The sequence below is a fragment of the Chroicocephalus ridibundus genome, chromosome 14 (assembly GCF_963924245.1).
Source record: "Chroicocephalus ridibundus chromosome 14, bChrRid1.1, whole genome shotgun sequence".
NCBI lineage: Eukaryota > Metazoa > Chordata > Aves > Charadriiformes > Laridae > Chroicocephalus > Chroicocephalus ridibundus.
This window is the reverse complement of record NC_086297.1, coordinates 13,081,313-13,150,799: the sequence shown is the minus strand read 5'-3', so window position 1 is coordinate 13,150,799 and position 69,487 is coordinate 13,081,313. Positions and strand designations below refer to the sequence as shown.

The following is a 69,487-nucleotide window of genomic DNA, read 5'->3' as shown; positions in this document are numbered from 1 at the left end:
TGGGTCCCATCTAGGCTGGGCTCAGCCCACCCCACGGCATCCATTGCCAGAGTTATCAGTTTTCCCTATATGTTATAAATAGTACATGATTAACCTTCTACTTCCTGATGGAAGCCTGGGTAGAAATTAAATTATCACTTTGCATGTCACATGGTCTAGCAGGAGTATTTTTTTTTTCCCTTTGGTTTTTCTCTTTCCACTGCTCTTTCACGGCGTGACAGAAAGTAACTGAAAATATCCTGGATGCAACTAAGAGTAAATCCACCCACAGGGATTCATTCCTACCCATTCGGTCTGTGATTTTAGGAGAAAAAGTGTCGTGTCCTCCTCCATTGGAGTCTGATGTGGAAAAAGCACAGGGTGAAGCCATGTCTCAAATCACCTCCTTGCCCTCCATGGGCCTTAGCGTGGCTTTTAGGAGGATCTGCCCCATGACCTTCCCAGCCACAGAGGTGACGCCGACAGGTCTGTACCCTCCTTTAAACCCTTTTTAAAAATGGGTGCAATGTTTCCCTTTTTCCAGTCCCCGGGGACTTCACCTGATGCCATGACTTTTCAAATACCACCTTCTTCCAGGAACACCCCTTGATTCCTTTGGGGTATTGCACCGGTGTTTCCCTCCTGGCTCCTGTGACCTCAGGAGCCCCCGGCTCATCTCTCCAAGACTTCAAGTGTGAGGCAGCATCACCAGCGCATCTCAGAGCAACAGGCCCTCGCTGGCACCCCGTCCCTCCAACCTTGGCATCTCATCCCACAGGGACAGCCCGATATTGTCCCCCTCTCCCTTCAAGCCTTGTTTAAAGCTCTGTCAATGAGCCCCGCTACCTCCTGAGCAAAGACCCTCTTCCCCCTTGGAGGTGGGTGGGGAGACCCTGGCCCAGGTTGCCCCGAGAGGTGGGGGAGGCCCCATCCCTGGAGACATTCAAGGCCAGGCTGGATGAGGCTCTCAGCAACGTGATCCAGTTGAAGATGTCCCTGCTGATTGCAGGGGGGTTGGACTAGATGCCCTTGAGAGGTCCCTTCCAACCCAACGCATTCTATGAGTCTTGGATTCCATGAGTGGTGAACCCCATCTGACACCAGCAAGCCTGGTGCCGTGTATGCCATCCCATTACCATAAAACCCAAAATGGTGTTGGTGACACCAGCCACGGAGCCACGTATTAATAGGCTGGTCCCACCTGTTCCTTCCAATGTCATTGCCTGCAACTGGGAGGAGAGGAAAAAACAACCTGCCTCCCAGATTCCCTTACCAACTTTCCCAAGGCCCCGAATTCTCCTTTGATGGGTTATCAAGCATTGGAACAGGCTGCCAGGGAAGTGTTTGAGTCACCACCCCTGGAGGTACTTAAAAGATGGCTAGATGGGATGCTGAGGGACATGGTTTAGTGATGGTTTTGGCAGTGTTAGGTTGATGGTTGGACTTGATGATCTTAAAGGTCCCTTCCAACCCAGACAATCCTATGATCCTATGATCAAGACCCCTTGGATTACGCGTTGTGGCTTCATTGCCACCCACACGGGAGAACAGGAATGGGTAGTAATCCAAGGGCCATACCTCTTTTTGTTGCCTAAGAAAACCTTTGTATACGCGAAAGAGTTTCAGTCATCTTTTCTGTCAGATCTCTGGCAGCAGAGGCACGGCTTTCCCGTGGAGGCCGGCTCCGTGTGTGTGTGCGCACAGAAAGCAGGAGCGCTGGGGCAGGGTGTCACTGCGCTCACGAGAAGCTGTAAAACATGTTGGTATGGTCTGAGGGGCTGGAGTGTGTCCAGAGAAGGGCGACAGAGCTGGTGAGGGGTCTGGGGTACAAGTCTGGTGAGGAGCAGCTGAGGGAGCTGGTTATGTTCAGCCTGGAGAAGAGGAGGCTGAGGGGAGACCTTCTCGCTCTCTGCAGCTCCCTGAAAGGAGGGGGTAGCCGGGGGGGGTCGGTCTCTTCTCCCAAGGAACAGGCCATGGGACAAGAGGAAACGGCCTCAAATTGCGGCAGGGGAGGTTTAGGATGGATATGAGGAAACATTTTGGCACTGAAAGGGTTTCAAGCACTGGAACAGGCTGCCCAGGGCAGTGGTGGAGTCACCATCCCTGGAGGGATTTTAAAGGTGGGCAGACGTGGTGCTTAGAGATAGGGTTTAGTGATGGTTTTTGTCAGTGTTGGGTCGATGGTTGGCCTCGACGATCTGAAAGGTCCCTTCCAACCTGGGCAATGCTATGATTCTGTGATTCGGTCCGCAGCTGCAAGAGCTGGGAAAAGGAGAGGCGACGGAAAACAGCTATGAGAAGACAGAGGTGTCAGCCTGGCACGAGCCATTCACACAGCTCACAGTTCATCTAAAGCGGTAAAATGAAGCCAATGAGAATGTTTCCTCTGGATAAAGCGGGACACAGAGGTCATGGCAGCAGACTTGATGGGTATTTTCAGAAGCTGGAGAGAAAGCCCCTTGGGTTAGGGGGAGCAGCTGTGCTAACCACCCCCGGCTGGGCTGGGCTCCTCCTCTTCCAATGCCTTTTCTCAGGCTAAAGCCTGAAATAAGTGGGGAAGGACCCTCTCCCAGGAGAAGTTCCCAGTGTCACTGGTGCACAGTGCCCTGGTGCTGCGAGAGGCTGTGCCGTGGTGGGGCTGCTGGGGACACCGTGCATCTCCTCACCAGCACCCCCACCATGGTCTACCTGCCTGCCCCAGCGAGCCCTCTGCTCGCCCACGGGCTGGCCCAGCAGCACCACTGCTGCCACCGCCTTGTCCAATGAGGGCACCAGTTTGCCCAGGGGTGGCACTTGGTTGCCCAGGGGTTGCACTCAGATGCCCAAGGGCTCTTTGGGTTGCCCATTGATGGTGCTGGGGGTTGTCCAGGCAAGAGATCAAGTTGCCCAGCAGAGGCACTAGGATGCACTGACTTGCCCAGGGGTGGCACTGGGTTGCCCACTGAGGGCCGTGAGTTAATATGATCATAGAACGTCTCAAGTCGAGAGAGACCCATGAGGATCATCGAGTCCATCTCCCTGCTCCTTGCAGGACTACCTTGTTGCGTGAAAAGGGGCCAAGCGGTTTTGGCAGAAGATAAACCCCCTTGCGTTCTAAAACTCCTCACCCAGGTCAGAGGCCAGGTGCGTCTGGGTTTAAATTCTGAGTGATGTCCAATCCAGCACTATCAGTCCAGTCGCGTTTAATATGTGTTAAACTCTTACGATTTGGATACACTAATAGTGGACTGCACCTTCAGTCTAGTCGTACTCCTGAACCAGCACGGCCTCTCTCTAGTCTTTGGTCGCGTTCAGTGAGAAAGCGAAATGACTGGCTACTTAAACAGCGCGGTTTATTTAAACAACAGATATACAGGTTCTTTAGGATTGCCGGTGATAAATACACAGTCTGCAAAGCACGTGCAAATAAAGATATTGTTAAGTATACAAAACGCGCGACAATATTATAAGCAATCCAGCCTGGCTATAAATGTAGGGTAGAGATTCTCTAGAGAAATTTCTAAAGTCCCCGAGAAAGCACTCGGTGTCATCGAAGTCTTACCCAAAGGCGTCCCTATGCAGGGGAAGAAAGGCTCAGCCCGTCGACTGATCCCGTAAATCAGCAAGGGAATTCTTCGCGATGGTGTCTTCCCTGGCATCCCCTCTCTCTTGGGCTATTTTTAGACTATTTTTTTATCTTCAAAGTGGAGTTTGAGTGACTTTAGTCATACGTACTTTTAGTATGATTAATGTACTCAAGGAGGAGTGTTCGCACCTCGCGGGGCGGGTAGTCTCCGGGATGGAGGTGTGTTTTGGTACATTGTAGTGAGCAAAGTTCGCACAAAGGACAGCATTTCATCAACATTTGACGAAATGTTGGCTCGGGTAGCGTGTAGGCCGCTTATCTGTTCCGTAGTACCATCTCGTCCCCATATCTGCTATTCGTCACAAGGGAAGGCCACGGAACAAGTGCGTTCCGTTCCATCCCTCCTGTAGTTTCGCAAGTAACCTAGTACAGGGAATCACAGATGTTGCATTCTTCGCGTGCCAGCTGCGGCTGTATTCTACCTCAGAAGCCTCTGGATTTTAGGACTTTCCTTCATGTGTGAACAATGCTGTATTTTTGCACTCTTGGCCAATTTAGTAATTCTTCCACATAATCCACCCCATGACTACCGTCACTCAAGCTCCACGATACTCAATACTGATGGGGAATATCACATGTCCTCTTGTGGCGAGGGATATCAAGTGCAAATACACCTTGTGGGGTGATTAAGTGAGTTAAGCTTTTCATCATAATCCAAAGTCAAACGTACAAAACAACTGTCAAAGCAAAGCACAATACAGTGAGTACTAGTAAAACGACAACAGGATGGAGCATCTTGTTCAAAAGTCCTGTAGCTGTTGGTGACCATCCAAAAAGGCTGTCCCACCATTCCTGTCCCCCATCTCTCTTGACCCTTTCCAGTACGTGGTGTATTTCTTCAACATCACGATGGACAGTAATCAGAATTCTTTGTCCATTTTCTTGGGCCTCTTTCAACAATCGCTTCACTTCATCGTGTTGCAGCAACTTCTTCACTAGTGAGAGATTCATTCCGATAGGGGTGGGCAGCAAATCTCGAATCAACGTGTAATTAGATTGTAGCAATTGAAAAGATGTAACAGGAGCTGAAGAATTGAAGTCACATCCAATGACGTTAGTAAAGTTACAAACACAAAGATTTGAGTGATTACTTCTATCTACTGCTATGTCATCTACGCATACAAGAGTACAGGGAGACCTCAGCAAACACACCCTTTCCCAATATATAGAAGCACAGTTTCTGGGGTTTCATCGGGATGTATCTCAAAGTGACAAACATTCTGGTTGGTGTCAAGACAAATGTCTTGTGCCTTGAGAGTATTACTCTCACAAATGAATCATTGTTGATCTCGTGAAATGCATGCTTCAACATCAACAGTTTGCCATTTATTCTCATGTTGTTGTGCCCACACTCTGTGCTCTACCGGATGGAGTATGGCTCCATGGTGATTCAACCCCAGGGTGATGACTGGGTATATGGTGTACACTGAGGCATTGCATATCGTTAAGACAAAAGCTGTGGCCTTGCTCTCAGTGGGATCGTAGGTGAAATTAACCAGATACCACCAGGATTGAAATTTTTTCTCAAACTCAATTGCGTTATCCCATATTACTTTTTGGACTTCAGTGGGCAAGGCGCCTTCTTCACCTTCCCTTATGATTGTGGCTGTCATAGATTGCATCCATGAGGAGAAATAACTGGACTCCAGAGGATCCAATGTTAATCAACAGAAGCCGTTTATTAAGCACCGATCATCATCTTTTATACCCTGTGTTGTAGCCGTACACGCGACTCGCTTATTTCTGATCAGCCAGTTACACTGTCCATGCGCTGTGCATGCAGTTCGTTCACACGTCAGATTGGTTACAAGAATTCGCATAGTAAATTGCTTAGTCATTAGCACAACATGTTTTCTACCTTCTCAGTTCCCGTTTTTCCCAATTACTAATGCCATCTTCTACCACCTGTTTTGCTCTTAATCTAATCTCTCACAGTAGGGAGGCTGGCTCACATGGCCATTTTCTCTCAGACACATTCCTACATTTGATGCCCTCCACGGTGCACTTGCCCTCTTGGTGCCAGGGGACACTGCTGGCTCCTCCTGAGCTGCTCACCACCCCCACACCCCTTTCTGCAGGGCTCCTCCCCAGACGCCCCCTCCCCATTCCCACTGGGGCCACCGTTACTCCCTCCCTCCCACCTGCCAAACGCGGCATTTGGACTGGTTCAACTTCACGCCGCTCAGGATTGCCCAACGCTCCAAGCCATCTAGAGCCTTCTGCAAGGCCTCTTGGCCCTCAACAGACTCAACAGCTCCTCCCAGTTTGGGATCACCAGCAACCTTCCTAATGGGGCATTCAGCTCCCAAAATCCAGGGGAGCAACTCTGCCCACCCTTTTTCTGACAATTTGAAACTCAACCATTTCATGATGTCTGCAGCCGAGACCTTCCCGTCTCCCACGAGTCCTTCTCCGCTCACAACCACCATGTCTCGGAGGACATCTTTCCTCGCTGGCCCCCGAGCGCTGCTGACAAGAAGTTCCCATCTCCCACAAACTGCAGGAACTGCCCAGCCCTGCTCCTCACAGCACCAGGGGCTTCCCAGATGCTGTCTGGGAAGATGAAATCTGCCAGAAGGAGAAGGGCTCCTGACACAGAGGTGTCTCCTCATCCCCTAGAGATTCAGAGACTCACGGCCTCAGTGCCGGCATCCTGGCTGGGCGATGGGTCGCAGACCCCCACCGCACCATCGTGGCTGGACCATCAAACCTCTCCCTTGGGTACGGTGCGACCCCTCCACCCCTGCCCTGCCACCCCCCTGGCCCAGCCTGGCATCTCCAGCATGGCCCCCCAGCCGTCGGACCGTCCCACCGAGCCCCACTCACCCCGAGGACACCCCAGCTCTGGGAACACACCAAGGCTCCAGCCAAAGGCACTTGCACCCACAGCCCGCGGTAGCCGCCCATAGGGGCTGCAGGCCCTCAGCCCCCCGAGCCCCTTCCCTCCCCAGCAGGAGCTGGGGGGGCTGTTGGGGGGGCCGTTGGGAGGGGGCGGAGCACAGGGAGCCCCAACATTCCATCCTGGAGACGCCAAAGAGTCCTTAGCAGCGGAGAGACTGAGGGGACCCACCATGGCGCTGCCACCTCCGTGGCTCCCACTGCGCGGCCCCTGCGCTCCCCCAGCGCCCCAGAGCCTTCAGGCTTTCGTGCTCCCACAAACCTTCTACCCCAAAGGCAGGGACAGACCCCGACCCACAGCCCGGGGACGCTCTCGGGGCCAAGAGTGCAGGAGGTGACCATGGCTCCTGTCTCTCTTCCAGGCACAGCCACCCTGTTCCCACCGCCCGGGCAGCAGCTGCTCTTCCCCACAGCCTGGGCACCCCCAGTGGGGGCGGCCCCACAGGCCCCACCACCAGGTATGGCACCCCTGTCTCCTCTGCCACCCCAACACCTTTTGGTACCCAAGAATCCTGGGCACCTTCGGCCTTCCCCTCCCCTCTCCACCCCACCTCCCCTGTTCCCCCCCAGCAGTTCTGGCACGGGGGCTCAGCAAGCCCGGCTGAGTGTCCCTGCCTTCGCCTGCCCAGTGAATCCCAGTTCCTGAGAATTTCCCCAATACCTGGGGCCACCTCTCGGGGACGAGAGCGCAGGAGGTGACCACCGGCCATGGCTCCTGTCTCTCTTCCAGGCGCAGCCACCCTGTTCCCACTGCCCGGGCAGCAGCAGCCATTCCCTGCAGCCTGGGCACCCCCAGTGGGGGCAGCCCCACAGGCCCCACCACCAGGTATGGCACCCCTGTCCCCTCTGCCACCCTGACACCATCAGCGCCCTGATGGCCATGGGGGGCGGCTCGGCGGGTGCCCTGGAGGGTGCCCCCGGCCCACCACGGCTCCTTCCTACCCACACAGGGCTGCACAGGGCCCCATGCGGCTGCTGCTGCGACGACCCCCGCCTCCTCCACGTTGAGTGGACCACCACCAATGGGCCTGCGCCAGCCACCGCCACCCTCGTCCACGGCGCCGCTGCTCCACCAGGCGCTGCCCTGTGGGGCCCCAGGGGCTGCGGGACCCTCCCGGCCTGGGCAGCCCCGGGCACCCCCCAGGGACAACATGCACCGCCCCACGCAACGCAGTTCCCAGCTTACAGCCACCAGGGTACAGCGGTGCCCACAGCCCCCACGCTGCTGCTCACCTCCATCCCCGGACGCCAGCACCTCAAGGCCACCCCTGTGGGGGCACCCCCTGTCAGCCGCGTCCCCATGGGCGCCTGCGTCCCCCCCACCAGACCCGCTGCTGTCCCCCACAAAGAAGCTCCTGGCGACGTGGATGCCAACATTGACGTGACCGAGGAGATGCTCCCCCAAGAGCCCCTCAGGCTCTTGGGTTCCTCCCCGGACGCAGTGGAGGATGGCCAGGACCCTGACACCAGCATCACCAGGCCTGGGGACCGCGGTGGCACTGGCAGAGAGGGGAGAGTGGTGGCCCCAGCACCCACCGAGCTGCCAACCTCCATCCCTGCCTCTGAGAACGCAGAGGAATGGTCTTCAGAGACCAACAGCTCCAGCAGGGCCTCCTCCGCGCAGACACCCCTGGGCAGCGACATCTCCTGGAGCACCATCAGCTCCCCAAAGAGCAACGTCTCTCCAAGGAGCGACATCTCCTCCGAGAGAGACATCTCCCCAGAGCTCACCTTCTCCCCAAAGAACATCACTTACTCAGAGCAGGACATCTCAGAGTACGACAGCATCTCCCTAAAGAGTGACACCTCCTCAAGCAGCAACAACTCCTCCGAGAGCAATGTCCCCACCAGCCCCTCTGTTGTCCCCCACAGCCAAGCCCTCGGGGACGCGGCCGGCCACCTTGCCGTGCCCCACGCAGTTTCTCTCAAGGAGGCCCTGAGGCTCTTGGACTCTGACCCCGGTGGCACTGGCGAAGCCGCCCCAGTCTGCGACATCGACTCTCTTTCGCTGCCTGAGGATCTGCTGATGCTTGATTGCAGCATGGAGGAGCTCCTGGAGGGTGCCTGTATCCTGGAAGAATTCCTCTACGGGACAGAGAGCGACGTCCCCAGCAGCTCCTCTGCAGTCGCCCACAGCCAAGCCCTCGGGGACGCGGCCAGCCACCTTGAGAGCGGTGTCCCCAGGAGCCCCTCTGCTGTCCCCCACAGCCAAGCCCTCGGGGACACGGCCGGCCACCTTGCAATGCCCCAGGAGGTGCCGGTCAAGTACTTCGGCATGGAGGTGACCCGGAAGGCTGTTGTTGTCCTGGAAGATATCTTCTCCAGGACAAAGTCCCAGGAGCCGTGTGGGGACGCGGGGATGGAGCTGCCGCCAGCCCAGCCCACCATGGCAGGGAAGCGCGGGACGAAGCGGGGGACGAGCTCCCCGTCGCTGCCACCCAGGAAGCGCAGGGCTCTGGCGGACAGGCCGGGGGTGGCGGGGGGGAAGAGACGCCCCCCAGCGAGGAGACGCAGATGATGGGGGGCAGAGGGGGGGTGCATTTAGGGGGTGGGGGGAGGGTTGTATTTAGGAGAGGGGGGTGGGGGGCAGATTTAAGGGAGGGGACTGTATCTGGAGGGATGGTGTGTTTGGGGGGGTTGGGGAGAGGGACATGTTTAGGGGAGGGGGGGTTAGAGTAGCTTCGATAGGGCCTTTTCTCTCCTGGTTTTCCATTAAAAGTTGTAGCGGGCAGGGTGTTTGGGGAGGTGGGTGTGTTTAGGGGAGGCAGGTATATTTAAAGGGGGGGTAGTGTATTTTGAGAGATGGGGGGGTGAGTTTAGGGGAGGGGGGTGCCTTTGAGGGAGGGGGGTTTAGAGTAGCTTCGATAGGACCTTTTCTCCTGTGTTTTTCCATTAAAGGTTGCGGTGGGCAGTGTATTTGGGGGGAGGGATGTGTTTAGGGGAGGGGGGTGCGTTTGAGGGAGGGGGGGTTAGAGTAGCTTTGATAGGGCCTTTTTTCTTGTGTTTTTCCATTAAAAGTTGTTTCTCCAGCCCCGCTCCGTGCCTGTCTGAGAGGGGAGGGAGCACGGGGGACAGCGGGAATCGGCCCCCACCAGGTGCCTCAGCCCCACATGGGACCCCGAAGGGCACCGAGCCCCCCCCAGGGCCGAGTCACCACCAGCGGGGTGGCAGTGGCGGGGGGGGACTCCCCTGTCCCCTTCCCCAGGGGCAGCCAGGACAGACGGGTCCCCGCAGGACCCACGGACACGGCCCCACGCAGAAAGCAGCACGGAGCCCCCGGGACAAGGACAGACCTTGGCGAGCGGGAGGGGACGGACACACACGACCACAAGGGCTGCCAGGCCTTCGGCTGGACCCCGGCCAGCGTCCCCTCCCGCGGGGACAGGGCTCCGGGCAAAGCCCCCAAAGCCTCGGGACAATCACCCCCATCCACGGCTCCGCAGCCCGGCTTTGCCTCCCTGCGCTGCCCAATCACCCCAAATCACCCCCACAACGGCCAGGGGGGAGCTGCCGGCCAGGCAGGGACCCTCCTCCCCTCCTCTGCCTGCACCTTGGGCAGCCCTGACACCAGCCAGGGGGGAAATAAGGAAAGAAACAAACAAAGAAATCACGTCAGGGGCCAAAAGTGCCTGGAAACCCCAGCTCTTTATTGCCCGTTCCCCCTCCCAGCTCCACAGCCCGGGGCCAACGCAGCCAAGGGCGCCCTTGGGCAGCGGCCGCCCCTCTGCGGGTCCGGTGCGCAGAAGGTGCGGGGGGAGGTCCCCGGTCCCCGACAGGGCACCCCCGGCGTCGGGGGCTGAGCCCCTGCCCCAGGGCAGCCCCAGGGACGCCGCCGGGGTGGGGGGAGCTGCTGCGGGCCCCAGGTGGGCGCAGTCCCCTTGGCCTCGGCAGGGCCCGGCGCAGCTCCCGGCACCGCTGCTGCTCCGCGTCCGGCCTCCCAACCCCCCGCCCCGAGCACCCTCCTGCACCCAAAACTCCCGTCCCCTGCAGCAGCTGCACCGCCACCGCCCGCAGCTCCCGGGGGCCGCGGGGAGCTGCTCTGCGCCAGAGAAGGAGGAAAAGGGAAGAGAAAGACCAGAACCCAAACTGCAGGGCTCACCACGAGTTAAAGCGTGTTCTTAAGGGCATTGTCCAAGTGCCTCTTGGGCACAGAGAGATTTGGGGCACCAACCACCTCTCGAGGACCCCTGTTCCAGGGTTTCACTGCCCTCTTGGTGAAAAAACGCTTCCTAATGCCCAGGTTGAATCGCCCCTGGTGCGGCCTTGAGCCATTTCCACGCATCCTGTCCCTGGATGCCCGGGAGAAGAGCTCAGCACCTCCCTCTCCGTGTCCCCTCCTCAGGAAGCTGCACAGAGCCACGAGCTCGCCCCTCAGCCTCCTGCTCTCCAGACGAGACCAACCCCCAGCGCTCAGACGCTCCGCAGAGGACATGCCTTCCAGCCCTGTCACCACCTTGCTTGCCCTCCTCTGCACCATCCGAGGACCTTCCCATCCTTCTCCAATGGTGGGGCCCAGCACCGCACACAGTGCTCCAGGTGAAGCCGCGCCAGCGCTGAACACAGCGGGACAATCCCCTCCCTTGGCCGGCTGCTTCTACTGTGTTCGATTGAGGAGAAATAACTGGACTCCAGACGATCCAGTGTGAATCAACAGAAGCCGTTTATTAAGCACCGATCATCATCTTTTATACCCTGTGTTGTAGCCGTACACGCGACTCGCTTATTTCTGATCAGCGAGTTACACTGTCCACGCGCTGTGCATGCAGTTCGTTCACACATCAGATTGGTTACAAGAATTCGCATAGTAAATTGCTTAGTCATTAGCACAACATGTTTTCTACCTTCTCAGTTCCCGTTTTTCCCATGTACTAATTCCATCTTCTACCGCCTGTTTTGCTCTTAATCTAATCTGTCACCGTAGGGAGGCTGGCTCACATGGCCATTTTCTCTCAGATACATACCTGCACATCCACACTTGGGCTTGGATACAACTAAGAGCCAAAGAAACATTGTTTTGGGTTGTACCAAGTGCATTTGTGATCAGCTGATGGTCCTTTTCACCTGTTTCTTCCCACTGAGGCAATATATTCGATAAAAGCCATTGGTGATTTCCCAATGCTGATCGAGAGGACTGTAGAGGATCTTTTAATTTGTCTAGATCACTAGTAGTTGTGACTAGTTTCTTTGCAAGTATCTATACTATTTAAGACTCCCAGTCCTGTTCCTAAGATACCAGTCACATCTCTCTTCAGTCGTTGTGAGGTGGCAACAGTTCGTCTGTCCACGTACAGTTCATCTAAGGTTCCTGTAAGACACAAAAGAAAAGGGAATCTGCTCGGTCTTCTTTGAGCGACGGGGTCAAAAAGAGGGCGAGATCCACCGGGTGCTGATCCGGTGTATCTTCCCTGAACAGTCTTTGGCTTCCCATGCATGGGGATTTTGGGGAGTAGCTAGCACCATTGGTACTGTGCCAATTTGAGGCATTTTCACTAACACAGGTTGCCCAGGCTGAAATTGTCCTAGGTATTTTCCTGGTTCATTGGGAACTTTTGGAGTGATGATATTGGCAGATACACAGAAAGCTTTCATTTTAGGACAGCCATCTCCACTCCATCTGTTATTTAATTGATAGGTGGCATCATCCCATCGCAAATGCCAACCAGGTTCATGAGCTTTTGCAAAACGCTTAACCAATCCATTGGTGCATTCAACAATGCCATTAGCCTGAGGATAACAGGGAGTATGAAATACCCATCGAATCCCTTCTTCTTTGGCCCAATCTTGTACCACCGTAGCGGTAAAGTGTGAACCGTTATCACTTTGGATTGCCTCAGGAAGGGGAAGGGTGCTGTACCACCCTTGTAGGCCGTTCACTGTGTTGTCCCCGGTAGCTGATTTGAAGCTGGTGGCCATAGTGAGGCCAGAGATAATCTCCACTCCTACTAGGACGTCTCTTTTCTCACCTGATGATCTCAAGGGCCCAATAGAATCAATTTGCCAGGAATGCCACAACGGTTTCTTGTCCCGAATGGGTAAGGGAGGCGCCTTACTCGGATGATCTTTATTGAGCCGTAGGCGACATTGTGAACAGGCAGTTACTACTTGTTCGCACAGTTCAGCTGATACAGGCCACCCCCGGGCTAGTCCTTCCTGATACACATCAGCACGGCCTGTGTGGCCACGCTTAACACGTAACCATTCGAGTAAGCGTTCCCATTCCCCACCATCATCTACAATGTCAATGTGCTGCAGCCGCGTGAGGCTATCTACCTGTTGGTTGAACTGAGCAGTGATCGAGTTCGAACGATCATGACCTTTTACCCAACCAATGTGCAATGCTCTCTGACTCCTCCTTCTAACAGTTGCTTCCAACTATCTGTCTCCCAAATTGGGACTCTGTTCACCTGCCAATCGTTGGCTGCCCAGTGTCCGATCCATTCAGTGGCTCCTTTAAAAACAGCATATGAGTCAGTGTAAATGTGAGTAGCCCCATGTCGTGCAGCTAGTAGGACAGCTCTGAGTTCCCCTACTTGCGCGCTACCTTCTCCTGTTTCAATTGCTCTTTCCACCGTTGCTACTTCCAGTGCTACGGCTTTGTATTTCCACTTATTGTTCTCACGGTGAGACGACGCATGAGTAAACCACACTCCTGTAAGATCGCTGCCTTCTTTCAGAGGAGGTGCTGCTTGGATTGGAGATGGTCTGTTTGGTGGGGATTGGAACAATAGGGCACCATCTCTATCCTTCTGGAGCTTGGATACTTTAACACTGCCTTCAGAGACTGGCATGATTTCATTAATGCCTTCGAAATAAGCATACCACTTTCGAACTGTGGCTTTCGGGGCAGTGCCGGCTGGTGGTGCTGTCCCTTGACGGACCACATCTAGGAGACGAAAAGGGCCCCGAACAACCACGCTTTGTTCTCTCCTTATCTGCTCTGCTCGTTGCAATGCTCGCACCAGGGACAGTAAACCCTTCTCAAGGTCTGAATATCTGCTCTCAGTATCATTGAAGGAGTGAGAGCTAAATTCTAATGGTCTCTCCGGTCCTGCTGGTCCCTTCTGCCACAAGTTACAATGAGAACCATGTTCACTGAACCCCCATTCCACATGGACAGGGTCAGTTGGAGGGATGGGGCCAAGTTGTTGGAATAACCTTAGCTCCTTTATTAGCAATTCCAGCGCATCAGTATGTTGTTCCGTCCACTCCCAGGATCTACCCTTTTTCAGCAAACAATAAAGGGGGCGAGCAATGATGGAAAAGCCAGGGATGTGTTTACGGCAATAACTTAAAGTTCACAGAACTTGCTGTAACTCCTTCGTGCTGGAAGGATTCTCTCCATGTTCTGTTTTTTTCAGGGTATCCTGAGGGACAGAAGCAGCTCCCTTAATCCACCAGACCCCCAGGAATTTAACTTCCTCTGCGCGTCCCTGACACTTTGCATCTGGAATTTCCAATCCTAAATCCGATAATGTTTGTCGGATGTTTTGCATCATGTCTTGTGCACTTTCTTGGCTCTCTCCCCCTATTAGGATGTCATCAATATATTGGTATACCGTACATCCCTGTGAAACAGGAATCGCTGATGGCACTTTAGCTAAAGCATTAGGAGCAATGGTGGGGGAATGCTCGTATCCTTGTGGAAGTCGGTTCAAATATATTGGGCTCCTTTCCACGGGAATGCAAACCGCGCTTTGTCCTGCTCAAGGAGGGGAATCATAAAAAACCTGTCTTTTACATCTAAGGCAGCCATCCAAGGACGAGCAGCTCCTTTTATCATTGTCACAATTTCCGCGATATTCGGAACTGCAGCGGTCAGGGGTGCAGTGTTGGCGATTAACTTTCCGTAATCTACTGTGAAACGCCATTGCCCGGTTGGTTTCTTTACTGGTCACACTGGTGAATTATAAGGCAAGTGAGTGCTCTTAATGATGTTTCTTTTTTCTAAATCTGATGCCACCCCGTCTGCTCCTGCAAGTGCAGCTGCAGGCAGTGGGTACTGTCGGACGTTGGTAATTTTAGAGGGAGGCAAAGGTGTAGAAGTTTCTAACAGGCCCAATTTAACTGTGTCTAATCCTTTTTTGCGTCCTGCAAAACTCCACACAGTTCCATTCCATCCCTCATGTAGTTTCGCAAACAACCTAGTACAGGGAATCACAGATATTGCATTCTTCGCGTGCCAGCTGCGGCTGTATTCTACCTCAGAAGCCTCTGGATTTTATGATTTCCTTACTGTGTGAACAATGCTGTATTTTTGTATTCTTGGCCAATTTAGTAATTATTCCACTTCCCGAAAACCAAATCATGTGACTAAGCCGCTCAACAGTTGCCCAAAAGCTGCACCTGGTTGCCCAGGGGCTGCAAAACCTGCCCATGGAGGGCAGTAGGTTGTCCAGGGCAGGATCTAGGATGCCATGTGAAGGTATTTTCTTGCCCAGGGCTGGCCCCGGCTTGCCCATCCACAGCAATGCGTTGCCCAGCGGCTGCATCGGGTTGCCAGAGCGGCTGCAGGGAGTTGCCCGCATAGAACCCGGTTACTGAGCACCCTGCGCCAGCGGCAACGCTGCCCTGGTTCTGTGACACAGAGGGCACTGGGGATGCTGCAGTGTCTGGCAGTGCTGCCACCCAACCTGACAGCACAGCACTGAGTAGCAGCCCCCCCCGCACACCCCCAAGCCTCTGCAGGGTGAGTATGTCCCTGAACTGGGAGGGAAAAAAACGGGTCATTCTCCTAATCCCCCTCCATATCTCTTCTGTCCTCTAAATGTACCCGGGTGAGGTGGTCGGTGCTCCTGTCGTGTGTCCGTGTTCAGGGGTGGCACAAAGTGTCGCCCTGGGATGGCTTATCCCAAGGGGATGCAGGGGCATTTATTTCAGCTGGAAATGCAGGGAAAAGTAGCCCTGGGCCGTTCCCAAGGGGTTTTCCCTCCCTTTCCTAAACGTGTGTCTGTCAGTGTCTGAAAGGGCAGAGTTTATTTGTGGGGGTGGGAGCCAGGGAAGCTGCCTCCCACCCTCCCAAGGCCGGTTCTCAGGTATAAAGCGGCACGGAGCTAGGGAAAGCGCCGTCATTTATCCCTAGCCGGGAGAAAAGGGCTGAAGGGAGCGGTTTGTGGGAAGCGGCACACACGGTGGTTTCTGTTGGACCTGAGCGCAGACATTTCGTCCTCGGTTCTGCCAAACTGCCTCGGAGGGTCGTGTTTGCGAAAGCTTCTTTTTCTGCTAAATTTGAGGGTGTGAGTTTCCCGCTGCCTGTCCCACAGCCACTCCCATCAGGGATCTTGCTGTAGCACACCCGTGTCCTCATCTTCCCCTGGGGCTCCGAGCCAGGCTGGGAGCAGTGGGGACGGGACGGTGTTAGGGGAAGGACACGTCAGGCTGGCTACAACAGCCGTATTGAGGGACTTATTCCGCCCGTGGGTGACACTTGTAACCTCACAAGAGCTTCGTACCGAGCACCACGTACCCCTCCGGAGTGTTTGTCCTCAGATGAGGTGTGTTTGGTGGCCCCCTGCCTTATCTTGCTGATAACCATCGATTGACAGCCTCAAGCTGGAGAGGACAATATGCAATTCTTGGTAGCAAAATCTTCATGTGTGGCCATTCCTCCTAGGGCTACTGCAAGGCTGGTGTTTCCCAAGCGCTCTGAAAAGACTGTGGGCCATCTCCTTCCCACGCACACTGATCTTACACCAGGTGAGCCATCGACACCTTTCCTCCTTTGCAAGGCAAGAGGCGGCCCCTCTTTTGAGGCTGAAATAGGGGTGTGGGGGGGTCAAATTTGGATATAGTCCTGCAAAGCTCAGCTCCCCTGCAGGCTCCTCACTCCAGCATTTAAGGCAAGGGAAGATAGAGGGGGTGAGGATGGAGTCCCTCACCCACCCACAAATGGCGCTGGGCCGGTAGCAGATGTGTGTCCAAAAGGGACGCAGCTCTCGGGGCTGGGAATGGAACTTTTACAGAGAAAATGACCTCTGGAGTATCAGAAGATCAGCAGCTACGCCAGCCAAAAGAAACAAAGGAACAGTAGAGAAGGAGCAACTCCAGTTTGACTGGATCGACAGATTTAAGGAAAAGGAAGGCACGGTATCTGTCATTCTCCTTACGGCCGTGATTTGTTTTTCTCCGCATTCCAAGACCTGATGCTAGATACTAACAACAAAGTCAAACGCTTTTATATACAAATGTTTGGGATGCTGTCAGGAGGGATTTGTTTTCAAGGGGTTTAGGCCTGTTCAGGCGCTGTGAGGGCGCTCTGTGCGTCGCTGTTTGTGTTTGAAGTTGCGGGTGTTGCTGTAAGAAGTAAGGCAAGTGCAGGAGGTTGCTGAGGTTGTCCTCTCTCTCCTCCTCTGTGCAGGACACGGACGGGACACACGAATAGCAGCGGTGGAGCATGGAGTCTGTCGGCTCTCCCTTACCAGCAAAGTTCGCCCATCCCAGAGCCATACCCACCAGGTTTCTCCCTGCCATCCACACCATGGCGTCAAGCTATAAGAACCGATTTCCTTACCGCCCCTTGCCTCAGAGCTACAGCCTCCCCTGGATGCCCAGCACCTACTACAAAACGGCTGCCAGCAAACCAACTTTGGCTGCCTTTTCCAAGAGTTCCCAGGGGATAACCGCCGGCGAGAAGCTTCCATCTGTTTCCACCAGAACCACCGTCTTCACCCGCTACACCCCTGAAGACTGGTACAAGTCCAATGTGACCAATTACAGGGAGTCGGAGACCTCCCAGAAGAACGCGGAGCGCCTGAGAGCCGATACCTCCCGCATCATTGACCACAAATACCAGCAGACCAAGAAAACGCAATTAGAAAGCACCAAAAACCTGGGAGTGCGCGCCAATGACATCGCGTTTTGGAAATCGGAGCTCTGCCACGAGCTAGATGAGGTGATCGGGGAGACCAACGCGCTCACAGAGGTGAAGACCAGGCTGGAGAGAGCCTTGGCCGAGGCGGAGGCCCCTCTCCGGGTAAGCACCCGTCCCGGCGCGCTGCAAGCTGTAGCCTACTGCTGAAACATCTGCAGCCCTTCAAACGTCTCATTAAGTTTCACTGCAGCTCCAGAACGTCTAGAAAGCTTTTATTAAGAGGCCATTACTTAAGTTAGTAGTAACCAAACCCCCCTTGCCATCTGCTGGATCCCCTATCAGCACAGGCTGAGCACGTCAGAGCTGCGTTTGCTTAACTCAATATTTTTAGACGCGGTACACCCAGAGTCCTGATTTGGGAGACAAAAGCCCGTGTCTTACCACGAGGCTCTGGCGAGGTGGGCGTCAAGGCTGACACGGGTCCCCCGTTTCAGCTGTGGCTGCACCAGGGACACGTCTGCTCCCTCATGATGGTTTAATGCTGATGTTGCAGCTCAGCTGCTCCTTGTCAGCAAAACCAGCTGCCCCGGGCCACTTTTTTCCCCCTCTTGTCATCTCCGTGCCCACCTAGAATTTCGTTTCTCACATTTCTGGAGATGGGGACGGTCCCCATAGAGAGCCCTGCCCCTGCAGCCAGCGGTGATGGCGTGTCCCCAACAGGTCGCTCAGGAGTGCTTACTTCACCGTGAGAAGAGGATGGGCATCGACCTGGTCCATGACAACGTGGAGGAACAGCTCTTAACAGTAAGTTGGGCAACTCAGATCATGCGTTGAAGCTATTTTTACCGGATTTCAAAGTTATGGGATTTGGAGCACTGATCACCTGCCTCCAGCAGCCGGAGCTTCACAAAGGCAATGGGTTTGTGCTGAAGTCAAGTGAGCTGAGAGCAACACACTTCCTCCGGTGGAGCTGAATGTGTCTCAGAAATTCAGCCTGGGCATTTACACCGAAGTCAAGTCCATCTCCTCTTGTCCCGTACGGATGGGATTCCTCCTGGGGAGGAAAACATTTTGGGAGCAAAAAGGGCAGGTGCTGATCTGGGGACGGAGGTGTGTAGTGGTCCAGGGAACCGCTCTGCCTGTCCACACCAGGATGTGTCTCTGTCCGTGCAGTGGGACTAACCACCGCTTGACACTGAGGTCAAGGTGAAAAACTCCTTATTGACCCACCCTGAAAGGGAACGCAAAGGCCATGGCTGCAGCCACAGCACCCTTCTGTCCCCTCCAGGGCGCTGGGCGCAGGCTCAGCTGCGAGTTTTCCTGCCTGTTTGCTTTGGGCAGGAAGACAAGCAGGCAAGTTCTTGCTGTGTGCAGGGTTGGAGAGGTCCAAGGGGAGGAGTGTGACCAGGACGAGTGAGTATGGACGCTGATGGGGTCCTCTTTTGCCTTTGCCCAGGAAGTCGATGTCATCAGGTCGTGCCAGGAGAAGATGCAGCAGGTCCTGGACAAGGCCAAAGCCCAGATCACGTAAGGAGGAGCTCCTTCTCTCATGTCGTAGGGCTGATGTGCATTTGTGGTCACAGCAGAAGCCCAGCAGAACCCCAGCAGATGTGAACCCCCAGAAGAAGCTCGTCTCTCCCCACACCCCGCAGGCGTAAAGCCCATGGAGGCTCCATGGCATGCGGGCGGTGATGCTCGTGGGAGGACAGAGCTGCGCGGGGGGCCGGGAGCTGCTATGGGGAGTGGAACGGGGAGGAAGCCATTCCACCCGTACGTCCCCACCGATGGCTGCTGTTTGCATGTTGAAGGTCCAACCGGGCGGCCCAGCACAACCTGGAGAAGGATCTGGCCAACAAGCAGGTGGCCCACCGGATCGACGACAGGTGCCACCACCTGATGAACACCTCCCACGGCATCAGTTACTACCGAGGGGTGGAGCAGGTCGATGCCACGTGAGTGCACGCTGTCGGTCCCCAGCAGCAAGCTGTCCCCGCGATAGGCGGTGCCTCTCCCTGGCAGGGAGCTGCTTGTCCCCAACCCAGATCCATCCCGCCTGGAGACACCTCCCTCAGAGCGGTCATTTCTCTCCGCTCCCCGGAAAGGGAGCACAACCCTCTGCTGACAGTTGGATGCCAAACATCCAGAGGGTGAAAGCCAGTCCCACCTCATTAAACATTCTACCAGGGGTTGAGAGATCAGCCTGCCAATTAATTCAGCGGAGCACCTCTGCTGAAACAGCTCACTAAGTTAATGCATATTTTCAAAGATGTGTCTTAGTTGTTGCTAGGCGATGTTTATATTTTGCAAGGACTCTTTTCAGCTTGCCATAGAAGTGAGGAGGAGCATAGGCAGAACAAGGGAAAGGCCAACGGAATATTCCGTACCATAGATGCCATGCTCAGGATATAAATGGGGGTTGGTGCGGGGTGGGAATATGCGGTCGGGGCTCGGGAAGGTGCCAGTTCACTGGGTGGTGAGAGTGACTTCTCTCATTATTATTATTATTATTATTATTGGTTTCTGTTATTGTTCTATTAAACTGTCCTTATCTCCACCCACGAGTTTTTCCCTTTCCCTTTCCCCTCCTTTTCTCCCTCTTCTCCCTTCTGGGGGGAAGGGGGAGAACTGCACCAGCGCATGCGTGGTCCTGGCTGCTGGCTGGGGTTAAACTATGACATACAGTCCAATTAAAAGTGTAGATTTAAGCTATAGTGAATCCACGCTGCTCCCTGGCAGGGTCCATGCCTGCCCACATCCAGCTTACCGGGGGCCTCTCCTTTTCCCCGCCAGGATCTCGGTGCCGCAGTCCTGGGCCAAGTTCACCAACGACAACATCCTCCGCTCCCAGAGCCAGCGGGCGGCCTCCGCCAAGCTGCGGGACGACATCGAGAACCTGCTGGCGGTGACGGACAGCCAGATGTGGCGGCAGTTCAACGCCGTGAACGTCGCCTTCACCAACCGCATCGCCGAGACGGCCGATGCCAAGAGAAAGATTCAGACCCACCTGGCCAAGGTAGCCTGAACCCCCCCCTTTTGGTGTGACACTGTCACTTCCCGGTGACACCTCCAAAGCGCGACCCTCCACGCAGACCTGGCCCCAGCAGAGGAACGGTCACCACAAGAACCTGGTTATAGCATCATTTAGAATCATGGAGTCATAGGATGTGTTGGGTGTGAAGGGACCTCTCAAGGCCACCTAGTCCAACCCCCCCTGCAGTCAGCAGGGACATCTTCAAATGGATCAGGTTGCTCAGAGCCTCATGCAGCCTGGCCTTGAATGTCTCCAGGGGTGGGGCCTCCCCCACCTCTCTGGGCAACCTGGGCCAGTGTCTCCCCACCCTCAGTGCAAAGAACTTCTGCCTAATGTCTCATCTAAACCCGCCCTGCTCTAGTTTAAACCATTGCCCCTCGTCCTCTCGCTACATGCCCTTGCAAACAGCCCCTGCCCAGCTTTCTTGGGGACTTTCTTCTTGGAGCAGGATGAGTTGGCAGTGTAATTTCATCCCAAGGGATACTGCCCGTTGCTCATCCCAGCTGACAGCCTGCTAGCACAGGGATTTCCAGCAGAAAATGCCAGCGCTACTTGCATCAGCGCTAGTTACTTCAGAGGCGCTGGCTGCCCTGCAGAAGGGCTTTACTGGGACTCTGCTGGGGTGTCTGCTGTGGGGTTTGCAGCTTTGCTGCTCCTCCAAGGACGTGTTTTCGGTCTCAGCACTCTGTGGTTGCTGCACAGGTATCGGTGTGTTTGCTCCGCCAAGCAGATGAAGTGGAGATCAGCCATGGGCAGCAGGCTCGCACCACTGGCTCTCATGGAAAGCTTCCTGAAAAGTGCTCGGCACAGATTAACCGAGCAGAAACTGGGCTTGCAGCATCGCGGGCTGGTGCCACATCCTTCAGCGAGCATCCACCAAAAACCTGCCCTCTGTTAGTTGCTAGTGATGGACGATCAGTTCCTGCAAGCAGTAATTTTGGGGAGCGGGTAATTCAGTAGATCCATCACTGCTCCAAAACCTCCTCTGATGTGACAGCAAGAGCAAAGAGAGGCTTTTCCCCGCAGAGAAATGGCTGCTGGATCTGTGCCTCCATCTATGGCAGAGTGAGAGCAGTCTGAGCCCGGGGTCTGCTAATTGAACTTGTTTTTTTTCTGCAGATGGATGGCAGAAAAGGGAAATCCCGTTGCCGCTGGAGAATATATTTTTTAAATTTATGCATGTGTTTCTTTCTTACTCCAGACAGTGCAGGAAATATTCCAGACGGAGAGGAATATAGAAGCCATCCAAAAGGCCATTAGGGACCAGGGGCCTCCATTAAAGGTGGCTCAGACCCGGCTGGACGAGCGCACTCGGAGGCCAAACATGGAGCTGTGCCGGGACACTGCCCAGCTGCGGTAAGGCAGGAGCGCGGGGCCGGCGGGGACCTCGAGGGCTCACGGGTGGTAGCACTCGGGAGCATCGCTGGATGACAAAATTAATCATGGGGGGTTGGTTCTTTTCCCTAAAGAGTCCTTCCAGAAGTGCACCGACATAATCAAAAGCAATGAGCGGGTATCCCAGCCTTTGGGTGCTGGGAGAGCTCTGCGCCCACAACGGAGGCTGTACCCCATGGCCGGGGGGGGCCTGATGCCACCCCATGAGGGGCTGGATTTTTCCTACTTGCGTCAACCCCGTCTTCTCTCCTGCCTGCTTCCCGGCGGCTGGATGGGCTCAGGTTTGAAGGACAAGCCCTTTACTCTCCCACAGGCTCATGCTGAGAGCTCTTAGGTCCTTCCTTTGGGGTAACCGCAAGGGTGCAGCTGCTGTGCAAGGTGCTGTGTCCAGTGCTGGGCTCCCCGGTTCCAGAAGGACAGGGAACTGCTGGAGAGGGGACAGCAAAGGGCTACCAAGAGGATGAGGGGACTGGAACACCTCTCTTGTGAAGAAAGGCTGAGGGATTTGGGTCTCTTCAGGCTGGAAAAAAGACGCCTGAGGGGGCACCTTCTCAACGCTTATCAATACTGAAAGGGGGGGTGTCAGGAGGATGGGGCCAGGCTCTTTTCAGTGGTGCCCGGGGACAGGACAAGGGGTAACGGGCACAAACTTGAGCATAGGGAGTTCCACCTAAACACGAGGAGGAACTTCTTTGCTGTGAGGGTGGCAGAGCCCTGGCACAGGCTGCCCCGAGAGGTGGGGGAGTCTCCGTCTCTGGAGACATCCCAAACCCGCCTGGAGGCGTTCCTGTGCCACCTGCTGTGGGTGACCCTGCTCTGGCAGGGGGTTGGACTGGGTGATCTCCAGAGGTCCCTGCCAACCCCCGCCAGCCTGGGATTCTGTGCACCACACGGAGAAGCAGTGAGGGCTGTGCTCACCTCCCCTGGGGACACTGGAAATCCTGTCAAGGACAGAGGGAGCTCTTTGGCATTGCACCCCGAGGGGCTGGGGAGGATCAGGCACCCTGAACTTCACACCTCCTCCTGGCAGCCCGCTGGGTGAGGCTCCCTGGGAAGCCTTTTCAAAGCAATTTAAACCCAGCCCCAGAGCCTGTTCAGCATCTCTCACGCCGTCCTTTGTTCCATCCTCCACTTGTTTCACCTTCGCTTTTAGCCTCTCCCAGCTGTCCTCTTTCGCTGCGGGTGCACCCGTGGGTGTGGGGAGTACCCTTGCCCGGGGAAATCCAGGAGGGGGAGCCAAGAAACCCACAAAACCAAACAGGAACGGGAAACCACAGCTGCTTGTCCCTCTGCTTGGTGGCACCACCTGCTCTGGCAGACGCGGCTGCGCGTTGCCGAAGCCTTCGAGCAGATGTTCACTGAGCGCGGTGAAGGGGGAAAACCCATGCCCCAGGGGCCCATCAGCAGCGCCATGCTAGAAACCACCCGCGTGACGGGACTTCTAATGAGGGCTCCTTGCTGTTTTCCAGCCTTGTCAACGAGGTCCGTGACATCCATGAGACGGTGCAGACTCTTCAGCAGCAGCTGAGAGACAGCCAGGACACCTTGCAAATGCTGGTTCGTGCCAAGGCTGTCCTGCAGCACGACCTGGCCGTCAAAGCCAACTCCCTGTTCATCGATGAGGAGAAGTGCATGGCGATGCGCAAGACCTTTCCCAGCACCGCGCGGCTGCTGGGTCCCATCTAGGCTGGGCTCAGCCCACCCCACGGCATCCGTAGCCAGAGTTATCAGTTTTCTCTATATGTTATAAATAGTACATGATCAAACTTCCGCTTCCTGATAGAAGCCTGGGTAGAAATTAAATTATCACTTTGCATGTCACATGGTCTACCAGGAGTATTTTTTTTTCCCTTTGGTTTTTCTCTTTCCACTGCTCTTTCACGGTGTGCCAGAAAGTAACTGAAAATATCCTGGATGCAACTAAGAGCAAATCCACCCACGGGGATTCATTCCTACCCATTCGGTCTGTGATTTTAGGAGAAAAAGTGTCGTGTCCTCCTCCTTTGGAGTCTGATGTGGAAAAAGCACAGGGTGAAGCCATGTCTCAAATCACCTCCTTGTCCTCCATGGGCCTTAGCGTGGCTTTTAGGAGGATCTGCCCCATGACCTTCCCAGCCACAGAGGTGACGCCGACAGGTCCGTACCCTCCTTTCCACTCTTTTTAAAAATGGGTGCAATGTTTCCCTTTTTCCATGCCCGGGACTTCACCTGATGCCATGACTTTTCAAATACCACCTTCTTCCAGGAACACCCCTTGATTCCTTTGGGGTATTGCACTGGTGTTTCCCTCCTGGCTCCTGTGACCTCAGGAGCCCCCGGCTCATCTCTCCAAGACTTCAAGTGTGAGGCAGCGTCACCAGCGCGTCTCAGAGCAACAGGCCCTCGCTGGCACCCCGTCCCTCCAACCTTGGCATCTCATCCCACAGGGACAGCCCGATATTGTCCCCCTCTCCCTTCAAGCCTTGTTTAAAGCTCTGTCAATGAGCCCCGCTACCTCCTCAGCAAAGACCCTCTTCCCCCTTGGAGGTGGGTGGGGAGACCCTGGCCCAGGTTGCCCAGAGAGGTGGGGGAGGCCCCATCCCTGGAGACATTCAAGGCCAGGCTGGATGAGGCTCTCAGCAACCTGATCCAGTTGAAGATGTCCCTGCTGACTGCAGGGGGGTTGGACTAGATGGCCTTGAGAGGTCCCTTCCTACCCAACACATTCTGTAATTCTGTGTACTTTCTAATCACTTTTTTGGGGAAAATATGTCAAGGGTTCTCAAAAGAGGCAGTTAAAGCACTTTAGTTTCTGCAGAGCCCGTTTTGATGTTGGAAATAACAATGCCAATGATGTAAATTAGCTAGCAGGAGTGTGGAGTGAGGGTCCCTGGGTGTGATGGTGCTGTTACCTGAAATAAAAGCTCTCGAAATCAAAAGTAGTTTAGAGAGGAAATACTGCTTTATTTGCCACCAGCCTGAACAGATCCTCCACAGGGAGGTCCTGCAGGCCCAGGTGCCAGAGCATGGCCAGCAGCAGTCTGCGCAGGGCCACGAAGTCGATGGCCCTGACCTTGGTCGTCCCGATGGCGACATCCAGCAGCTGGGCCAGGCTGAGCTGGGCCATGGCTGCTGCCGTGCCTGAAGCGACAGAGGGACCTGAGCGGGACCTGAGCTCCTGGGGGAGCGGGAGAAAGAGCTGCCCAGGGGGCCCTTTCTGCCTGGGGGAGACTGGGATGGGTGGGAGGGATGGGCAGTCAAATCCTTCCTCCTCCTCCCCTCGTCCTCGTCCTCCTCCCTGTGCGCGTCCTCCTTGTCCTCGTGCTTCTCCTCCTCCTCCTCCTCCTCTGTTGCCTCCTAGCAGCAGAGTGGTCACAGCGGTGGGACGGGTGACAAGGGACAATGCAGCATCCCCCGTTGCTGGGCGATGCCCCGCTCCCGGCCGGTCCTTGGGATGGGGTTATCCACAGGCATGGGAGAGGCCGAGGGTCCCGGCTGCCTTTTCCACCTCCATCCCTGAGGCGCAGCTGGCGCAGGCTGATCTGTGGCCGCAGCCAGCGCAGCCCGAGCCCGGGCAGAGGCAGCTCCCTCGCAGGGCTGTCCTGGTCACTCAGCCCGCTCCGGTGACACGTCCCGCAGGAGACCAGGCCCCGCTGGGAACCACCACCAATATTTTTTTTTTGATGAATCGAAGTGCAAGACAGATTTTAACTTCTCCCTTAGACATCAAAGACTGCTGGTGACAGCACCAACTCCCTTTCATTTCTAGCATCTTGCTCCAAAGCAAAGAGCCACAGAAGCAGGGAAAAAGAAACGCAAATAAACATGAGCTGCCAGACAAGCCTAGGAAGGATTCAAACACTGGGAAAATCTCTGAATCCGAGTGATCTGTCAGACAAGTACGTAGGAAAAGAATCAGCAAGAACTTCTTTTCCCTTACAGCCCTCCAAGCCCGACCATTCCACAGAGAGGGCACTGCCATCTCCCTCCTTCGGTGAGGCACTCCAAGAGAGTTCCCAGAAAAGGAGGCGGGTGGGGAAGCAGGAAAGGGAGCAGAGAGTTGCTCTTCTAAGAGATACGGGAAATCTGTTTTCAGGCACTGGAGCAACAGCCACAGCTGGGCTCCGAGCATCCACTGGGGCCAGGGGTTGCAGGTGTGGGACGCAGTTGGGATCCCCGGTGACTGGTCCAGCTCTTGCAGGTGGCTTGGGGCCCCAGAAGCATCCGTGACCCACCTGATGCCCACCCTCTCCTCTCCCCGGCAGATGGAGGTGCTGCAACCCCCAGCAACACGCCGGCCACACTGCCCAACTTCCCGGGTGCTCTGGACACGTTCTCCAAGCTGTGGACCTCGAAGAGCCTGCAGAGCATGAAGAGCCCCAGCCCCTCCATGGCCTGCTCCCCACGGGCAGCTGCAGCCCCTCTGGACATCCTCGCCCCATGGCCGCCAGCCCACCTGGCCCCCGTGCCCCCCACCTGCCCCCACCCCCCCCACAAAGGCCCTGGCCACCATGGACGGCCAGAGACAAAGCTGGGTTGGTGAGGGGGGAGAATCGGGGGGTCTGGGCCAGTGTGTTGGGAGCGGGGAGTCCCCCAGAAACACACGGAAATCATTGTCTGGGTCTTGTTGTTATATTTAAGTAGAAGCCTCTCCTCTGGCTTCCGAAATTCAGCACGGCTTCTTGCACAGACCCCCCTGAACACCCCCTCACCCCGTCCTCCCTCCCTCTGCACCTCTGCAGGGCAGGGGGGAAGCAGATGTGGGGGCTGTGATTTGTCAACATGATGCCCCCCCCAGCCTGTGAGCACCGTTCCTGGCCCTTCCCTGGGCAAGAGGGGAGCTGGGGGGGTTTAGTTTTCAAATCAACCTTGCTTAAAACAAGAAAAAAAACAACCCACCCAAGACCCCAGTAAAAAACAGTTACAAGGTTTTTTATTAATTAAAGAAGAATTATTAATTTAATTATTTAATTAAGATTGATGAACTTAAAAAAAAAATGAAAAATCCCGTTCATAACACCAGCTGTTCCTGGCTGGCTGCCTGGGTGCTGGGTCCGTCCCGTGGGGCCCCTGCTCAGCAGGCAGCTGCTCGTCCAGCCGGTCCCTGCAGGTGTGGCCGTCCTTCCCCAGCAGATCCCTCACGTTGTGCTGGAAGGAGAGAGCGGGCTGGCTGAGCCCCGGGGCCGAACTCCGCATCTGGGGAAACTGAGGCACGGCTCCCCGAGATGCTCAGCATCTCCTTCCCAGCCTCAGTCGCCCCTTTTGCATCCCCACCATCGTTATTCCTACCTTGCTGGGGAGCAGGAGGGGCTGGAAGGCTGTGGGGGGCTGGAGGCAGTGCATGTGCTGCAGTGGGGTGGTGTCCTTGTGCGAGCCCCCGCAGCTGCGTGGCACGGTGGGGTCCCTGCCCTCGGCCGCTGGCGCCCTGTTGGACGGGGCACAGGGATGCTCAGTGCCCAGTACTGTGGCAGCCCGTGCTCCAGCCTGCTACGGCAGGGAGGGGGCCAGGGGGTGCTCCCCGGTGGTATCTGTCCCTTCCGTCTCCCCTCCCACTGCGGCAGGAGACCCTCCACCCGCCCAGCCATCCTGGATCTGCTCTTTCCCCACAGCTCCCCAAGCCCAAGTTCAGGCTGAGACCCGACAGAACTCATAACATGAGGCTTCAGCACCCTTGAGACAGAGACCTGGGTCAGGTGGGGCAGTGTGGGCAGGCTGTAAAACCCCACAGAGCGGGGGCAAGCACAGCTGCCCCTGCGCAGCACATCTCTGCTCCCCTGCCCTGCCCAAGCCCCCCTGGAAGCCTCCGCCCCCACCCTGCTCGGGGCAGCGTCCTCAAATTCACAGGCTTGTACCCCATGGCACCTCCATCCCCGCTCTTCCCCCTGGGGAGGGCTCCCTGGGTCCCTGCTGCCGGGCAAGGCTGCGACGGGGCTTGGCAGGGTCGCACCCCCTAGGCAGACACCCGCACCCCCGTGCCAGCACCCGTCTCCCCCGTCCCACCCACGGTGCCGGGTCCTACTCGGGGCCAAGCAGCCGCATGCTGGGGGGCCGGTCCCAGGACAGGCTGTGGACATGGCTCAGCAGCTACTTTGTCAGCATGCCCACGGATCGCTGGGAAATTGTTCCCGTGCCAGGGACCACGTGGGCACCAGTCGGGGAGCCAGAGGGACCGGGGCGAGCGTTGTGCCTGCAGCCACCACCGACCCCATCGCACTCACTCCTTAATCCCAGCGGCATCCTCAGCCCCTGGCTGCGGCGCCTTCTCCTGGAGCTGCCCCACGATCCTCTTGCCGTGCTCCTCCAGCTGCTGCCGGAAAGCCCCCAGCTCCAGGCGGTCCAGCTGTGGATGGGTGCACACCCTCAGCCAGCCGCCCCGCGATGGGACATCATTGTCCCCGGGGGGGACAGCTGGGAGGGGAGGGCCCTTGCAGGCAGGCCGCCATAGGCCCCCAAGGCCCGATGGTGCCAGTTTTGTGTGGTGGGGACAAGCCAACCCTCACCTTGGAGGCCGTCTCTTCACTGAACTGTTGCTGGACCTTCTCCTGGCCTATAACCTGGCTCAGCAGCTCCTCAATCGCGTCATTCAGCCGCTTCATGCTTGTGTTAAACTCGGTGAAGTTGACATTGGTGGCCAGGGCTGTCTCTGCTTTCTAGCAAGAGGGAAAGGCAGGAGAGCGGTGGGGAAAGGACGGCGGTACGATGGGCAGGGCCAGGTCGTGTCGGGAGGAGAGGGAGAAGCAGCTACATGGCCCTGCTCGCCCCGTCACCCCCGTGGGCTTGGTCCCAGCAGGCAAAGGGACCTGGGGGGAAAGAGCAGGACCCGGCGAGGGAAATCCTGGAAATCCTCCCTCCCCTCGGCTGGTTCTGTCACCGAGCACCCAAGGGACCAGGGGTGTTTGTCACCCTGCCTGGGACCCCCTTGGCTGGTGCTGTGGCCCCTCAAGGGTGTAGCACAGCAACTCCCAGCACCGGGTCCTCCTTGTCCGCTTTCTCCTTCTCCAGCCTCTCCAGGGCCTGGAACGGAGCCTTCCCATGCAGACAGCACCCCATGATGCCACGGCAGGGTCAGAGCTGCCTCCCAGCCAGCCCAGAACACTGGCCTCCTCGGCTTCTCAAACTCCCCCAGGAAAGGCATTTGGAAGCTGTGCAGGGCTGCGAGCAGGTTGGCAGGGGGACAAACGCCTTGTGGTGCCCAGCCTGGGCTCTGCCTGGAGGATGCTCTGACCCCACGGGGCTTTCAGCCACCTACCTCGGTATCTTTGTGCTCCTGGTGACTGTCAGCCAGGACGTCCCCCACGACGGAGCTGAGTTTCTCACAGTCCCCTTGTACCTGCAGCGTGGTGGCCTGGGTGCTCTTCAGCAGTTCTTCATCCTGCTTCAGGGAGGAAGATGAGGAGGCAGTGCCATGCAAGGGGGCAGTGGCTGCCCCGTGGGGACAGACCCAGGTTACTTGGCTGGTGGCCATGGGCTATCAGTGCCAGCAGGACATTTACACCAGACTGTAATTTCCTTCCATGCTGCTGACTTGTACAAGCCAGTCTGGGGGGCGGTGAGGGGCTCCCCCACGTTACAGCGAAGCACAACCAGCCACGGGGTTCCTAGCAGCCCCCTGCCAAGCCCCCCACACCGGCCTCTCCCTACGTGGCTCCTCCTCGGCAGCTGCTTCACCACCTTGCCCCTGGCTGTGGCCGCAGGGTGGTGGTCTGGGGTCGAGGGGAGCATGGCTGAACCCTTGGGGTGGTGGTCTAGGTTCCCAGGGTTCCCTGGCTGTGTCCTAAGGGTGGTAGTCGGGGGTGCCAGGAACCATGGCTTTGTCCCCAGATCATGGTCTGGGTGCCCAGGGACCGTGGCTCTGTCCCCAGGGTGGTGGTCTGGGGTCGAGGGGACCCTGACTGCACCCTTGCAGTGGTGGTTTGCCTCACCACCTTGCCCACCGCCTGCCAGGACATGAAGGTGTTCACCTTTTCCTGGAGCTTCTCATGGCACTGGAGAAGCTGCCCCACCTTCACTCCGGTGTCCGTGCTGGAGACGTTGCGTGCTGCCTGCGCCTCTGCCTCCTCCTGCCCCATGTGCTGTATCGCCCTCAGCTTGTTTTTCTGCAGGAAGGGGAGAAGGGATGGGCTCTGAGCTGGGATGGATCCAGCCAAGGAGCCCAGATGCCCTGGAGGCTCGATGGCCCCAGCCAGCCCAGGGAGGTGGCTGGGAACGTCGCCAGAACCACCCCCCCGAGGTGGTGGGTGAAGGGAGCGCTACCTCACCTGTGCCTTCAGCTGCTCGTCCGCCTGCATCGCCAGGAGCTTCAGCCTGGCCTCAGTCCTCTGCTGATCCTCTCCCAGCTCCTTTAGTTCCCGCTCTATCTCCTGCAGGCCCAGGTCCTTCATCTCCATCAGCTCCTGCTTCATTTTTTGCAGCATGGACCTGGCCAGGGAGATGGGGGCACAGGGAGGTTTATCCTCCATTGGGCTGCTCAGGGGTGTTCGTCACCCCCCAGACCAGGGTGCTCCAAGCCCCCCTGGGCTCCCCTGCAGCCCCCCGGGGTAGGAAACCCCCTCCCGTCCCCTTACCCCATCTGGGTGCTTCCATGCAATTTCCAGTTGGCTCCATCCACCCTGGGCTTTCCACGCGTATCCTCCAGCTGCCTGGTCTGGGAACGGGGGTGTTGGCGGAGTCAGGGCACGGCCCCCCGTGTCGTCCCAGCACCGGGGTCGTTTGTATGCCCCGGGTTCAGGTGCTCACTTGTCCCCCGGAGGGGCTGCTGTGAGACGTCCCTGCCACAGGCAGCGCAGGAGGTCTGTCTGTCGGGGCAGCCGAGGAGCTGCCGTGGCGCTGCCTGTGCCAGGTCCTGCCTCCCGGCGGGATGCGCAGGGAAGAGAAGGGCTGAGCAAAGCTCCGCAGAGCCCCGGGGCGTGCAGTGGCTGGAGGCACTGGGGGCTGCGGTCCCACTGGGTCCCGCTCCCGCAGCCGGGATGCCCCAGCACTCAGCGCCGACAGAGCTCAGGCTCCTCGGCCTGCTCCTCCTCCTTCTCCCCCCTCTCCCAATATGCTGCCCACCAGGCCATCCATCCCCCAGCACCTCCCAGCCCACCATGCTGCTCACCTCCTCCAGGGCCGGGCAGAGGCTCTGCCTTTCCTTCAGCCTTTGCTGGGGAAGGAAGGGATCAAGGGGTCAGGCCGGACACGGGGCTGGGGGGAATGGACCCACAGGGACATCAGTGCCCAGCACCGCCAAGCCGTGGACCATGGCCCGACACAGGAGGACTGGTCTCCGCGAGGGAGCTGGGGATGCAGCTGCCCCCTGTCCCGGTGCAGGATCCAGGCGGGATTGTGGCCGTAGCCCATCACGCTCCAGCACTGTCTGGTCCCAGGGGCCCGGCAGGCGGCCAGCAGCATCCTGGAGTTTCCTCTGGAGCGGGGCGAGGGGAGGGGCACCAGTCTGGATGTGGGAGCGGGATTTAAAAAGGGAGCATTTGGGCACAGGAGAAAGGGAGAGCGGGCAGGCAGCCTGGGGTGTGTGGCTGGCTTGCCCAGGGCAGAGCCTTATCCCCCTCCTTCCCAGCTCCCACGTTTCTTTTTTTCTGCCTGTTAGTTCAGAAGTGCCCCAGCATCCCTTTGGCTGATGCCCGCAGTTCCCTCTACCCGCAGCCCGACTTGCAGGCAGCGGCGTCCGTTTGTGCCCTCGCCGGGGCAGTGGTGGGGGGCAGAGGGTGGGGGGCTGCAGGAGGGTGGGCTGAGCTCCCCTGCTCCCCCCTTGGGACACCCTTCCCACTTTGGGGTGGCGACAGGGAGAGGGGCAGGGAGGGGGCAAGGGCCCAGCTCCCTCCCGGGGCACCAGCGGCAGCTCACCAAGCCAAGCGCCTCCTGCATCCTGCGGATGTCCTCTGCCATGCGGGACTGCGCCACCTTCATGGTGTGGATCTCCTCGAGCAGCTCCTGGGAGAGAGCCATGGCCCACGAGAGGGGGGTGGTGGGGTGAGCCCCAGGGGAGGGTCCCTGGGGACCAGGACCTTGACCCCTGCTGTGCTCTTAACTTGAACCCGGGTTTATTTCTGCCCACGGGGGATAGTTGGGGGGCAAAGCACGGCCGCCAGCGTCTCAGCGCCGTGCAGGACGAGGCCCCTGTCTGTTCCCCACCAGTGCTGGCTTTAGCCCTTGGGCGAGCCGAGGGGATTTGGGGTGGGAGATGAGACCCATGAGGGGCTGGTGGAGCCTCCCAGCTGCCCCAGGAGCGGATGCGGTAGCGGCCGTGGGTCAGGAGCGGGGAAGGGAGGGATGGAGAGGGCGATGGGGCCAGAGCTCCAGGGCTGCTGAGCCTCCAGCTAGTGGGGCATTTCAGCCCCAGCTCTTCCTCCCCAAAACTCCAGTTCTTTCCATCTGTGAAGGCCCACGTGCTGCCATGGGCTCAGGCTTAAAGCAGACCCTCGGTGTAAGGGGATGCAACGGCGGCGTGGACCCTGGAGGAGGGGGTGTCTCGTGGGGGAGCACCCAGGAGACTGGCAGAAGCCCCTACCTTGAAGATGCTGCTCCCGTTCTCTTTGATTTTCCTCTCTATCTTCCGGGCGTAGGTGGTCTCGCAGGTGAGCTGGGGGCCGCTCATGGTCTCCTGCAGCCGCTCCCGTGGCTCCTGGGGCTGCTGCCGCGTGCCCTGGGCCCTGTCCCCCTTCTTCTCCAGAACAGGGGGTGCCTTGGCAGGCTGGTCCCTCTTCAGGAGGGGGGTCGGGCTGTGTCCCCACTTCTCCACAGGGAGGTCCTGCAGGCCCAGGTGCCAGAGCATGGCCAGCAGCAGTCTGCGCAGGGCCACGAAGTCGATGGCCCTGACCTTGGTCGTCCCGATGGCGACATCCAGCAGCTGGGCCAGGCTGAGCTGGGCCATGGCTGCTGCCGTGCTGGAAACGACAGAGGGACCTGAGCGGGACCTGAGCTCCTGGGGGAGTGGGAGAAAGAGCTGCCCAGGGGGCCCTTTCTGCCTGGGGGAGACTGGGATGGGTGGGAGGGATGGGCAGTCAAAGCCTTCCTCCTCCTCCCCTCGTCCTCGTCCTCCTCCCTGTGCGCGTCCTCCTTGTCCTCGTGCTTCTCCTCCTCCTCCTCCTCCTCTGTTGCCTCCTAGCAGCAGAGTGGTCACAGCAGCGGTGGGACGGGTGACAAGGGACAATGCAGCGTCCCCCGTTGCTGGGTGATGCCCCGCCCCACTCCCGGCCGGTCCTTGGGATGGGGTTATCCACAGGCATGGGAGAGGCCGAGGGTCCCGGCTGCCTTTTCCACCTCCATCCCTGAGGCGCAGCTGGCGCAGGCTGATCTGTGGCCGCAGCCAGCGCAGCCCGAGCCCGGGCAGAGGCAGCTCCCTCGCAGGGCTGTCCCGGTCACTCAGCCCGCTCCGGTGACACGTCCCGCAGGAGACCAGGCCCGGCTCCCAACCGCCGCCATTATTGTGGTTTTCTGAGGCAGCAAAGGGTTGGCGCGGAGGGGAGTTGGGGGGGTCCGGGCCAGGGCATTGGGAGCGGGGGCTCCCCCAGGAACTCACTGGGATCATTGCCTGGGTTTTGTTATTGTCTTTAAGGGGAAGACGTGCTGCTGGGGTGGGCACCGGCCCATGGGATCCTCTAGCTGGCCTTTTCTTCCCCCACTTTATTTTTTTAATCTATCGCTATAATCTATGAGTATCATATATATATAAATCCAGGGAGAAGGAAGCAGCATCCCAGAGGTACTGAAGGGTGTGTGGGGGTTCTCTAACAGCCCACTTCATGCCCGAGCAGCCCTGCAGCAGGGCAGGAGAGGGCAGAGGGGGAATAATGAAAAATAAATGGATGGAGGTGGCTGTCGAGAGCCCGGATCATGGCCACGGCGGCACGGAGCCACTGGTGCCCCCCCAGCTCTGGATTTCCCAGACAGGTGCTGCAGCGCCCAGAGCAACACGCGCCTCTCCTCTGGCTTCCAAAATTCAGCACGGCTTCTTGCACAGACCCCCCTGAACCCCCCCTCACCCCGTCCTCCCTCCTCTGCACCTCTGCAGGGCCGGGGCGAAGCAGAACTGGGGGCTGCGATTTGTCAATGTGTTCCCCCCAGCCCTGTGACCACCGTTCATCTCCCTTCTCCAGGGAATTAATTTTACTAATTAAAGAATAGTAATGCATTTAAATTTTAAATCACAATCATGATTTTATTAATTAAAAAAATATATATTACTTTTGGAACACCAGCTCTCCCTGCCCGTCTGTCTGGGTGCTGGATCCGTGTGTCCGGTGTCCCCGGTGCCTGGGTGAGGTGGCCGTTGCCTGAGTCCGTCTCCGTTGGCTCAGCACGGACTGGAAAGCTCAGCGCTGGGTCTGACGGGACCAGGCACACAGGCTGTGCCCAGGACCATCAAAGGCACTCCAGGGACACATCCTGGTTCCTTGGGAATGCAAGCAGGGACACGTAGAGCAACGGTGACATCTGAGACGGGGGCAGGCGCTCCCTCAGATGGAGGAGGACTTCTGATGCCAGCGCCACCACCCCAGGGATGCAGGCAGGGTCCCCTGGTACCCAGGCCATCATCTCAGGGATGCAGCCGGCACCTCCAGGGAGCCAAGGAGAAGAAGCAGGGGGTCAGCCAAGCCCAGCCCCCCCCCTCCGCCTCCCCCACATGCAGCCTAGCCTTCCTAGCGCTGAGAAGGTCCAGGGGAAAGGAGGCTTTGGGCAAAGGAGAAACAGGGATGGGGAGGGAAACAGCCCCGGGAGCTGGGCACTGGTCTGTGCTGGGAGGCAGCATCCATCTCTGCTTGTGGCTCTGGAGCTGTGATTGTTGACCCTGGGGATGTGATCTGGGAACTGTCGACTCATTGCATCTCAAGAGCTTTGTGAGGCTCGAACTTGCCAAGCCTGGCTGCTCCTGGTCTCAAGAAAGATGACCTCAGACCCAGCAGTTTTCTGACCACTAGAAAAAGCCTGGCCAACCTTTGGCCTTGCATGGCTCCCACCCTGGACCCCATGTCACGAGTCTGGCAGGTGCTGGGGAATATCAGCTTTCCTGCTCAGACTGATGTTTGCCTCCAAACAGCCTTGCTCTTATACCCCCACCCTGCTGCCTCCTTCCCTGTCTGCCCGAGGATAGTGTTTGGTGCAGGACTCGCCATGTGCATGCGAGATCAGCTGCTCACACCTACTCACAGTCCCCATCCCGGTGCCGTGGTGACAACATCAGCAGCAATATTTCATCCTTGTAAGCCAGTGGGTTGAATCATGGCTATTTGGAGCCCACAAGAGGGGCCGTGGGGGTCTGTGTGCCCCCAGCGAGGGGAAGGAAGGGCTGGGGCTGGGGTGGGGGTAGGGAGGGATGAGAGTGGAGGAGCTGTAGAGAGAGGTGGGTTTGGGGAGGGTATAGGGCTGGGAGGGATATGGGAGATCATACAGGGAAGGGTGGGGCTGGGAGAGGTATAGGGAGACATGGGGCTGGGAGGGGTGTAAGGAGGGATGGAGCTGGGAGGGATGTGGGGAGAGATGGGGTGGGGAGAGATGAGGGGAGATGAGGCTGGGAAGGATGTGGTTTGGATGGGACTGGGAAGGATGGGATTGGAAGGGGTGTGGGGAGGGATGGAACTGGGAGGTATGGGACTGGGAGGGATGTGGTTTGGATGGGACTGGGAAGGATGAGACTGGGCAGGGAGTGGGAGTAGGGGGAATGGTGGGAGTACAGCTCTGTGAAAGACACGGCATGGCCATGCTGTAGGGAGTGTACAGAGAGGCAGGGATCTAGGAGGGCTTTGGGGAGCAGGGGTCGATGGGCAACAGCTCTGGGGGACCATGTGGCAGGGCAGTGGCTCTGGGAGGGTTGCCAGAGGGACAAGTGGCCCAGGCAGAGCCCCCCAGTGCTCCCTGCCCAGCCCCTGCAGTGAGGCTTTGCAGATGGGGACATCCCATGGCTTTGCCGGGGGCGGGGGACCTGATGGCTCTGTGCTGACGTGTCCCCCAGCCACTGGCAGCGCTGGCAGTGGGGTCGGCAGAGACTCAGCTTGTCTGGCGCGTGCCGTGTCCTCACAGCCTGCTGGGATGTTGCAAGAGCCGGGAAAGCAAAGTCACCGCCGCTCTGCGAGCTGCCCCCGCATACACATAACATACACATACACATAACAGGGCACTTCTTCAAGCATGAAGGCAGCAGACCCTCTGTTGTACGCAACAACGCCGATCACTTCATTTATCCTCCCTTTATGCCTCACCCGAAGTCCCCCTTTGAGCTGGCTGTGTCCATCCACATGGAGCCTTTTTTTGATAAATGTAGCTATTTTTCTTGACTAATGTGAGTGCCACCTTTGGTGCCTGGGCAGTATTTGCTGAATCGCTCCTTTAACAGACTTTGCCAGCGATGCCTAAAAGTACTGTTTTGCAGCTCAGCTTGGCTGCCAAAAGGACAGCCACCCTGAAACGCTGATTGTCTTGGTTATTGCCAGGCTGCTCGTGGGGTGCAGGGGTGACCTCTTAGGCACCCTGGATCTGCTTGTGCCCATTTTCCTGGGGGTCCTTAACGATGGACATGGAGGGCCAAGGAGATGTGGGAAACTGCTGTGACACCAGCCACAGCCCCGATGCCGGCTCGGGAGCGTCTCTGTGCTGGACCCATCATCCTCCCAGGATGCAGAAGGGGACAGCCGGGCACCACCTGCCCTGTCCCTCATGGGACACCGTGGGTTGGGGGTTGTCAGGACCCTTGTGTGTTTTCCAGCTGACCCCATCTGGAAGGGAGGACTGGGGTTATCCTTCCTATATTTTGACTACGGGGACTGCAGAGCCCACAGGGTGGTGGGACGGGGACAGTAGCCCTCCTGCCTTGTGCCAGCATGTCTGGGCAGATGCATTTTTTCCCAAGCATCCTCCTATCAATAACCCACTTGTGTTTCTGGTTGATGATCCACCAGCTGACCCTGGCTGGTGGAGCAGCTCTGCCTGCAAACTCTCTGCTCACAGCACCATGCTGACTGCATGGTCATAAGACCCTGGAAAAATCATGAAATGAACCAAAATCCAGTATTTAGTGCTCCTTTTATGGAGCCTTTCCTTTCCGGGCCGCTCCAGCGTGTGTGGTGTTGCAGGGCTAGAAGCTGACCTCTACTTGTTCCCATTAAAGGCAGCAACCCCTCTGCAGTCTCGGCCCTCCGGGAGACAGGGCTTGGAGGAAAAAGCCAAACTGCAACACAACCTGGCAGCCAAAACCACAGGGAACCTCCCGTTTTGGTAAAAGCCCCCCAGTGCCTAACCCCGGCAGCCTTTTCTCCTGACGTTGCAGGGATTCTGTGCATTGTCCCCCAGAATAAGGCTCGAGGGAGCTGCCTGGTAAAAAGGCAGCCAGAGGGGATGGCGTAAAAGAGTCCGGCAATACCCGCTGCTGCAGGGGACGTGGGTGGTAAAACACCCCTGGAGTGGCATGGCTCATGGCACAGCAGGGACGGGTCACAGTGACCGCGGAGGGTCTACAGCAGGTTTGTGTGCTTCCCCCGAGGGGCTGGTGTGGGCACTGGGGAAGGGGGGACAAGCCATTTTGCCCCCACATCCAGGGGTTTTGTGCAGCCCTGGCCTTGCTCATCATCTGAGACGCTTGCCTTGGGCTGCCCCCGGACTCACTGAGCTGACGCTGTGTTGGTGGAGGGGGGAAAGAAGCTGAAGGAGCCCCTGGAGAGTGCAGTTGCCCTCCCAGGTATGGGAAAACCCCATGCACCGTGGGGCTGTGTGGCTCGGCCTGGACTGGACGAGACAAATCGCCAAGTTTTGCTGTCAGAATAAGGCTCCAAGGGCTCACACCAGGCTCGGGGTCATTCCTGGGAGGGTTTGTTGGAGGCAGAGGCAGGTGGGTGCTGTGATGCCCAGGTACTGTGCAGGTGCCTTTGCAAAACCGCAGCATCTGGTGGGAAAACAGGCATTGGAGAGGGGTTTGGGGATGTACCCCGTTGTTCCTTGGTGTTTGGTAAGCATTCGTCATGTCAAATGACTGGATGTAAATTTCTGATCATCAGGAGGATAGGCAGATCCCATCCGTCCTGGTGGGGAAGAGGCAGCATCCCAGCTGGTGGGGACCACCAGCTCCAGACCTTGGCACCCCTGGAGAGGCAGGCCCAGGGCTTTTTTTTACGGTGCACCCGGGTCTTTTTTTTTTTTTTTTTTTTTTTTTTTTAGGTTGGCCACAGCAGATCTGAGAGTACCACCTGCTGGGCACGGCAAAAAGCGCTGAGGAGAAAGCTGTCGGAAGAGCTTCTGCTAGGTGTTTTGGGCTGTCTTGGCTAAATCAGCAGCTTGATGGTGGGTCTGCATCCTGCCAGGTGCCTGACAGGCAGGATGGAGACATGCAGAAGGAAAAGACACTTATTTTCCCACTCTGAATTCAAGTAAAGCAAGTATGGGAAAAGATGGACCCCCTTAAAGGGCTTGGGTGCCTCCAAACTCATCCATCTTTTCCATCTATGTGAGTTTATTTTGACAGCACGGGAATGGATACAGCTAAGACAGGGGCCAGGACCCTTGGACCCTCCACCCCTTGGATTTACTTTTTCCCCTCTTCCCTTCACCTGGTTCCCAGCAGTGCCAACTATTCACCATGTTTGAGCCGGGGCTGGGAAGTGGTGGGAGGAGAACGGGCTGAGCAGAAACTTGGAGAAAGCCTCAGATTTGCAGGTTGAGCCATCGCTAAGGAAAAACCTGGGGGAGTTCGGGAGGACTGGCCGTGTCGTGGGAGGGATGGGGCAGGTCTCCCCAGGTGAGGGACGCTTCAGCCAGCCCATCCTTTCCAGCAGCCACCAGCCATGTGGATGGGTTGTGGCTGCATGGCAAAGCTCCGCGCGTGCATCTTGCCGTCAGGAATAAAGCCATGATTTTTCTCACCGGGATCCTCGCCCTCGTTGAGAGAAGGGATGGAGGACACGTCTCTGCTCATTGGAAATGTCCCTGCTTCATCTCTTATGATTTGGAGAAGTGCAGCATGGATTTGTTATGGAAATATGGAGACCTATAGTGAGTATTTGCCTGGCACCAGGCTCACATATAGTTTGATCTTCTGGCTTTAAATGTGCTTTGAAAATAAGCACTTTCACGTAACTATATCTAATATTATTTTCCCTCCTCCCCACCTGGTCGGTGACAGTGGGAAGTTGGGGTGATGCTGTGGAAGACAAGGGCTGTCTGCAGCATCCTCTTGTCCTTGCAAAAGGCTGCAGAGCTCTGCCCAAAAGCCATCGCAGTTTTAGAGAAGGGACCCCCGGCCACCCCCGCCTGTAGGGAGGGCCGTGTCCTCTTCTGGGTCAGAAATGTCCCTTGTTCCCTGGAAGCCACCAACCCCAGAGCAGAGAAGGTCCCAGCTGTGGTCCCTGGAGAGAAGCTGAGCCTGATGCTGCCTTCTTGCTTGGATAAAAGGATCCTGGAGACCTTGACCCTGCACTGGGTTTGAGGGGGCTGAAACACTGGCCGTGAGCTGCATTGCTTAAAGCCGGAGAAAAACATACAGGCAGCGTATAGGGACTTGCTTTGCTCCTGAAACTGGTTTCTTCTCCCTCAGGCACCAGCAGACTCAATCCTGTCCTTCAGGAAAGATGCTGCTGCATGTGGAAGTGGGGCAAAGGCAGCGAGAAAAGCCATGCCCAGGAAAGAACGAAAGTGCTCACAGAGCCAGGGCTGTGATATGCCCAAATCCCTTTGATTTTGGCGTGGTCAAAGTGGCAAAGGGAGGCAGACTCGTTTTTCCAGTGCCTATGTATAGAGCCGTGAGCTCATAGTTTCCGACGGCGGGGAGCATTCAAAGTATGGGAAACAGGAATTTCCACCCCGCCTTGGTGCTGGCAGAGAGCAAACTGAAGCTGGGGAGATGCTCGGCTGCCCCAAATCTGCTCTCGCTGGCCCAGATCACTCATTCAGCAATGGAGATCTCGGTGGGTGCAACCCTGGCACCTCCAGCAGCTTCAAGGAGGGCCCAGGGAGGGGGATGGGGATGCCTACCCCAGGGGTGACTGTGCAACCTCAGCCCCGGCACGATCTGTCTGGAGAGGTTTCAGCCTCAATTTCTGGACCATCCCAAGAAAACTGGGATAACGAGTGGAGTGGCTTGGTCCCTGATCTTAAGCGGGGGGTGTGGAAGGTGTTGACATGCTCCGGGTCTCCTTCCAGCGAGGGACAGGGCTTCACGGCTTGAGACATCCCCCCCGGGGCATGTCTCCCACCATGGGTGCTCTCTTTTGGCAGCTGCCCCAGTGCACGGGACGGCTCGGCGGGGCTGCACCTCCCCTGCTCCTTCCAGAAACCAGCCCCATGTTGTAACTGCTGCAACCGCTGCACCCACGAGCGACTGATACTGCTGCCCACGCCTGCAGCCCTGCCGCGACAGCCAGCCGCACGAAACCACCCCTCCTGCCCATAGAGGAACTCCAGGGCCCATCTCACTGGGGTTTGGGTGCCAGAGGTGCATCTCCTCTTCTGCCTGCCCCACGGATCCTGCAGAGCCCTGGGCATCTTCTTGGGGCTGGAGGACCACAGGGCTGGGAATGCTTGTGCAGAGCATCTCTCTGCCCCAAGGCAAGGCTCCCCGCTATGTCAGGGTTCTCCGGAAGGCTTTCCATGATGGAGACTCCAGGCCCTCCAGGCCATTGGGGCCCCTTGATGGTTCAAATCCAGGTCCCGTGGCTGCACTGCCACAGCCAGAGCTGGGGAAGGCGTGCAGGCGGGGCGCCTTGGGGTCACTGTGCCTGCTCTGGGAATCTCATCCTCACATCCCTGTGGAGCCGCTCAGCAAGCCTGAGTGTGGGCTGGCAGCCCCGTGGCCACTGGCCGGGCTGAGGGGTGGCAGGGGTGGCTGGAAAGAGTCGAGACTGTGGGAGGAGTGACCCACCCCGTGGCAGATTTTCAAGGCTTTGCAGGGGAGACACCTCTCAGCTTCTCGCCTGGGGGTCGAGGGAGGGATGGGCAGCACCCTGGGACACATGTAAGGCCACAGGGAACCTTCTTTACGTGTGTTTCCAGCCGGCACCTGGCCAAACAGTGACTCATGAGCCACCTGCGGCTGCTGAGATGGCCAAGCTCGGGCCTTCTGCCTGCCCTGAGCCCACAGGGCTCCTGCCGCTGCCTGGACTGCAGTTCCCAAAGATGCTGGAAAACCCCTCCAGGGCAGGTTCAAGGCAGCAGTGGCCCTCGAGCCTGCTGGAGTGTGTTTGCTGGGCTGTGTGCTGCCACACCGGTGCTTGGGTGAGTGTCTGATGGTGTAGGACGGGAAGATTCTGGGCTCCCGACATCCCCTTTAGCGACTGTTTCATTGGGGTTTGAGCTCAGGGATGAGCCCGACTACAGGTGCCCATCACATGAGGGAAAGCAGGCAGGACCGTGCTGCCTGTCCCTGCCCTCCGACGCCTGACACTGGCTCCTCGCCCCCTCCCTGGCCAACCAGGCAAATATCAGGCCTTTAAAACGGGGAACGAGTTCCTCCGCATTCAGTCCCCGGGAGATGGCCCTGTCCCTGCTCCAGCTTCTGCGCAACGCGCCCGCATGACACGCGCAGCCAACACCTCCGTGTTAGATAGGTGTCCCAGTCCCCTCCCCAGCTGGTGCTCGGTGCTGGGGCACGGCCAGCCCCGCTTCTGGGGACAGCAGTGGAGTGCGTGGAGGGGCTCCTGCCCTGGTGCCCTGCAGCAGGTAAGGGGGCTTTGGGGGCACAGAGGAGCTGGTGCACAGGGTCAGGGTCTCCTTCTGCAGCACGTTGGGGGACCAAGTCCCTGATCCCTCTTAAAGCAGAGCAGGAGCCTGCATCTTTCTTCTCTTTGATTGGGAGGGGATGGTTTGTTGAGTTCTTGTGACCGTCCTGGCGCAGGGGATGGCTCCCAAGGAAGAGGAGGTCAGCCAAGGAGGGGATGGCAAAACCTCCAGAGGCAGCTGTGAGGATGCCCATGGGCACAGTCATGCGTGAGAAAAGGGGTGCAGGTTGGGTCGGGTCTGACAATGCTGCAAGGTCTGGAAAAACCTGCAGGTTTTATGAAGCTCCAGTTTTAAGAGAAAGGAGCTGAGCTGAGCTGAGCATCCCTCCTCCCCTCTCCCCTCTCTCCTCTCCCCTTTCCCCTCTCCTCTCTTCCTCCGCCCTTCACCCATCTCCCGCTCCCTTCTCCCTTTTCCCCTCTCCTCTCTCCCTTCTTCCCGCTCCCCTCTCCCTTCCTTGAGCCGCCGCATGAATGCTCCCTGCCCTGGGAGACGCACGGCAGAGCTTCAGACCCAGCCCAGACGCGGGTCTGGGGATGCCAGCGGCCCCGCGCTCCCCCTGGCGCCCCAGGCTGGGGCAGGGGCCAGGCGGGATGGCTGGGCTCTGCCCTCCCCGCTCTGACTAAGAGGAGACGCCGGGCTCCGGGGCTTACTGACCACACCATGCTCCGGCGTGAGGAGCACAGCCTGGAGATGGCTGTGGCCTGGCCACCAGCCTGGGACATCCTCCAGCAGCCTGGAAGGAGCCTGGCGTGGGTGCTCGCTGCCTGCCCCGGGTCCAGCACGCCCCCTCTCCATCCCCGGGGGGTCCTGTGCTCCCACCTGTCCCACTGCCCTGGCCTCCCCCTGCTCCCGCTGGCCCCTCTGTGTCCCCTGGGATGGGAGCATCTCCCTTTCCATGGCAGGTTTCTTTGTGGGATGGGAGTTCCCACCTCCCGTGCACCTGGAGCTGGCAGCAGTGCACGGAGGCACTCCTGACACAAGCTGAACCTGCTTTATCTGTACCACGTGCTGAGCAGGTCCATCCAGGGGCTCGTGCATGTGATTTTGCAGCCGGGGATTGTTGCCCGCGCTGGCTCTGGAGTTGGGGTCCTCCCGTCTTGCCCCAAGGGCCACACTGAGAGGCGTAATGCTCCTGAAAATGCCCTGTCTTGTTGAGAGGATGCCTAGTAGCTGTCAACTGCATCTGTTAGGGGCAAGAGGGCAAAAGCAAGAGAGCAGGGAGGAGGAGGAGGAGAGATGAAGAGATGAATCATGCTTATCATTTCAACCTTATTAACCCATCGTGCCTCTTCCTCGTAGCTGGGGAGCGCCTGTGGCCGACAGAGCAGGGATGTCTGAGGCCTCGTCCAGCAAGGAGGGACCCCCGGCCGAGTGCCCCATGTGCTACGAGAAGTTCCACCCACTGGAGGCCATGCACCGCCAGCTCAGCTGCGGGCACACCTTCTGCCACGACTGCCTGGTGAAGTGCTTGCTCTCCGCCAAGCTTGACGGCCAGGTCCAGAGCAGCATCATCTGCCCCATCTGCTGCTACGTGACTTTCCTCAGCAAGAAGAAGGCTCTATGGCCGCCCAAGGCAGGTACCAACCTCCGGGCCCTAGAGATGCCTCTGTCACCTTCCTCCTTGTCCCATCTGACCAAATTGGAGGCCAGCAACACCTTGGTGGTGCCCAGCCATTTGTGATGCTGGTGCAGAGCTTCGACCGGTGCTGCAGCACGGGGAACAGCCCCATGGACTCGCAGGGGGTCCCAGGAGAGCTGGCGCGGGAAGCCCACATCTTTGTCATCAGTGACCATGGGATGCCACTGGTGGATATGGACTGCAGCTCCCTGGGGAGGAGAAGCAGAACAGAAACACGAAGCTCGGTGTCATCCAGCTCGGCCCTGGGGGTGAAATGCTGCCAGTCACCCATCGCCCTCGCCGTCCTGCTCATCTTGACGGTGGCCATGCTGGCGGCTGTGCTCCCTCGGCTGCTGCTGGTGAAGAGGGACTCGTAGCAGGGATGGGATCAGCTCAGATGCTGGAGGTGTCACTGATGCTGGGACAGAGCTAGGGCTGGGACCTCTCTCAAAAGATCCCATGAGAAAGTCCAGAAGCAGCTCCAGGTGAAGCTCTCTCTCATCTGGCCAGGGACTGAACGGACTTTCAGACCTTTCCGCAGATCTCCGGGTGCTCACAGTGTCGTCGCTGGCATTTTCTGCCTCTTTTGGTTAAAATGTGGCTTGTCAAACCCTGCTAGTGGGTTCTCCTAGTGTCTTAGCAGAGAGCATGGCTTCTCCTCCCGCACCCTGTTGAGGAGAAATAACTGGACTCCAGAGGATCCAATGTGAATCAACAGAAGCCGTTTATTAAGCACCGATCATCATCTTTTATACCCTGTGTTGTAGCCATACACGCGACTCGCTTATTTCTGATCAGCGAGTTACACTGTCCACGCGCTGTGCATGCAGTTCGTTCACACATCAGATTGGTTACAAGAATTCGCATAGTAAATTGCTTAGTCATTAGCACAACATGTTTTCTACCTTCTCAGTTCCCGTTTTTCCCATGTACTAATTCCATCTTCTACCGCCTGTTTTGCTCTTAATCTAATCTCTCAGAGTAGGGAGGCTGGCTCACATGGCCGTTTTCTCTCAGATACATTCCTACAATACCCCCTTTTTCTTCTTGAGCCAGCCAGACCTTATGCATGGCATTTTCTATCATGTCAGTCACTTTGCGGAGAACACACGAGGCTGCCATAATCAATAATAATATAACCAACAATAGCATGAGCCCTTGCTTTAGTAAATCTGATAACCATCCCGTTATACCCCATGAGCTTAACCAATCATCGAAACCGTTTTTGACCACTTTTAATTTGGACATGTTATCCTTCAGCTCCCGTAACTGCTTATGAATGGATGATGAGTGGTCGGAAAGGTTCATACAACACATACCTTCAAAACCTTCACATCCATGACCCTGAGCTAACAGCAAAAAATCAACAGCCGCTCGATTTTGCAACGTAGCATGCCGAATGCTATCAACATCAGTAAGCAAGCTAGATTTCAGTTGCCCATTGACGGTGCTGGGGGTTGTCCAGGCAAGGGATCAAGTTGCCCAGCAAAGGCACTAGGATGCACGCAGTCTGCACTGACTTGCCCAGGGGTGGCACTGGGTTGCCCACTGAGGGCCGTGAGTTCATAGGATCATAGAACGTCTCAAGTCGAGAAAGACCCATGAGGATCATCGAGTCCATCTCCCTGCTTCTTGCAGGACTACGGAAAACCAAATGATATGACTAAGCCGCTCAACAGTTGCCCAAAAGCTGCACCTGGTTGCCCAGGGGCTGCAAAACCTGCCCATGGAGGGCAGTAGGTTGTCCAGGGCAGGATCTAGGATGCCATGTGAGGGTATTTTCTTGCCCAGGGCTGGCCCCGGCTTGCCCATCCACAGCAATGCGTTGCCCAGCGGCTGCATCGCGTTGCCACAGCGGCTGCAGGGAGTTGCCCGCGTAGAACCCGGTTACTGAGCACCCTGCGCCAGCGGCAACGCTGCCCTGGTTCTGTGACACAGAGGGCACTGGGGATGCTGCAGTGTCTGGCAGTGCTGCCACCCAACCTGACAGCACAGCACTGAGTAGCAGCCCCCCCCGCACACCCCCAAGCCTCTGCAGGGTGAGTATGTCCCTGAACTGGGAGGGAAAAAAACGGGTCATTTTCCTAATCCCCCTCCATATCTCTTCTGTCCTCTAAATGTACCCGGATGAGGTGGTCGGGGGCTCCTGTCGTGTGTCCGTGTTCAGGGGTGGCACAAAGTGGGTTTTTCCCTCCCTTTCCTAAACGTGTGTCTGTCAGTGTCTGAAAGGGCAGAGTTTATTTGTGGGGGTGGGAGCCAGGGAAGCTGCCTCCCACCCTCCCAAGGCCGTTTCTCAGGTATAAAGCGGCACGGAGCTAGGGAAAGCGCCGTCATTTATCCCTAGGCGGGAGAAAAGGGCTGAAGGGAGCGGTTTGTGGGAAGCGGCACACACGGTGGTTTCTGTTGGACCTGAGCGCAGACATTTCGTCCTCGGTTCTGCCAAACTGCCTCGGAGGGTCGTGTTTGCGAAAGCTTCTTTTTCTGCTGCATTTGAGGGTGTGAGTTTCCCGCTGCCTGTCCCACAGCCACTCCCATCAGGGATCTTGCTGTAGCACACCCGTGTCCTCATCTTCCCCTGGGGCTCCGAGCCAGGCTGGGAGCAGTGGGGACGGGACGGTGTTAGGGGAAGGACACGTCAGGCTGGCTACAACAGCCGTATTGAGGGACTTATTCCTGCCCGTGGGTGACACTTGTAACCTCACAAGAGCTTCGTACCGAGCACCACGTACCCCTCCGGAGTGTTTGTCCTCAGATGAGGTGTGTTTGGTGGCCCCCTGCCTTATCTTGCTGATAACCATCGATTGACAGCCTCAAGCTGGAGAGGACAATATGCAATTCTTGGTAGCAAAATCTTCATGTGTGGCCATTCCTCCTAGGGCTACTGCAAGGCTGGTGTTTCCCAAGCGCTCTGAAAAGACTGTGGGCCATCTCCTTCCCACGCACACTGATCTTACACCAGGTGAGCCATCGACACCTTTCCTCCTTTGCAAGGCAAGAGGCGGCCCCTCTTTTGAGGCTGAAATAGGGGTGTGTGGGGCTCAAATTTGGATATAGTCCTGCAAAGCTCAGCTCACCTGCAGGCTCCTCACTCCAGCATTTAAGGCAAGGGAAGATAGAGGGGGTGAGGATGGAGTCCCTCACCCACCCACAAATGGCGCTGGGCCGGTAGCAGATGTGTGTCCAAAAGGGACGCAGCTCTCGGGGCTGGGAATGGAACTTTTACAGAGAAAATGACCTCTGGAGTATCAGAAGATCAGCAGATACGCCAGCCAAAAGAAACAAAGGAACAGCAGAGAAGGAGCAACTCCAGTTTGACTGGATTGACAGATTTAAGGAAAAGGAAGGCACGGTATCTGTCATTCTCCTTACGGCCGTGATTTGTTTTTCTCCGCATTCCAAGACCTGATGCTAGATACTAACAACCAAGTCAAACGCTTTTATATACAAATGTTTGGGATGCTGTCAGAAGGGATTTGTTTTCAAGGGGTTTAGGCCTGTTTAGGCGCTGTGAGGGCGCTCTGTGCGTCGCTGTTTGTGTTTGCAGTTGCGGGTGTTGCTGTAAGAAGTAAGGCAAGTGCAGGAGGTTGCTGAGGTTGTCCTCTCTCTCCTCCTCTGTGCAGGACACGGACGGGACACACGAATAGCAGCGGTGGAGCATGGAGTCTGTCGGCTCTCCCTTACCAGCAAAGTTCGCCCATCCCAGAGCCATACCCACCAGGTTTCTCCCTGCCATCCACACCATGGCGTCAAGCTATAAGAACCGATTTCCTTACCGCCCCTTGCCTCAGAGCTACAGCCTCCCCTGGATGCCCAGCACCTACTACAAAACGGCTGCCAGCAAACCAACTTTGGCTGCCTTTTCCAAGAGTTCCCAGGGGATAACCGCCGGCGAGAAGCTTCCTTCTGTTTCCACCAGAACCACCGTCTTCACCCGCTACACCCCTGAAGACTGGTACAAGTCCAACGTGACCAATTACAGGGAGTCGGAGACCTCCCAGAAGAACGCGGAGCGCCTGAGAGCCGATACCTCCCGCATCATTGACCACAAATACCAGCAGACCAAGAAAACGCAAGCAGAAAGCACCAAAAACCTGGGAGTGCGCGCCAATGACATCGCGTTTTGGAAATCGGAGCTCTGCCACGAGCTAGATGAGGTGATCGGGGAGACCAACGCGCTCACAGAGGTGAAGACCAGGCTGCAGAGAGCCTTGGCCGAGGCGGACGCCCCTCTCCAGGTAAGCACCCGTCCTGGCGCGCTGCAAGCTGTAGCCTATTGCTGAAACATCTGCAGCCCTTCAAACGTCTCATTAAGTTTCACTGCAGCTCCAGAACGTCTAGAAAGTTGTTATTAAGAGGCCATTAGTTAAGTTAGTAGTAACCAAACCCCCCTTGCCATCTGCTGGATCCCCTATCAGCACAGGCTGAGCACGTCAGAGCTGCGTTTGCTTAACTCAATATTTTTAGACGCGGTACATCCAGAGTCCTGATTTGGGAGACAAAAGCCCGTGTCTTACCACGAGGCTCTGGCGAGGTGGGCGTCAAGGCTGACACAGGTCCCCCGTTTCAGCTGTGGCTGCACCAGGGACATGTCTGCTCCCTCATGATGGTTTAATGCTGATGTTGCAGCTCAGCTGCTCCTTGTCAGCTAGACCAGCTGCCCCGGGCCACTTTTTTCCCCTCTTGTCATCTCCGTACCCAGCTAGAGTTTCATTTCTTACATTATTGGAGATGGGGACAGTCCCCATAGAGAGAGCTGCGCCTGCAGCCAGCGGTGATGGCGTGTCCCCAACAGGTCGCTCAGGAGTGCTTACTTCACCGGGAGAAGAGGATGGGCATCGACCTGGTCCACGACAACGTGGAGGAACAGCTCTTAACAGTAAGCTGGGCAACTCAGATCATGCGTTGAAGCTATTTTTACCGGATTTCAAAGTTATGGGATTTGGAGCACTGATCACCTGCCTCCAGCAGCCGGAGCTTCACAAAGGCAATGGGTTTGTGCTGAAGTCAAGTGAGCTGAGAGCAACACACTTCCTCCGGTGGAGCTGAATGTGTCTCAGAAATTCAGCCTGGGCATTTACACCGAAGTCAAGTCCATCTCCTCTTGTCCCGTACGGATGGGATTCCTCCTGGGGAGGAAAACATTTTGGGAGCAAAAAGGGCAGGTGCTGATCTGGGGACGGAGGTGTGTAGTGGTCCAGGGAACCGCTCTTCCTGTCCACACCAGGATGTGTCCCTGTCCCTGCAGTGGGACTAACCACCGCTTGACACTGAGGTCAAGGTGAAAAAATCCTTATTGACCCACCCTGAAAGGGAACGCAAAGGCCGTGGCTGCAGCCACAGCACCCTTCTGTCCCCTCCAGGGCGCTGGGCGCAGGCTCAGCTGCGAGTTTTCCTGCCTGTTTGCTTTGGGCAGGAAGACAAGCAGGCAAGTTCTTGCTGTGTGCAGGGCTGGAGAGGTCCAAGGGGAGGAGTGTGACCAGGACGAGTGAGTATGGACGCTGATGGGGTCCTTTTGCCTTTGCCCAGGAAGTCGATGTCATTGGGTCGTGCCGGGAGAAGATGCAGAAGGTCCTGGACAAGGCCAAAGCCCAGATCACGTAAGGAGGAGCTCCTTCTCTCATGTCATAGGGCTGATGTGCATTTGTGGTCACAGCAGCAGCCCAGCAGAACCCCAGCAGATGTGAACCCCCAGAAGAAGCCCGTCTATCCCCACACCCCGCAGGCGTAAAGCCCATGGAGGCTCCATGGCATGCGGGCGGTGATGCTCGTGGGAGGACAGAGCTGCGCGGGGGGCCGGGAGCTGCTGTGGGGAGTGGAACGGGGAGGAAGCCATTCCACCCGTACGTCCCCACCGATGGCTGCTGTTTGCATGTTGAAGGTCCAACCGGGCGGCCCAGCACAACCTGGAGAAGGATCTGGCCAACAAGCAGGTGGCCCACCGGATCGACGACAGGTGCCACCACCTGATGAACACCTCCCACGGCATCAGTTACTACCGAGGGGTGGAGCAGGTCGATGCCACGTGAGTGCACGCTGGCGGTCCCCAGCAGCAAGCTGTCCCCGGGATACGCGGTGCCTCTCCCTGGCAGGGAGCTGCTTGTCCCCAACCCCGATCCATCCCGCCTGGAGACACCTCCCTCAGAGCGGTCATTTCTCTCCGCTCCCCGGAAAGGGAGCACAACCCTCTGCTGACAGTTGGATGCCAAACATCCAGAGGGTGAAAGCCAGTCCCACCTCATTAAACATTCTACCAGGGGTTGAGAGATCAGCCTGCCAATTAATTCAGCGGAGCACCTCTGCTGAAACAGCTCACTAAGTTAATGCATATTTTCAAAGATGTGTCTTAGATGATGCTAGGCGATGTTTATACTTTTCAAGGACTCTTGTCAGCTTCCCATAGAAGTGAGGAGGAGCATAGGCAGAAGAAGGGAAAGGCCAACGGAATATTCCGTACCATAGATGCCATGCTCAGGATATAAATGGGGGTTGGTGCGGGGTGGGAATATGCGGTCGGGGCTCGGGAAGGTGCCAGTTCACTGGGTGGTGAGAGTGACTTCTGTCATTATTATTATTATTATTACTATTATTATTATTGTTCGTTTCTGTTATTGTTCTATTAAACTGTCCTTATCTCCACCCACGAGTTTTTCCCTTTCCCTTTCCCCTCCTTTTCTCCCTCTTCTCCCTTCTGGGGGGAAGGGGGAGAACTGCACCAGCGCACGCGTGGTCCTGGCTGCTGGCTGGGGTTAAACTATGACATACAGTCCAATTAAAAGTGTAGATTTAAGCTATAGTGAATCCACGCTGCTCCCTGGCAGGGTCCATGCCTGCCCACATCCAGCTTACCGGGGGCCTCTCCTTTTCCCCGCCAGGATCTCGGTGCCGCAGTCCTGGGCCAAGTTCACCAACGACAACATCCTCCGCTCCCAGAGCCAGCGGGCGGCCTCCGCCAAGCTGCGGGACGACATCGAGAACCTGCTGGCGGTGACAACCAGCCAGATGTGGCGGCAGTTCAACGCCGTGAACGTCGCCTTCACCAACCGCATCGCCGAGACGGCCGATGCCAAGAGAAAGATTCAGACCCACCTGGCCAAGGTAGCCTGAACCCCTCCCTTTTGGTGTGACACTGTCACTTCCCGGTGACACCTCCAAAGCGCGACCCTCCACGTAGACCTGGCCCCAGCAGAGGAACGGTCACCACAAGAACCTGGTTATAGCATCATTTAGAATCATAGAGTCATAGGATGTGTTGGGTGGGAAGGGACCTCTCAAGGCCACCTAGTCCAACCCCCTGCAGTCAGCAGGGACATCTTCAACTGGATCAGGTTGCTCAGAGCCTCATCCAGCCTGGCCTTGAATGTCTCCCGGGATGGGGCCTCCAACCCCTCTCTGGGCAACCTGGGCCAGTGTCTCACCACCCTCAGTGCAAAGAACTTCTGCCTAATGTCTCATCTAAACCTGCCCTGCTCTAGTTGAAACCATTGCCCCTCGTCCTCTCGCTACATGCCCTTGCAAACAGCCCCTGCCCAGCTTTCTTGGGGACTTTCTTCTTGGAGCAGGATGAGTTGGCAGTGTAATTTCATCCCAAGGGATACTGCCCGTTGCTCATCCCAGCTGACAGCCTGCTAGCACAGGGATTTCCAGCAGAAAATGCCAGCGCTACTTGCATCAGCGCTAGTTACTTCAGAGGCGCTGGCTGCCCTGCAGAAGGGCTTTACTGGGACTCTGCTGGGGTGTCTGCTGTGGGGTTTGCAGCTTTGCTGCTCCTCCAAGGACGTGTTTTCGGTCTCAGCACTCTGTGGTTGCTGCACAGGTATCGGTGTGTTTGCTCCGCCAAGCAGATGAAGTGGAGATCAGCCATGGGCAGCAGGCTCGCACCACTGGCTCTCATGGAAAGCTTCCTGAAAAGTGCTCGGCACAGATTAACCGAGCAGAAACTGGGCTTGCAGCATCGCGGGCTGGTGCCACATCCTTCAGCGAGCAGCATCCACCAAAAACCTGCCCTCTGTTAGTTGCTAGTGATGGACGATCAGTTCCTGCAAGCAGTAATTTTGGGGAGCGGGTAATTCAGTAGATCCATCACTGCTCCAAAACCTCCTCTGATGTGACAGCAAGAGCAAAGAGAGGCTTTTCCCCGCAGAGAAATGGCTGCTGGATCTGTGCCTCCATCTATGGCAGAGTGAGAGCAGTCTGAGCCCGGGGTCTGCTGATTGAACTTGGTTTTTTTCTGCAGATGGATGGCAGAAAAGGGAAATCCCATTGCCGCTGGAGAATATATTTTTTAAATTTATGCATGTGTTTCTTTCTTACGCCAGACACTGCAGGAAATATTCCAGACGGAGAGGAATATAGAAGCCATCCAAAAGGCCATTAGGGACCAGGGGCCTCCATTAAAGGTGGCTCAGACCCGGCTGGACGAGCGCACTCGGAGGCCAAACATGGAGCTGTGCCGGGACACTGCCCAGCTGCGGTAAGGCAGGAGCGCGGGGCCGGCGGGGACCTCGAGGGCTCACGGGTGGTAGCACTCGGGAGCATCACTGGATGACAAAATTAATCATGGGGGGTTGCTTTTTTTTCCTAAAGAGTCCTTCCAGAAGTGCACCGACATAATCAAAAGCAATGAGCGGGTATCCCAGCCTTTGGGTGCTGGGAGAGCTCTGCGCCCACAACGGAGGCTGTACCCCATGGCCGGGGGCGGCCTGATGCCACCCCATGAGGGGCCGGATTTTTCCTACTTGCGTCAACCCCGTCTTCTCTCCTGCCTGCTTCCCGGCGGCTGGATGGGCTCAGGTTTGAAGGACAAGCCCTTTACTCTCCAACAGGCTCATGCTGAGAGCTCTTAGGTCCTTCCTTTGGGGTAACCGCAAGGGTGCAGCTGCTGTGCAAGGTGCTGTGTCCAGTGCTGGGCTCCCCGGTTCCAGAAGGACAGGGAACTGCTGGAGAGGGGACAGCAAAGGGCTACCAAGAGGATGAGGGGACTGGAACACCTCTCTTGTGAAGAAAGGCTGAGGGATTTGGGTCCCTTCAGGCTGGAAAATGACGCCTGAGGGGGGACCTTCTGAACGCTTATCAATACTGAAAGGGGGGGTGTCAGGAGGATGGGGCCAGGCTCTTTTCAGTGGTGCCCGGGGACAGGACAAGGGGTAACGGGCACAAACTTGAGCATAGGGAGTTCCACCTAAACAGGAGGAGGAACTTCTTTGCTGTGAGGGTGGCAGAGCCCTGGCACAGGCTGCCCCGAGAGGAGGGGGAGTCTCCGTCTCTGGAGACATCCCAAACCCGCCTGGAGGCGTTCCTGTGCCACCTGCTGTGGGTGACCCTGCTCTGGCAGGGGGTTGGACTGGGTGATCTCCAGAGGTCCCTGCCAAGCCCCGCCAGCCTGGGATTCTGTGCACCATACGGAGAAGCAGTGAGGGCTGTGCTCACCTCCCCTGGGGACACTGGAAATCCTGTCAAGGACAGAGGGAGCTCTTTGGCATTGCACCCCGAGGGGCTGGGGAGGATCAGGCACCCTGAACTTCACACCTCCTCCTGGCAGCCCGCTGGGTGAGGCTCCCTGGGAAGCCTTTTCAAAGCAATTTAAACCCAGCCCCAGAGCCGGTTCAGCATCTCTCACGCCATCCTTTGTTCCATCCTCCACTTGTTTCACCTTCGCTTTTAGCCTCTCCCAGCTGTCCTCTTTCGCTGTGTGTGCACCCGTGGGTGTGGGGAGGACCCTTGCCCGGGGAAATCCAGGAGGGGGAGCCAAGAAAGCCACAAAACCAAACAGGAACGGGAAACCACAGCTGCTCGTCCCTCTGCTTGGTGGCACCACCTGCTCTGGCAGACGCGGCTGCGCGTTGCCGAAGCCTTTGAGCAGACATTCACTGTGCCTCCCCGCCGAGACCCCGAGGAGCTCTGCCCTCAGCTTCCCCATGGATCTGACAAAAACAGGGGGGGTCCAAGTGAGTCTGAGCGCACTGAAGGGGGAAAACCCATGCCCCAGGGGCCCATGAGCAACGCCATGCTAGAAACCACCCACGTGACAGGACTTCTAATGAGGGCTCCTTGCTGTTTTCCAGCCTTGTCAACGAGGTCCATGACATCCATGAGACGGTGCAGACTCTTCAGCAGCAGCTGAGAGACAGCCAGGACACCTTGCAAATGCTGGTTCGCACCAAAGCCATCCTGCAGCACGACCTGGCCGTCAAAGCCAACTCCCTGTTCATCGATGAGGAGAAGTGCATGGCGATGCGCAAGACCTTTCCCAGCACCGCGCGGCTGCTGGGTCCCATCTAGGCTGGGCTCAGCCCACCCCACGGCATCCGTTGCCAGAGTTATCAGTTTTCATATATGTTATAAATAGTACGTGATTAACCTTCTACTTCCTGATGGAAGCCTGGCTACAAATTAAATTATCGCTTTGCATGTCACATGGTCTAGCAGGAGTATATTTTTTTTCCCTTTGGTTTTTCTCTTTCCACTGCTCTTTCACGGCGTGCCAGAAAGTAACTGAAAATATCCTGGATGCAACAAAGAGCAAATCCACCCACGGGGATTCATTCCTACCCATTCGGTCTGTGATTTTAGGAGAAAAATTGTCTCAACCTCCTCCTTTGGAGTCTGATGTGGAAAAAGCACAGGGTGAAGCCATGTCTCGAATCACCTCCTTGTCCTCCATGGGCCTTAGCGTGGCTTTTAGGAGGATCTGCCCCATGACCTTCCCAGCCACAGAGGTGACGCCGACAGGTCCGTACCCTCCTTTAAACCCTTTTTACAAATGGGTGCAATGTTTCCCTTTTTCCCGTCCCCGGGGACTTCACCTGATGCCATGACTTTTCAAATACCACCTTCTTCCAGGAACACCCCTTGATTCCTTTGGGGTATTGCACTGGTGTTTCCCTCCTGGCTCCTGTGACCTCAGGAGCCCCCGGCTCATCTCTCCAAGACTTCAAGTGTGAGGCAGCGTCACCAGCGCATCTCAGAGCAACAGGCCCTCGCTGGCACCCCGTCCCTCCAACCTTGGCATCTCATCCCACAGGGACAGCCCGATATTGTCCCCCTCTCCCTTCAAGCCTTGTTTAAAGCTCTGTCAATGAGCCCCGCTACCTCCTGAGCAAAGTCCCTCTTCCCCCTTGGAGGTGGGTGGGGAGACCCTGGCCCAGGTTGCCCCGAGAGGTGGGGGAGGCCCCATCCCTGGAGACATTCAAGGCCAGGCTGGATGAGGCTCTGAGCAACGTGATCTAGTTGAAGATGTCCCTGCTGACTGCAGGGGGGTTGGACTAGATGCCCTTGAGAGGTCCCTTCCTACCCAACACATTCTGTAATTCTGTGTACTTTCTAACCACTTTTTTGGGGAAAATATGTCAAGGGCTCTCAAAAGAGTCAGTTAAAGCACTTTAGATTCTGCAGAGCCCGTTTTGATGTTGGAAATAACAATGCCAATGATGTAAATTAGCTAGCAGGAGTTTGGAGTGAGGCTCCCTGGGTGTGATGGTGCTGTTACCTGAAATAAAAGCTCTCGAAACCAAAAGTAGTTTAGAGAGGAAATACTGCTTTATTTGCCACCAGCCTGAACAGATCCTCCACAGGGATGTCCTGCAGGCCCAGGTGCCAGAGCATGGCCAGCAGCAGTCTGCGCAGGGCCACGAAGTCGACGGCCCTGACCTTGGTCGTCCCAATGGCGACATCCAGCAGCTGGGCCAGGCTGAGCTGGGCCATGGCTGCTGCCGTGCCTGAAGCGACAGAGGGACCTGAGCGGGACCTGAGCTCCTGGGGGAGTGGGAGAAAGAGCTGCCCAGGGGGGCCTTTCTGCTCGTCCCCTCGTCCTCGTCCTCCTCCCTGTGCGCGTCCTCCTTGTCCTCCTGCTTCTCCTCCTCCTCCTCCTCCTCTGTTGCCTCCTAGCAGCAGAGTGGTCACAGCGGTGGGAGGGGTGACAAGGGACAATGCAGCGTCCCCCGTTGCTGGGCGACGCCCCGCCCCACTCCCGGCTGGTCCTTGGGATGGGGTTATCCACAGGCATGGGAGAGGCCGAGGGTCCCGGCTGCCTTTTCCACCTCCATCCCTGAGGCGCAGCTGGCGCAGGCTGATCCACAGCCTGTCCTGGGACCGGCCCCCCAGCATGCGGCTGCTTGGCCCCGAGTAGGACCCGGCACCGTGGGTGGGACGGGGGAGACGGGTGCTGGCACGGGGGTGCGGGTGTCTGCCTAGGGGGTGCGACCCTGCCAAGCCCCGTCCCAGCCTTGCCCGGCAGCAGGGACCCAGGGAGCCCTCCCCAGGGGGAAGAGCGGGGATGGAGGTGCCATGGGGTACAAGCCTGTGAATTTGAGGACGCTGCCCCGAGCAGGGTGGGGGCGGAGGCTTCCAGGGGGGCTTGGGCAGGGCAGGGGAGCAGAGATGTGCTGCGCAGGGGCAGCTGTGCTTGCCCCCGCTCTGTGGGGTTTTACAGCCTGCCCACACTGCCCCACCTGGCCCAGGTCTCTGTCTCAAGGGTGCTGAAGCCTCATGTTATGAGTTCTGTCGGGTCTCAGCCTGAACTTGGGCTTGGGGAGCTGTGGGGAAAGAGCAGATCCAGGATGGCTGGGCGGGTGGAGGGTCTCCTGCCGCAGTGGGAGGGGAGACGGAAGGGACAGATACCACCGGGGAGCACCCCCTGGCCCCCTCCCTGCCGTAGCAGGCTGGAGCACGGGCTGCCACAGTACTGGGCACTGAGCATCCCTGTGCCCCGTCCAACAGGGCGCCAGCGGCCGAGGGCAGGGACCCCACCATGCCACGCAGCTGAGGGGGCTCGCACAAGGACACCACCCCACTGCAGCACATGCACTGCCTCCAGCCCCCCACAGCCTTCCAGCCCCTCCTGCTCCCCGGCAAGGTAGGAATAACAATGGTGGGGATGCAAAAGGGGCGACTGAGGCTGGGAGGGAGATGCTGAGCATCTCGGGGAGCCGTGCCTCAGCTTCCCCAGACGCGGAGTTCGGCCCCAGGGCTCAGCCAGCCCGCTCTCTCCTTCCAGCACAACGTGAGGGATCTGCTGGGGAAGGACGGCCACACCTGCAGGGACCGGCTGGACGAGCAGCTGCCTGCTGAGCAGGGGCCCCACGGGACGGACCCAGCACCCAGGCAGCCAGCCAGGAACAGCTGGTGTTATGAACGGGATTTTTCATTTTTTTTTTAAGTTCATGAATCTTAATTAAATAATTAAATTAATAATTCTTCTTTAATTAATAAAAAACCTTTTAACTGTTTTTTACTGGGGTCTTGGGTGGGCTGGTTTGTTTCTTGTTTTAAGTGAGGTTGATTTGAAAACTAAACCCCCCCAGCTCCCCTCTTGCCCAGGGAAGGGCCAGGAACGGTGCTCACAGGCTGGGGGGGGCATCACGTTGACAAATCACAGCCCCCACTTCTGCTTCCCCCCTGCCCGGCAGAGGTGCAGAGGGAGGGAGGACGGGGTGAGGGGGTGTTCAGGGGGGTCTGTGCAAGAAGCCGTGCTGAATTTCGGAAGCCAGAGGAGAGGCTTCTACTTAAATATAACAGCAAGACCCAGACAATGATTCCCGTGTGTTTCTGGGGGACTCCCCGCTCCCAACACACTGGCCCAGAACCCCCGATTCTCCCCCCTCACCAACCCAGCTTTGTCTCTGGCCGTCCATGGTGGCCAGGGCCTTTGCGGGGGGGGCAGGTGGGGGGCACGGGGCCAGGTGGGCTGGTGGCCATGGGGCGAGGATGTCCAGAGGGGCTGCAGCTGCCCGTGGGGAGCAGGCCATGGAGGGGATGGGGCTGTTCATGCTCTGCAGGCTCTTCGAGGTCCACAGCTTGGAGAACGTGTCCAGAGCACCCGGGAAGTTGGGCAGTGTGGCCGGCGTGTTGCTGGGGGTTGCAGCACCTTCATCTGCTGGGGAGAGGAGAGGGTGGACATCAGGTGGGTCACGGATGCTTTTGGGGTCCCAAGCCACCTGCAAGAGCTGGACCAGTCACCGGGGATCCCAACTGCGTCCCACACCTGCAACCCCTGGCCCCACTGGATGCTCGGAGCCCAGCTGTGGCTGTTGCTCCAGTGCCTGAAAACAGATCTCTCGTATCTTTTAGAAGAGCAACTCTCTGCTCCCTTCCCTGCTTCCTCACCCGCCTCCTTTCCTGGGAACTCTCTTGGAGTGCCTCACCGAAGGAGGGAGATGGCAGTGCCCTCACTGTGGAATGGTCGGGCTTGGAGGACTGTAAGGGAAAAGAAGTTCTTGCTGATTCTTTTCCCACATACTTGTCTGACAGATCACTCGGATTCAAAGATCTTCCCAGTGTTTGAATCCTTCCTAGGCTTGTCTGGAAACATGTGTTTATCTGTGTTTCTTTTTCCCTGTTTATGTGGCTCTTTGCTTTGGAGCAAGATGCTAGAAACCAAAGGGAGTTGGTGCTGTCACCAGCAGTCTTTGATGTCTAAGGGAGAAGTTAAAATCTGTCTTGCACTTCGATTCCTCAAAAAAAAAATATTCGTGGTGGCTCCCAGCGGGGCCTGGTCTCCTGCGGGACGTGTCACCGGAGCGGGCTGAGTGACGGGGACAGCCCTGCGAGGGAGCTGCCTCTGCCCGGGCTCGGGCTGTGCTGGCTGCGGCCACAGATCAGCCTGCGCCAGCTGCGCCTCAGGGATGGAGGTGGAAAAGGCAGCCGGGACCCTCGGCCTCTCCCATGCCTGTGGACCTTGAGTGCGACAGGTGTTGAATACCAACTGGTGATGCTGCATTGTCCCTTCTCACTGCTCCCACTGCCGCTATGACAACTCTGCTGCGAGGACGCAACACAGGAGGAGGAGGAGGAAGCAGAAGACAAGCACAAGTACTAGGATGATGATGATGATGAGGAAGGCTTCGATTGCCCATACCTCCCTGCCACCCATCCTGGTCTCCCCCAGGCAGAAAGCCCCTCTCAGGTCCCCCATGGTTTCAGGCAGGGCAGCAGCCATGCCCCAGCTCAGCCTGGCCCAGCTGCTGGATGTCACCCTCAGGACGACCGAGATCAGGGCCATTGACTTCATGGCGCTGCGCAGCCTGCTGCAGGCCACGCTCTGGCACCTGGGCCTGCAGGACCTCCCTCTGCAGAAGTGGGGACACAGCCCGACCCCCCTCCTGGAGAGGCACCAGCCTGCCAAGGCACCCCCTGTTCTGGAGAAGAAGGGGGACAGGGCCCAGGGCACGCGGCAGCAGCCCCACGAGCCAGGGGAGCGGCTGCAGGAGACCACGAGCGGCCCCCAGCTCACCTGCGAGACCACCAACGTCAGGAAGTTAAAGAAGAAAATCAAAGAGCACGGGAGCTGCATCTTCAACGTAGGGGCTTTTGCCAGTCTCCTGGGTGCTCCTGGGTGCAGGAGCAGGACCCAGTGGGACCGCAGGCCCCAGCACCTCCAGCCGCTGCACGTCCCAGGGCTCTGCAGGGGTTTGCTCAGCCCTTCTCTTCCCTGCGCATCCTGCTGGGAGGCAGGACCTTGCACAGGTGCCACATCACCCATCTGCAGCTCCAGACCTCCCCAGGCACACTGTGGCCACCCCCGACCATGCTGCTGCTGTACCCCCGGCTCACCTGGTGCCCCCCTACCGAATCCAAGCTGGAGCAAAATCAGCAGGACGGCCACAGACAGGGGACATGGGGACCCATCCCCGGCCCCTGGAGTGCAGGGTGGCCCTGCCCCGGCGAGGGAGAGCTCTTCCCCAGGTGGGGGCGGAGGGGTCCGGGGGAGCCTGGGCAGGGCAGGGGAGCAGAGGTGTGCTGCGCAGGGGCAGCTGTGCTTGCCCCGGCTCTGTGGGGCTTTACAGCCCCCCCACGCTGCCCAGGTCTCTGTCTCAAGGGTGCTGAAGACACATGTGACGAGTTGTGTGTGGTCTCAGCCTGACCTTGCCCCTGGGGAGCTCAGGTGCCTCCTCTGAAACAAGTTGCCAAAATTAAGTGCTGCAGCTGGCACAGCCCAGTTCCTGCCTCCTGGTGTCCCTGGCATGGGTGCAGGGACCTGCCACGGCCACTGCCAGCTCCGCAGGGCTGCGGGGAACGAGCTCATCCAGCACGGCTGGATGGGTGGGGGGGTCTCCTGCAGCAGCGGGAGGGGAGCCGGGAGGGACAGACCCCACCGGGGAGCAGCCCCTGGCCCCCTCCCTGCCGTAGCAGGCTGGAGCACGGGGTGCCACAGGCACTAAGCATCCCTGTGCCCTGTCCCATAGGGAGCAGGTGCCGAAGGCAGGTACCCCACCGTGCCACGGAGCTGCAGGGGCCGGCACACTGACACCACCCCACTGCGGCGCCTGCAGTGCCTCTGGCCCTCTCTGTGCCTTCCAGCCCCCCCTGCTCCTCAACAAGGCAGGGATGGCAGAGGGAGGGATGACAAAGGGGGCGACTGAAGCTGGGAGGGAAATGCTGAGCATCTGGGGGGGCCGTGCCTCAGTTTCCCCAGGGAGAGCTGGGTGTGGGGGGCTTGCCTGGCGATGCTGAGTTCGGCCCCGTGGCTCAGCCAGCCCGCTCTCTCCTTCCAGCACAACGTGAGGGATCTGCTGGGGAAGTGCGGCCGCACCTGCAGGGACCGGCTGGACGAGCAGCTGCCTGCACTCGGGGCAAGGAGGGTACGGCCGGGGCCAGCGTGGGGAGAGGAGAGGATCCCATGGGTGTGACGGGGAAAGTGGGGAGGGCAGGGTGCCTGTACAGTGCAGGCCTCTCCCCAACCCGCGTCCCCACGGCCCCCTCTGGTCTCTCCTGCCAGCCTTGCCGCCTGCCCTGGCCTGGGCTGGCAGAGCTGCCCCCGGGGCTGCAGGGGGCCAAGCCCTGCCCCTCACCCCAGAGCCCAGCCCCGGGCAGCCCAAGCCAGGGCTGCACAAGGCAGCGGAGCCCACTCGGCCCACGGCTGGGGGCCAGTCTGCCCACGCTGAGCCCCCATTTGGATGGGAACACCCAGTGCAGGGCAAGCTCAGCACTGGGACTACGGGTCCAGGGACACGGCCTGTGCAAGGGACCCGCAAGCGGACTGCAGGGACACAGCCTGGCTCCCGGGGGACACAACTGGGGACACAGAGGGCACCAGTGACCCCCGAGAAGTGGGGAGGGGCTCCTTCCAGTGGAGGACTTTAGATGCCCTGACGGCCACCACTGCCGTTCCCCTTCTGGCAGCACCCAGATCAGCCTGAACCTGGGGTAAAAGAACAGGAGGGGGTTTCCTACCCCAGGGCAGGGGGGCCTGGGGGGGGCTGGGAGCATCCCGGTTTGGGGGGCGAGGGACACCCCCTGAGCAGCCCCGTGGAGGCTAAGCCTGCCTGTGCCCCCATCTCGCTGGCCAGGTCCGTGCTGCAGGAGATAAAGCAGGAGCTGATGGAGCTGAAGGACCTGGGACTACAGGAGACAGAGCAGGAGCTGAAGGAGCTGGATGTGGCACCTCCCCGGGCTGGCTGGGGCCATCGACCCTCCACGGCACCTGGGCTCCTTGGCTGCAGAGTTATATATTGAAAAAAACAATAAAATGGAGGAAGAAAAGACCAGCTAGAGGCTCTCATGCGCCAGGGAAGGCTTAGATTGGAAATTAGGAAACATTCATTCACAGACAGGGTTGCCAAGAATTGGAAGAGGTTGGGAAGGACATTTTGAACCATCCAGGGTGCTCAAAGTGCTGGGAGGCAGGAGCTTTGGGGAGGGGGACACTGCTCTGATGCCAGCTGCCCTGTGGTCTTACTTTTGGCCATCCATGGTGGCCATGGCTTTCTATGGAGGGGCAGGAGGCCAGGAGGACTGCGGGTGGTGCAGGTGGTGGTGGTGGTGGTTTTGGAGGCCCCCTCCTCAGGGGTCCACACTACTGGGATGACACGGGGCACCGTGCCCTGACTCTGCCACCACCGCCGTTCCCAGACAAGGCAACTGCAACATGCCTGTGGAAAGGTGGAGGTGGCTGGAACTGACTGGAAAGAGGATGGCAGCTCCCAGATCAGCCTGCGGCTGGGGAAAAGGATGGGAGAGGGTTTCCTAGCAGGGCTGGGAGCATCCTGGTTTGAGGAGTGAGGGACACTCACGAGCAGTGCCATGGAAGCTAACCCTGCCCATGCTCCCGTCTCGCTGGCCAGGTCCACACTGCAGGAGATAAAACAGGAGCTGATGGAGCTGGGTGTGGCACGTCCCCTGGCTGGATGGGGCCATGGAGCCTCCACGGCACCTGGGCTCCTTGGCTGCATCCATCCCAGCTCAGAGCCCATTCCTTCTCCCCTTCCTGCAGCAGCACAAGCAGCACAACTGCTGCTTTGTACTCACTGGATTTATAGATGTTAGAAATATTTATTCATATTTATGTTATGTATTTCATAAAGAAAAAAAGGGAAGTGGGAGAAAAGACCAGCTAGAAGCTCTCATGGGACAGTGCCTTGCATGGGCCAGTGCTGCTCCGGCTGCCCTTGGTCCTCCCCATAGTGCCATCAGTGAGTCCTGGTAGGTCCGATACAGCCCCTGCTGCCCTTGGCCCCACTAGCTGGAGGCTCAGCAGCCCTGGAGGTGCTGAAGGACCTGGGACCGCAGGAGACAGTGTGTTACCAAAGACAGGCCTCTGCTTTGTTTCTAAAATACTTGGTTCTTACTAACCTTCCTACTGTGTGACAAAATAGCTCGTTAGTGACTTTCTTACCCTGTGAGAAAATGGTTAGTCACTGAGCTGATGTTACAGATAGTGATAATGGGGAGACCACCGCCAAGTAGTCAATCACTTCAAGGTTCTTCTATACGTCACGTATGTACACCTATACCAATTAGGACAGAGTTATGGCTGCTTCCAGGAACACCCTTATTATCTTCAAGAAGTTGGCAAACTCACAGTAAACTTTTACTGTCCTGACATGAGTCAATACTGTAAAGGGATGATGTGAGGAAGGGTCTCCTTACCCAAACGACCACCGAGACACTCACGCTTGCGCAGAAGTGTTTTGCCGATGCAGCAAAATTTGGCATGCATGTGCAAAAGGGCTATTGGGTCATCCTAATGAATGTGTAAGCCTAGGTGGAGTTATGGATTAGGTAGGTGGAAAAATGAGAATATTTTGTGTATAAATAATGGGTGAATATCCACGGCAAGCTGTGCTAGATTTGTGGGTTTTCCCCCTAGCGCTCAACGTCGAATAAAGCAATGTCACCTCTTTAAACTACTTTTGGTTTCGAGGGCTTTTATTTCAGGTAACAAGAGCAGGAGCTGAAGGAGCTGGATGTGGCACCTCCCCGGGCTGGCTGGGGCCATCGACCCTCCACGGCACCTGGGCTCCTTGGCTGCAGAGTTATATATTGAAAAAAACAATAAAATGGAGGAAGAAAAGACCAGCTAGAGGCACCCATGCGCCACTGCCCTCCCCAGCAGCATTCCCCCCTTCCTCAATTAACAATAAAACTTAGAAAAACATTTCAGTACGTTTCTGGGGGAGCCCCCGTTCCCAGTGCTCTACCCCACGCCTCTACCAACCCCCCCAACTCCAAAACCACCCCCCCACACCAATTTCTGCACGATCTGGGTTTATTTGACGTCACTATGGTATGGAGAACACTGAAAGTTGCAGAATTTGACACCAAAAACTGTAGAATCGTGCTCCTCTTCTGTTGGGGAAGATACTCAACTTCCCACCCTCAATACTCTTCAGGCTGCAGCGGGGCACGGATGTGAATCTCGGCGGGGGAACTGTCTCATGGATTTATACAACTCTGGCGTTCTATTCTTTGAAGCCTTCTCGACACGCATAGAGCATATTGCCCTTCTGCGTTATTTCCAAGCAAACAGTGATGATTTTAAGATGTCTGCCTACAGCGTTTGTTAGATGTCGGTTCCTTCTCTTGCCACAGTTCTCAAGTCTTTGCAGGTACAAAGGTTTTCAAACAATCCCTAACAGAACCACCTGAAAAAGCCTGTGGACCCAGTTTTCTGACACCTTCTGCCCAAGTCAGGAGCCCAAAGAGCAGCACCTGGGAATGGGCAGCGGGGGCAGGAGGAACGGCTGCCCTGGGGAACGTGCAAAATGATGGCAACAAGTGAGGCCAGAAAGTCACCATGTGGCCCTTTCCACGCCTCATCTTTCAAAAATCTTATGTTCCTTCTTATTTCACACATGCCTTCACTGAGCACCCTGGAAACCCCTGCCCCAAGAGCCAAAACTGGTGGTGATTAGCTTGGAGAGAAAACCAACCTTGAATGAGAAACTCCTTCTGTGGGGGTCTGAGTCCTCTAACTCCCACCCGGGGTCACAAGGAATGATGGCAAAGGAGGCTGCACGGAGAAAACAGGAGCGCAACGACACAAACAGGCTCAGTGCAGGCGGACAGCATTGGAGAATTCTAGGAGGTTGACTGCTAAGCAGTTTTTAAAGTGACTACATGCTTCCTTGGTCGACAGCAGACACTCCAGTCGAGCCTGCCATGTTCTCTGGGATTGTCTCCTTTGGTGTGGAAAACCAGAGCGGGAGGAAGAATCCTCCTGACGAGCAAGCAGGTGGCTGAGCGGGCAGCGGCCGAGCCCTGTCCCATCCGCATAGCCCGGCTGGGGAATCCTAGAAATGCCTAGGTTGGAAGGAATCTTTCAGGTCATTGAGTCCAACCATCAACCTAACACCGACAAAACCACCACTAACCCATGTCCCTCAGCACCACGTCTGCCCAGCTTTTTAATAGCTCCAGGGACGGTGATGCCACCACTTCCCTGGGAAGCCTGTTCCAATGCTTCGTAAGCCTTTCTGTGAAGAAATTTTTCCTAATAACCACCCTAAACTTCCCCTGGTGCAACGTGAGGCCATTTTCTCTCATCCTATCGCTTCTTACTCGTGTGAAATGTGCTTAACTGATTCGTGTCAGTGTGGAACAGTGTTAGGGCCACAGGGTGAAGTGTGACCTTTGATTGTTTTGTCTGTATGGCCGCAGACGAGACAGTGTGTCTATCGTGTCTGTGTTTTGCAGGAGCCACCTGGCGAACATTCTAGAATACCAACTTAAACCGGTCCTGTTGGTATCTGCATAGTGACCTGTAAGAGGGGGGATACACCCATTTTTGGCAAGGGCCAACCATTTTAGAGGCAGTTATGAATATGTATTAGTACAGGAGATATAAACCAAAAATGGGGTCTGTAAGGTGTGTGTCTTGGTTGGGCAGAGACCCTCAGGACACCCAGCGCTGTTTGCTTGCCTTTATTCCTTTAATAAATTATAAATTCTAATTGGAATCCTGTTTGCGATTAAATCATTTATCACAAGTCCAACCATCAACCTAACACTGACAAAACCACCACTAACCCATGTCCCTCAGCACCACGTCTGCCCAGCTTTTTAATAGCTCCAGGGACGGTGATGCCACCACTTCCCTGGGAAGCCTGTTCCAATGCTTCGTAAGCCTTTCTGTGAAGAAATTTTTCCTAATAACCACCCTAAACTTCCCCTGGTGCAACGTGAGGCCATTTTCTCTCATCCTATCGCTTCTTACTTGGGAGAAGAAACCAACCCCCAACTCTCTACGCCCTCCTTTCAGGCAGCTGGACAGAGCGAGAAGGTCTCCCCTCAGCCTCCTTTTCTCCAGGCTGAACAACCCCAGCTCCCTCAGCCGCTCCTCACAGGACTTGTTCTCTATAATAAAGTACAGTGTGCCAAGTCCCGTGGGCGAGCACTGAAGAAATGGCCGCCTCTCCCCCCTGCCGCGCCCGCCGGCTCCCCGCTCCCCGCTTCTCCCTCAGCCCGCAGCGCACGAGTCCCCTCAACTCGGGGAAAAAGGGCGGGAAGCGGCGCGCGCCAGACGGGGCGGGGGGGGAAAGGGCGGGAAGGGGCGCGCGCCAGACGGGACGTGGCGTCCTGTCGCGCGGGGAGGGCGTGGTCAGTCGGGGCCGTCCCCGCGCGGCAGCAGCTCGGCCCTGGCCGGCCCGCCGCGACGCCGTGTGGTGTCCGCCCGGCCGGCGGGAGGGAGGCGGCGGCCCGGCCAGCACTGGGGCTGCAGAGAGCGCCAGAGCCCGTCCCCGAGAGGGCTGGCAGCCGAGAGGGCAGCGGCGCGGGGGGGGGGAACGGGAGACGATCTGCTCAGGCTGGCGGCAGGGCTGCGAGGGCCGTGAGAAGGGCTGAGGAGCGCCAGGGAGCCTGAGGCGGGGAGAGGCAGGTGGAACCGTGTTCTGCCCTCCCCGAGACAGGAACGGGAATGGCCGCTAGAAAATGCCCAGTGTGGAGGGGATCCTGTATCCTGCCGCGGCCAGGCTGAGGAGGTGCTGGCAGAGGCAGAAAGGCCTGCCCCACGTATCATGGCCACCTCGTGGAAGAAAAGAGGGGTTAAAGTCGTAGGCGATTCCTTTCTGAGGGCAACAGAGGGTCCCCTATGGCAACATTTCGATGGTGGGATGGCCGGCACGGCACCAGGCTTCCTGGCGTCAGATGGGGTTCACCTTTGTCAAAGGGGGAAGAGGGTCTTTGCTCACGAGCTGGCGGGGCCGATTGACAGAGCTTTAAACTAGGCCTGAAGGGAGAGGGGGACAGTATCAGGCTTGCCCGTGACAAGCTGTGGGACGACACGCCAAGGTTGGAGGAGCAGGGTGCCAGCGAGGGCCCGCAGCCTGTTGCTCTGAGACGCTTTGGTGACGCTGCCGCACACTTGCAGTCATAGAGAGATGAGGCAGGGGCTGCCGAGGTCCCAGGAGCCAAGAGGGAAACACCAGTGCCAATACCCCAAAGGAACCTAGGGGCGTTCCTCGAAGAAGGTGACATGGCCGACAGCCCAGCTGAAGTGCCGCTCCACCAACACCTGCAGCACGGGCACCAAACAGGAGAGGCTGGAAGCCACTGTGCTGCCAGAATGCTAAACCTAGTTGCCATTATTGAAACTTGGCAGGATGGATCCCATGGCTGGAGTGTGGCTGTTGAAGGTTACAGGCTGTTCAGGAGGAGGGACAGGCAAGGAGGGAGAGGCGTTGGGGTAGCGCTGTATGTTAGGGAGGGTTTGGATTGTCTGGAGTTTAATGATGGTTGGGGGTTTATTGGTAAGAATCGGGGAAGGCCAACAAGGCAGATACCCTGGGGGGAGTCTGTGCCAGGCCAGCCAAGCAGGATGACAAGGCAGATGAAACAGCCTAGAAGTGGGTGGGAGAAGTCTCACAATGGCTAGTCCTTGATCTTGGGGGCCTTCAACTTGTCAGATGGCTGCTGGAAACAGCAGCAGAGAGGAACCAGTCTAGGGGGTTCCTGGAGTGTGTGGAAGAGACCTTCCTGACACTGCTGCTGAGGGAGCCAACTGGGGAAGGTGCCCTGCTGGACCAGTCATTTGTCAGCAGGCGAGGAGTGGTGGGCAATGTGATGGTTGGAGGCTCTTGGGCATAGCGACCCCAAAATGGCAGAGTTTTTGTTCCTTGGGGAGGGAAGGAGTGGGGTCAGCAGAACTCGCTGATCAAAGCGAATGAGAGCAGCATCTCAGGGGTAGAGGCTCTTGCCCATCCCCTAGGTGCTTCCAGAGACACACTCCCTCTTCAGGGGTCCACACTGCTTGGACAATACGGGGGGCTGCTCCCGGAGTCTGCCAGCACCACCCTTCCCAGACCAGGTAACTGGACGAAGCCCTTGGAAAGGTGGGGGTGGCTGGAACTGATGGGAAGGTGGGTGTCAGCGCCCAGATCCTCCTGCAGCTGGGGTAGAAGGACCCGAGGGGGTTGCAGAGGAGCCAGAGGGGCTGGGAGCATTAGGGCTTGAGGGACAAGGGACATCCCCTGAGTGGCCCTGTGCAGGCTAAGCCTGCCCGTGCCCCTGCTGGCCAGGCCCATGCTGCAGGAGATAAATCAGCAGGATTTATCCATCAGCAGGAGCTGATGGAGCTGAGGACCTGGGACTGCAGGAAACAGAGCACAAGCTGAAGGAGCTGGATGTGGCGCCTCCCCGGACTGGCTGGGGCCATCGAGCCTCCATGGCACCTGGGCTCCTTGGCTGCATCCATCCCAGCTCAGAGCCCATTCCTTCTCCCATTCCTGCAGAAACACAAGCTGAGGGCGATACAGCACATGGGGCAGGAGGAGGCAGAGGCGCAGGCAGCACGCCCCGTCTCCAGCACGGACACCGGAGTGAAGGTGGGGCAGCTTCTCCAGTGCCATGAGAAGCTCCAGGAAAAGGTGAACACCTTCATGTCCTGGCAGGCGGTGGGCAAGCTGGTGAGGCTGCTGCTGAGGAGGAGGAATGTAGGGAGATACTGGTGTGGGGGTCAGATCCCCGTAGCACCACCCTGGGGACACAGGCAGGGTCCTCTGGCACCCAGACCCCCACCCGGAGTAGACAGCTGTGGTCCCTGGACATACAGACCGCAACCCCAAAGGTGCACTAAGGGTCCCCGAGCACCTTGACCACCACCCTAAGGATGCAGCCAGGGTGTCCTAGACTCCAGACCATGACCTTTTGGCTCCAGGTGAAGCTCTCTCTCATCTGGCCAGGGACTGAATGGACTTTCAGACCTTTCCGCAGATCTCCGGGTGCTCACAGTGTCATCGCTGGCATTTTCTGCCTCTTTTGGTTAAAATGTGGCTTGTCAAACCCTGCTAGTGGGTTCCTCTAGTGTCTTAGCAGAGAGCATGGCTTCTCCTCCCGCACCCTGTTGAGGAGAAATAACTGGACTCCAGACGATCCAATGTGAATCAACAGAAGCCGTTTATTAAGCACCGATCATCATCTTTTATGCCTTGTGTTGTAGCCGTACACGCGACTCGCTTATTTCTGATTAGCCAGTTACACTGTCCACACGCTGTGCATGCAGTTCGTTCACACATCAGATTGGTTACAAGAATTCGCATAGTAAATTGCTTAGTCATTAGCACAACATGTTTTCTACCTTCTCAGTTCCCGTTTTTCCCATGTACTAATTCCATCTTCTACCGCCTGTTTTGCTCTTAATCTAATCTCTCAGAGTAGGGAGGCTGGCTCACATGGCCGTTTTCTCTCAGATACATTCCTACAATACCCCCTTTTTCTTCTTGAGCCAGCCAGACCTTATGCATGGCATTTTCTATCATGTCAGTCACTTTGCGGAGAACACACGAGGCTGCCATAATCAATAATAATATAACCAACAATAGCATGAGCCCTTGCTTTAGTAAATCTGATAACCATCCCGTTATACCCCATGAGCTTAACCAATCATCAAAACCGTTTTTGACCACTTTTAATTTGGACATGTTATCCTTCAGCTCCCGTAACTGCTTATGAATGGATGATGAGTGGTCGGAAAGGTTCATACAACACATACCTTCAAAACCTTCACATCCATGACCCTGAGCTAACAGCAAAAAATCAATAGCCGCTCGATTTTGCAACGTAGCATGCCAAATGCTATCAACATCAGTAAGCAAGCTAGATTTGGGTTGCCCATTGACGATGCTGGGGGTTGTCCAGGCAAGGGATCAAGTTGCCCAGCAAAGGCACTAGGATGCACGCAGTCTGCACTGACTTGCCCAAGGGTGGCACTGGGTTGCCCACTGGGGCCCGTGAGTTCATAGGATCATAGAACGTCTCAAGTCGAGGAGACCCATGAGGATCATCGAGTCCATCTCCCTGCTCCTTGCAGGACTACCTAAAACTAAATGATATGACTAAGGCACTCAACAGTTGCCCAAAAGCTGCACTTGGTTGCCCAGGGGCTGCAAAACCTGCCCATGGAGGGCAGTAGGTTGTCCAGGGCAGGATCTAGGATGCCATGTGAGGGTATTTTCTTGCCCAGGGCTGGCCCCGGCTTGCCCATCCACAGCAATGCGTTGCCCAGCGGCTGCATCGGGTTGCCAGAGCAGCTGCAGGGAGTTGCCCGCGTAGAACCCGGTTACTGAGCACCCTGCGCCAGCGGCAACGCTGCCCTGGTTCTGTGACACAGAGGGCACTGGGGATGCTGCAGTGTCTGGCAGTGCTGCCACCCAACCTGACAGCACAGCACTGAGTAGCAGCCCCCCCCGCACACCCCCAAGCCTCTGCAGGGTGAGTATGTCCCTGAACTGGGAGGGAAAAAAACAGGTCATTCTCCTAATCCCCCTCCATATCTCTTCTGTCCTCTAAATGTACCCGGATGAGGTGGTCGGGGCTCCTGTCGTGTGTCCGTGTTCAGGGGTGGCACAAAGTGTCGCCCTGGGATGGCTTATCCAAAGGGGGATGCAGGGGCATTTATTTCAGCTGGAAATGCAGGGAAAAGTAGCCCTGGGCCGTTCCCAAGGGGTTTTCCCTCCCTTTCCTAAACGTGTGTCTGTCAGTGTCTGAAAGGGCAGAGTTTATTTGTGGGGGTGGGAGCCAGGGAAGCTGCCTCCTACACTCCCAAGGCTGTTTCTCAGGTATAAAGCGGCACGGAGCTAGGGAAAGCGCCGTCATTTATCCCTAGCCGGGACAAAAGGGCTGAAGGGAGCGGTTTGTGGGAAGCGGCACACACGGTGGTTTCTGTTGGACCTGAGCGCAGACATTTCGTCCTCGGTTCTGCCAAACTGCCTCGGAGGGTCGTGTTTGCAAAAGCTTTTTTTTCTGCTAAATTTG

General features: G+C 57.2%; 2 protein-coding genes and 1 pseudogene across 2 annotated transcripts; all 3 read left to right on the top strand.

Moving 5' to 3' along the window:
• Positions 1 to 16,892: 16,892 nt before the first annotated feature.
• On the top strand, positions 16,893 to 23,406 carry LOC134523471 (tektin-3-like; the record flags this gene model as incomplete). Its single annotated transcript, XM_063352425.1, has 7 exons — positions 16,893 to 17,471; positions 18,030 to 18,113; positions 18,766 to 18,836; positions 19,118 to 19,261; positions 20,100 to 20,322; positions 21,542 to 21,696; positions 23,205 to 23,406. Coding segments are annotated over exons 1-7 (1,458 nt in total), but the record flags the coding sequence as incomplete, so codon positions are not given.
• A 19,333-nt stretch (positions 23,407 to 42,739) lies between these two features.
• On the top strand, positions 42,740 to 43,506 carry LOC134523545 (RING finger protein 222-like; annotated as a pseudogene).
• A 3,177-nt stretch (positions 43,507 to 46,683) lies between these two features.
• Positions 46,684 to 53,290, top strand: LOC134523472 (tektin-3-like; the record flags this gene model as incomplete). The annotated part of the gene is made up of 7 exons (XM_063352426.1): positions 46,684 to 47,262; positions 47,820 to 47,903; positions 48,554 to 48,624; positions 48,906 to 49,049; positions 49,900 to 50,122; positions 51,343 to 51,497; positions 53,089 to 53,290. Coding segments are annotated over exons 1-7 (1,458 nt in total), but the record flags the coding sequence as incomplete, so codon positions are not given.
• Positions 53,291 to 69,487: the final 16,197 nt, after the last annotated feature.